This window comes from Ciconia boyciana, chromosome 2, assembly GCF_034638445.1.
Source record: "Ciconia boyciana chromosome 2, ASM3463844v1, whole genome shotgun sequence".
NCBI lineage: Eukaryota > Metazoa > Chordata > Aves > Ciconiiformes > Ciconiidae > Ciconia > Ciconia boyciana.
In genome coordinates this window covers 48705844-48777932 of record NC_132935.1, presented here as the reverse complement: position 1 = coordinate 48777932, position 72089 = coordinate 48705844, and the positions used below count along the sequence as shown (strand labels likewise).

The 72089-nt window shown below is 38.8% G+C and overlaps 3 protein-coding genes across 5 annotated transcripts in view; 2 read left to right on the top strand and 1 right to left on the bottom strand.

Moving 5' to 3' along the window:
• Positions 1–1933, top strand: part of LOC140646928 (transthyretin-like) — a 9643-nt gene extending 7710 nt beyond the window's left edge. Inside the window, 1 exon segment of the mRNA XM_072851287.1 lies at positions 1826–1933. Coding sequence (XP_072707388.1) covers positions 1826–1933 — 108 coding nt within the window.
• Positions 1934–4144: 2211 nt separating this feature from the next.
• TTR (transthyretin) lies at positions 4145–10791 on the top strand. The gene is made up of 4 exons (XM_072851583.1): positions 4145–4213; positions 5984–6114; positions 8761–8896; positions 10684–10791. Exons 1-4 carry the CDS (start codon positions 4145–4147, stop codon positions 10789–10791), a joined length of 444 nt encoding a protein of 147 aa, XP_072707684.1.
• A 1939-nt stretch (positions 10792–12730) lies between these two features.
• On the bottom strand, positions 12731–51325 carry B4GALT6 (beta-1,4-galactosyltransferase 6). Of its 3 annotated transcripts, none has more exons than XM_072852569.1 (9): positions 51064–51325; positions 30091–30207; positions 29614–29727; positions 23087–23211; positions 22452–22568; positions 20954–21141; positions 18645–18767; positions 17653–17754; positions 12731–16379 (listed from the first exon to the last, which is right to left on the bottom strand). In XM_072852569.1, the coding sequence occupies exons 1-9, from the start codon at positions 51176–51178 to the stop codon at positions 16232–16234; spliced, it is 1149 nt and encodes a 382-aa protein (XP_072708670.1). In that variant the 5' UTR covers positions 51179–51325; the 3' UTR covers positions 12731–16231. The 3 variants fall into 3 exon arrangements, with proteins under 3 accessions (XP_072708670.1, XP_072708672.1, XP_072708673.1); XM_072852571.1 differs by lacking the exon at positions 51064–51325 and adding an exon at positions 50749–50770; XM_072852572.1 differs by lacking the exons at positions 29614–29727; positions 30091–30207.
• Positions 51326–72089: the final 20764 nt, after the last annotated feature.

Here is a 72089-nt window from a genome sequence, read left to right as displayed (position 1 = left end):
ACAGGATAAAATTATTCTTTCTGATGTGCCCCTTTTTTAAAAAATGTTGCTCAGTACTGAAATAAGCAATAGAAAAAAAAAGGCATAAAAATATAAAGAAATAACCATAGTGGGAAAGGAAAAATAGGCTGTTTCATCAATACCTAAATTTCATAAGCAGGCCAGGAATATAATCATGTCTTGTGCCTCCCTTTCCTCTCAGCTCTACACTGGTTTATTGTGTGCTTTATTCTATCATATTTACTTAGCACTTCCAAAAATTTTGTTTAAATTCTTCAGGCTTAATCTGCCATTAAATTTAAGTTTCCCCAGATTAAGTAGTCTGGAATGGCTACCGGTTGTGTTGTAGAACATTTTAAACCTCAAGTTTATGAAGCTCCGTGGAAGACTAAAACATTTATGACTGAGGCCCACGTCCATAAAAGTCTGAGGTGTGGCTTGAGTAATTTAGGTCAAATAAAAAATCCTCAGAAATATTCCCTAAGCATTTGGATGTCTGAAAGTTGCTGGGGACTATGGAAGGACTTCACCTCAAAAGATACTTAAAAGCACCTGTTTGAGACTGTTCCAGCTAGGCTGTTGAGGAAGCTTTCCTTTGATGTAATAGCCTACAGGTCAACAAATTAGCCTGGGAAGTGGGCAAAGTTCAATGGCTGTCTGTGTACAAGGTAACTGAACCCTACAGTCCTCACGTCCCAGCAGCTTAGACTTTGGCAGGACTGGGACAACACCAAGCTGAGAGGTGTGGTTGACATGCCTGAGGGACGGGATGCCATCCAGAGGGACCTGGACAAGCTCGAGAAGTCGGCCAATGTGAACCTCATGAGGTTCAACAAGGCCAAGTGCAAGGTCCTGCACATGGGTTGGGGCAACCCCTGGTATCCGTACAGGCTGGGGGATGAAGGGATTGAGAGCAGCCCTGAGGGGAAGGACGTGGGGGTACTGGTGGATGAAAAGCTGGATATGAGCCAGCAATGTGTGCTCACAGCCCAGAAAGCCAACCCTGTCTTCGGCTGCCTAAAAAGAAGCATGGCCAGCAGGTCGAGGGAGGGGATTCTGCTCCTCTACTCCGCTCTGGTGAGAGCCCACCTGCAGTACTGCGTCCAGCTCTGGAGCGCTCAGCACAGGAAAGACATGGACCCATTGGAGCAGGTCCAGAGGAGGGCCACGAAAATGATCAAAGGGATGGAACACCTCTCCTATGAAGAAAGGCTGAGAGAGTTGGGGTTGTTCAGCCTGGAGAAGAGAAGGCTCTGGGGTGACCTTACTGCAGCCTTCCAGTACTTAAAGGGGGCTTATAAGAAAGATGGGGACAAACTTTTTAGTAGGGCCTGTAGTAATAGGACAAGGGGTAATGGTTTTAAACTAAAAGAAGGTAGATTCAGACTACATATAAAGAAGACATTTTTTACAAGGAGGGTGATGAAACACCGGAACAGGTTTCCCAGAGAGGTGGTAGATGCCCCATCCCTGGAAACATTCAGGGTCAGGTTGGATGGGGCTCTGAGCAACCTGATCCAGTTGAAGATGTCCCTGCTCATTGCAGGGAGGTTGGACTAGAAGACCTTTAAAGGTCCCTTCCAACACAAACCATTCTATGATTCTATGAATCTTTGTGGACCTGGGTCCAAATCTCACAAATTTCTCAGTCTTCAGTGAGCATCACAAAGTAATGGGGAGCATTACCCTTCAGAGGGGTAAAATCATTGATTGAACAAAACTGGCAAAGTAGTCTGCAGAGGAAATGGAGTGTGCTTGCTAATTCTTAATAAGGTAGTTTTGAATGTAGGTTGTTCATCCTGATCACAAGTTTTCTCTTTTCCAGGTGGTGTTCACTGCTAATGATTCCGGTCACCGCCACTATACCATTGCCGCTCTCCTCAGTCCTTTCTCTTATTCAACCACTGCTGTTGTCAGTGATCCCCAGGAATAAACATGTACTGTCATTACAGAAATACCCTCCTCCACTAGAACTACTGTAGGCTTTTAGGAGGAAGGTTTTTCCTACTGCTAATGCATAACTTTTTGCTACATTAGTTTTTTTTCCATTTTGTAACCTGGCAAACTTCAGGCAAGCCAATAAAATGTTACTTCTTTAAAACAGTTTTGATTCTATTGGTGAAGTTTTATTGTGTTCTAAGGTGTCATGATTGGTGTTCAAGTGCAAAGGAAATCTGGAAGCCATGCATGGCATATAGAAGCAAATTAACACTTAATTTGGGTCTGTTATCTTCCTCCACTACCTTAAAAAAGTCTCACCAAATGCATTGGCTCAAAATAAGAAAGTTATAGAGTTGTGCTACCTTAAACAATTTGACCAAACACACTCCCAATAGGAAAGTCATCCATGCTACTCATTGTTTACACACAGAAGAGAGTCTGAATATCAACTAGGCCACAGGGTAAATAGGAGAAATTCTGAATACCTAGCAGCAGAACAAACAATGCAGAAAGACTGTTGAAATATATAGAGAGAGAGAGCTGAAAGAGTTAAAATCCGTGTAGCTTTACTCAAAACTTCAGGCAAACCTCAACACTTTGTTGTTTCAAGAGGAAATTTTGCTGCTCAATCAATCTAGGAAGTTCTGAAGCAATTTCAATTAGCACTCTCTTCAACAACTTTGATCTTTAACCCAGTTGGCTACTGTATTCAGGTGCATTCCAATTAAATCTCTAAGTCGTCAAATCTCTAGCCATTATTAAAAAAAGTCCTAAAATAGAAGCATCTTCTTAATAGTCTCTTCATATTTTTAGAGACAGTAAAAGGTAAGCTGTAGAGTGACTGTGATTCAAATAATGTTGTTGATAAACTGACCAAAGAGTTTGAGGGCTTTAGCAGTGATTTCTGTAGACTGATGGCCTATTGTATTTAAAATATCCTGAAGCAGAGGAATTGTTGTTTAACAGGATTACAGAAACTACAGTTTGTTACTGAAATCATGCCATGCAGAAACCATCAGCACTCAGCTGCCGCTGACCTTGGAGTTTATCTCTACACACAGAACCTGCTGGGATGACTGCATACCAAGTGAATTCACAAGTTACAAAAGCTTGCCTTTAGCGTTTCACTATTTGGTTACTTTTTTCCTTGATTTCTGGACACTACCACAGTTACACAACTTTTGTAAGCAGTGCAAATAGTTCCAAAAGAGCAGCCATCTTAAAGCATGCAGATTTCATGGGATCTTACTATTCCTACAGCTTGAAAACCAGTAGGTTTGGTTTGCAGTGGGCTACGCCCAGCCCTCAAAATAGGACATAAATACGTTCATACAGTTGTGGTGTAGTCATAAAAAAAAAACCAAACCAAAAAACTGCTCTGCATGTAGTCATCCACCTGAGGACAGGATAAACCGAGCAAGAGAGCGTATGTGCATGCATCTAAGCAAAGATCAGAAAGACAAAGTTTAATTTCAAGAAGTAACAGTTCCCTAAAAGGAAGCACAGACTTCTAGTGGGGGCTGACTTGCAGTTGAAGTCCTGAACTTGTACTGAATCTAAGGCACAAGTAAAGTGACAGGACTTGAAACACTGTTTAACTGTGCTCCAGAAATGGGTATGTAAGTATCTAGTCATCATGCTGTAAACCAAAAGTAACATATTTTTCCTTCAGGGGAATGCATAAGATAACTAGATAGCCCACACATTATCCACTTACCTTTTATCAGAGGTGGGGGCGAGGCCACCACAGAGAGAAATCTCGTAATATATAAACATGGGTGAGCCAGTTAAGCCAAGCTATAACCACAGAGAAATTCTCACGGAAACTGAAATTGCTGAGCGGACAAGAAATTTGTATTTCTCTCAACTATATGAGATGCATACAGCACTATTCCTCAACAAAAAGAGAAAAATAAAACAGAATAGACATTGTTTCCAAGAAAATAGATCACTGCAGTTGAGCTAGGCAATAGTCACAATATTTCCACAGGCAATGACAGAAGAGACTTATTTTTGCAGACAAGGTTCATGTTTGTATGGGTTACTTATTTTCTCATTGTTTACTAAGTAAATAGTATGAATCAGCATGTTGAAAGTCATATGGGTTTTCTGATAAGTAGCCTCAGTTTAGAGGCCTTGATATAAAAATCATAGATCCCACCAGTTTCTAGTTGCTGATAGAGACTTCCTAGTGGTAGGCAAAATGGCTTTTCATTCTGTATTTCTTGTTTTCTTAGCTGGCCTGGCATTTTTCTCCGAAGCTGCACCACCGGTAAGTGTCTCAGGATTGAGGTCCTTCATACTGATGTAGTCCCACTTTTTTTCTTTTTTTTTTTAATACTTTAATTAATGTAAGTGAAAAATAGAATATTCCATTTTATTGCAATTATTTTGATTTTATGGTATGTATTGACTGTAGTTCTCTCCTACTGCTCTTTTTCTGGTCCTTCTTTCTCCTTCTCTAGTGATTAGTGAGAGGACGTTATGGTTAGCAAAGCAGCACTTGTCATTAGACTCAGTGACTACGTGAAAAACACTGTAAGACAAGAGAGGAAAAAAATACCATATTCACTACACAAAAGCCTTGGGCCTGTTGAAAAGTAACTAATAGCCCTTATAACACAATGAACGAGCTCCTTTGTGAGGGATTTCATTTCCTGTTGTCAGATCCATGCTGAAGAAATGCCTTCTGTAGTCCTCTCCCTCACTGCTCTACCCACTCCAGCTCTATCCCATGCAAGCAAGGAGGGATCTCAACACTCATTGATGCAAGCAAAGAACAGAGCCAAAGCCAGGATCCCACTTCCAGAGGGCTCATTTATTCCAGCAAAGCAAGCTAGAGACACAGATGCTTCAGCCTGTAATTCTCCTAGAACAGACTTGTCTCTCTCCCCCTACTCATTCTTCCTCTCAAGCTCTGATCTTTGGGAAAATGAATACCTGACCAAACTTTGTGAGGAAGCAGACTTTCATCGAGCTCCCAGGGTGTAAAAGCCAGGAAAATAGGTGGTGGCACTAGAGCCCCCATTGACAATGCCTCAAAAGAAACACTAGCCAGGAGCCTGTGCATTCCAGAAAGGGAGCCTGAGGAGTCAGGGCATACAGGCGGTACAGATACATGCTGATACATCGGTCTAATATAGGGCAGGGTTCCTGGCCGATGGGATATTTGGTACGTCACAGACTGTAAGAGGGGATGTAAGAGGGGGTTCTTAGTTTTTAACATCTACACCATGATCCATTTTGCAATGATTAAATGGAGATCAATGATTGCTATTTTGAGATCATCCCTGATTAGCACCTTCCACAAAGCTCTATTTTCTCACTTTTCATATACAGAATTAGGTAATGGAAGGGCAAAACCCTGATTCAACTCTACCTTTGAATAGGTAAAACACCAGGGCATAACCACTGCTGGTGATGAACATGTTGGGAGTGAAACTACAGCCATCCCATCTTTGAAGGAAGGTTTTCCTCTCCTATCCCTGCATAGCTGACAGCAGTGGACAAATCTGATCCAACATGGTGTTAGGAGAGAGTCCGTATGTGGTGCTTATCAAGGTTACAGCAGAATTAAGATAACTCTATGGCAACAAGACATTAGAGGCTCTCAAATCCAGAAAGCTGTGCTCGAATTGCCACTCCAAAATACAGAGGAAGAGTTGCCAGATTTTTAAACATTCCTACCACCTTTAATGATTTAATTATTTCCTGTTGATGTCACAGTTTAGTTACAACTTCATGCTGGAGATGATGTGTAGCTAAGCCATGACAAAGAGAAAACAGAAATGTGTTCTCACACACAGCCGCAGTGCCTCCTGAAGCACACATGGCTACGCTCCCCCTGACAGCTCTTGACATCTTCCTCCCCGGTTCCACCATATCCAGCCCCCAGAAAGCTTCAGGCTACATTTCTGCAGTGATCTTGTTGAGGAAAATATGGTATATTCTGTAGATCTAAAGAATAAGATTCCTTAATGCTTTATTATGTTCCGTCACTTATCTTTCTTACAACGTAAAAATTCTCCCTTCCTACCTGAAGGACTCTGCTGACTCCAAGCATCCTCTTTTTATAAAAATTCTGGATTCAGTCCGTGGAAGTCCAGCTCCAAATGTTCCAGTTAAGTTATATAAGGAAGCTGCAGATGGATCTTGGGAACTGTTAAATTCAAAGTAAGTCATACCAAAATAATGAGTGAAAGAAGGGAAAGGCAATGGGAAGAGGCCAAATAGTTGAAAAACCAGTTTCACATACTCTAACGTAAGATGTCTTTTTTACTCAGAGGAAAGATAACACACTATTGAATGAATTTGCTGCAGACTTTTAACTGTACTACAGTTTCAACAACCAAAATGGTTTTATAATGCTTTATAATTACTGTGAGCACAAGAAAGTATTTTAAACTATCCTTTAATTCAATCATCGCTTCTCTTCAGTTTCATTGCAAAGGATTGTATTACTTTTTAGTACCCACCAATGAACTGCTGCATTGTTACCAGAAGAATCAGGCAGACTCTTTTAGTTTGTTTGAAACTAAGACTCTGGTTGAGAATCCTACCTTTATTGGCTATTTTCCTTCTTTCTAAATGGATTTTCATTTCATACACCACCACAGCTTTAAAAAGAAAACACAGAACTGTTTTGAACATATACCACATCATAATTGATAGCTTGCTTTGCTTCAAGAAAAAGGAATCAGCCAAAAGGAGAAAATTTGGGGATAAAGTTTTCTCACCTCCTCCCCCACAGAGAAACAATTACATCTAAAATGAGAAAAAGAATCTCCCAGATATTTAAATGCTGCCATGTCTTTTAAAAAAATATAATTGTAAAATTTCAAATGTAGATAATTTTTTTTTAAAATTTCCCTCAATTTTAGTATATATTAACATTTTAAAAACTCAAAAGCCATTTTTACTTAAAGTATAATCTGAAATGAAATTGAAAAAATTCTTAGTGGGTACACAGAATGAACATTCTTTCTCTGTTCAACAAGCAACATCCCACTTCCACACTTTTCTCCCCAAGATATTTGCAAAGTCTCACACTCTTTCCAGGTCTGTTAATGGTCTGTTCTACCTAAAAAGGTGAGATAGATAGGGCTCACAAGGGCTAACGCTGGCATAGTGCAGGAATTTCAATAGTAGGATCCCAGACTCAGATGCATTTGTAGAAAGTCCATGAGAAAATGTACACCAGTGGCTCTTTGGTGTCATAGAGCAGTGGGCTGGCAGAAGCAACAGTGCTCTCCTATGTGTCCTTGAAAAATATAGCTACAGTGAAGGCTACACATATTTGTACGGGGGGGGGAGGGGGGAGGGCAGGGGAAGAACAATCTATTCATGTTGTCCTACTTAAATTGCCTCTCACCCCTCAAGTGAGAAGATAGCTTCACACATTGGAACACGCTGGAAATGTATGTGATTTTCCATTAAGAGGGTGTTCAGTTTACTTATCTTCAAATCTGAGCTTAGAGGCTTTATATAAAGATACTCGGCTGAACAGCTGGATGTTGACTGAAGCCTTAAAAACATAATTAACATCTGAAACAAAGAACAAAGTAACCTTAAATAAGGTATGCAAAAGTCGTGATAATACTAAATCAATCTCTCCAGCCTTGTTAATTTTTAAATAATTGAATGCTAGCAAGAGATTCTGAAATAACTGTTCTCAGTTAAAGATATGTTTGGTTTTAGCTGAGAAAGCTTATTAGAGAAATGAAGTTATCTAACAATGACGAATCTATAACAAAGAAAAAATAGAGACAATTGAACAGATTAAAAAACTCTGATAACTGACTACAGAGCATCTTGTAAGATACAAATGGTGTTCTATGACTTCATAGTTATAAGCTATATTAAAGCACAAATCCTAAGTAATGCACTGGACAATGACATAAAAAACCATTCAATTCTTTATTTTTCTCCACATGCAATTTGAATAAAATATGTTCAGAAAAAGATGTGGCAGCTAGAACACAAACAGTGGCTTGTGACTACTAAAATCAGGCACTAGCAGCATTGTTATTTGCAGATAACCTACCCAATCAAAAACCTAGCATTATATAACATATTTCACAGAAATAGGTTTCAACCAAGAGACATGTTTGAGAGACAACATTCAATATTGGTTCTGGAGCCCCAAATTGGTTGCTGTTCAAAGGTCTATAGTTTAAAGCCAGTACTATGGCCTTGGATAGCACTGATAGCATCTTCAAATCAAACAAAACCATCTGTTTGTTGAGGATGGAAAACCAACTGATCAATACAGACAACAGGGAATTCCATAAGGCTACACTGTTGGCTGACCTACAGTCATTTCAAATAGCAGATCTCGAATTTCAGATAGCCAACTGTAAAAAAATATTCATACTGATAAAACAACTCAATGTATTTAAATAAGTAGGAAAACTACAGAAAAATCAAGACAGTTGACCCTAGTTACTTGCATAGTAAGTGCATCATAGAGTTTCCACATTGCTTACAGCAGTGGTGAAGTTTTCCCTCTGAGTGGGTTCATTTAATTAACTCCAAGACTCTGCCAAGAGTCCATGAACAATAATGCCAGCTTTTGTCTCACCCCCAAACCATGCAGAGTAGCGACATGGCAGGCAGCCATCTGCTGTGGTGATCGTGGAAGTAGCGAATGCCAAGATAAGCTCTGAAGCATCCATAATACAGATGGACATAAGCCATTCCAGATCAATTGAAGTATTTATCGTATTACTTAAGCTGCACAACATCACTCAAGTTCAATTGCTAAGAACAGCATTTTTCTTGGGCTTTTAACCAAAAATGCATTCTTCTGCCATCACACAGACAAACCAATGACAATGGAGAGCTCCATGAGCTCACAACTAAAGAACAATTTGTAACAGGGATATACAAGATTGAGCTTGACACAGCCTCTTATTGGAAGAGACTGGGTTTGAATCCCTTCCATCACCATGCTGATGTGAGTATTCACTTTCTCCTGTACTTTAGTTGAAAAGAATAAAAATACTTTATATGTCTAGGCTTCAATTATTAATCACACGTGTTGAATTTTCCTTTAACTTTAAAATATTTTTGCATTAGCACTTTAAATCCACAGTCTCAAAGCTTTGTAACAACACACTCATGAGAGAATCTAGTTACTAGCTTCCCTGTAACTCTCAATAAGCTCTTAGATGCAGTACTTACGAAGAGGTTTTCCGTCCTTCTACCTCTACTTAAGCCTGTGACACTTTCTGTGACTATTTCTAGACACCCGAGGGAGAACAGGTGGAGTACTCTGTTAAGTCTCCTGGGAAAAGAATTCTTCTGCCTTTTCGATCCAGTATTTGTACAGCTGCAGACAAAGTTTATAATTTAGATTTTTAAAGATAATGGAAGCATGAACTGTGTTCTGGATGCTTAGATCCTCAGTTTACAACAGAAAAAAAAGTGTAACAGGCCTTTTTAGTTTGCATGGGACAGACAAACTGGTTAGATGAAGGTAGTCCAAACCTGGTACCAACTGAGGCCAGCTCCAGGGTTTGGGACTCCTTGGGGGCTGTGCCCGTCCCCTCCACAGCATCAGCCCTTTCACATGACCTTTCAGTAACAGCAGCAGTCCTGTATTAGTTGTTTGCTGTACTGTGACCCATCAGTGAGCACCACCAGCTGTACAGTTTGCAACTGCTGCTCAAACAGCCATTCCTCATCTCCTTGCAAAAAAGGTGGCAAACACCTGGGTTAAATTTTGTTTCTGCCTCCCTGAAATGGATGAGAGATGACATTCTTATTCTAGACAATAATGAAGGTTAATGCTGGATAGTCTTGCCTTCTGTGATAACTGAAATAGAAGAGGTAAGACAAAAGATTTACAGCCTGCAAGTAAATTGATTAACCACCAAGATAATGTTTAAATCTATATTCCAGACTAGAAATGAATTTAATCCAGATTGCAAGAGCCTTCTTTCTTAAAAATAAGCCTCAGTAGGGATCATGTTTTGCTCAGTTCACTGGTTGTTTCATACGCATCTTTTTCATTAATATTGAAAGGAGCACAAGCTATACCTCACAGCATGTTATTGAACTGTTTGTTTTAAAAGGTGACAGCCATGATCTCACAACACAAAATAATCTACTATGCAGAGGGAGAAATCAAAGCACGGGACATGAGTTGATGGGGGAGATGTTAAAAGGGCTGTTGTAAATGATCCATACGTCATTATCACATTGCGGACAAAGGACTAATGCAGTCCTTCTCTACCTACTAGATATGTAAGTAGGATTAAAGAAGCTCATTGCTGCACATTGTGGCCTGATGATAGTTGCTGTAGCACTATGTTTAATTCAAACATAGTTCAGGACTCAAAGTTCAGGACTTCGTAAGAGCAACAAAAATATTCAAATACTTGAAAGAATGCCTTTTTTTTTAAATAAAGACAATGGGGTTCAATGTAGATCTTCAATAAGGAAAAAAAATCTTGTTGCCATTTATGAGTACCAACAAGGAAACCCCAACTTGGATAATAAATACATTCGATAAATTTTTAAATAATATAAGTGGCATGTATGCTTTTAACAAAGGATATTTAACCAGTGGAAAAACTGTGTGCAACAGGCAGTCACAGATCACACTCATCAAATCACCACAAGAGAAGGTATTTCCATAGTTTTGTGGGAGGTTAGATAAAATGATTACAATGGTTCCATCTAGGCTTGTATCTAGAGGTCACTTCTCATTTGTCTTGTATTTGTTTTTTCTTTTTCCAGGTGGTATTCACAGCTAATGATGCTGGTTATCGACATTACTCCATTGCTGTTCTCCTCAGTCCCTTTTCTTACTCAACTACAGCAGTAGTTAGTGAGCCAGTGGAATAGAAGCTGACATTAAGCATGAAAATTTAGATGTGTAAATTACAATTTCCATAAATGATAAGAACTTAAGTTTCTGACTATCAACAGCTTTAGATTTCACAATAAATCATTAACTAACAGTCAAGTTGTTTATTCACTTTGTTAACTTTAGGAAGAATGTGTATTGACTTTGTTTTCAAACATTCTCCTGAATAAAAGTATTCTGTATTTCTGTATTCTCTAAGTATTGCTCTTCTGAATAAAAGTTTAGGGTTTGAAAAAACACATTAAGCTTAGAAAAAATGCATTGAAACTCCATTACTAGGATTCTGAGAATAAACCAAAGTCTTCCATGAAGTTAATAAACTACATTCCTTCTTGCAAAGGAAACGAACCAAAGACATCTGAAAGGTGTCTCATGTAAAGTAAGCATACAGGAAGCGCAATCCACCACCTACCATCATCTATACTTTATTACTGAAGCCCACAACAGATCAAGTCACACAATAGATGAAGTCACATGGGACTAGCACCCAGGGCCTCACATAGTCATCACATAAAAATCAGAATTGGGAGGCGAGTTTAAGACACAGAAGCAAAAGCCGCTTAAAAATGACAGCAAGGTAGAATAGCATTTAAGGATGCTAAGGATGCTGCACATACTTAAAATGCCTTCTTCCTTGCTTTCCAATATATTATAACTGGTGACACTTTCAAGGAGACTCCATATCCAGTGTTGCAGAAAAGTATATCCATCAAACATACTTGAACAAGTTTACTCGTGTATTTTCATAAAATTCTGTAAATACCTTTGTCCCCAGGTGCTGGTTTTGGCTGGGGTAGAGTTAATTTTCTTCATAGTAGCTAGTATGGGGCTATGTTTTGGATTTGTGCTGGAAACACTGTTGATAACACAGGGATGTTTCAGTTACTGCTGAGCAGTGCTTACACAGAGTCAAGGCCTTTTCTGCTTCTCACCCCACCCCACCAGCGAGTAGGCTGGGGGTGCACAAGAAGTTGGGAGGGGACACGGCTGGGACAGCTGTGAATATCCAGCTGTCCCAGAATATCCAAAGGACTATTCCACACCATATGACATCATACTCAGCATATAAAGCTGGGGAAGAAGAAGGAAGAGGGGGGACGTTCAGAGTGATGGCGTTTGTCTTCCCAAGTAACTGTTATGTGTGATGGAGCCCTGCTTTCCTGGAGATGGCTGAACACCTGCCTGCCCAGGGGAAGCAGCGAATGAATTCTTTGCTTTACTTTGCTTGTGTGCACAGCTTTTGCTTTACCTATCTGTCTTTAAACTGTCTTTATCTCAACCCACGAGTTTTCTCACTTTTACCCTTCCGATTCTCTCCCCATCCCACCGGAGGGGGAGTGAGCGAGTGGCTGTGTGGGGTTTAGTTGCTGGCTGGGGTTAAACCACGACACCCCAGTTAAAGTACTCCCAAAAATTACTTGCATACCTCTAAGCATCAGACACTTTTGTAATAGCTGTAAGATACAGAGAAAAATAAGAAGGATAAGTGATGATTCCTGAGAAAACCAGCTCCCTATTTAATGCCAGGAGAAATATGGATTAATCTTTCTGTTTCCCATTCTTGTAATCCATATATAAGGAAGAATACTCCTAAACAGAAATAAGCACAGAGAAGAGCCATTATGAGATTCAACAGAATAGCAACCCTATCTTGGAAAAGTACACAAAAATGTTGAGTCATTTAGCCTAAGAAAACCGAAAGCTGAAAGCATATAAATACCAATAAATAGAAAACGATTTGTTAGCCTAAGGCTTGATTCCATCACAGCCTAACCTGATGCATTTGCTGGCCAGGTGTCCCTTCCTTTTGTTGTTACTTCGAGGTACTGAGCACTACAGAAATGAGCACTTTGTCTATAAACAAAACACAAAGAAGATATGCTCTCCACAGAAGCTCAGAATAAACAAACCAACACAATCTTTAGAACATTATATTTCATAAAAGACAATGATAAAAAAGTACAAACATTTTCATGAACAACAAAAAACCAAAACTATGATAGTACACAGGAAATTCCCAGCATTTGTTTCAGTGCATTTTTCATTAAGCCTATCGTACATACCTCTACAAATAAAATAATCTTAAGTACACTTCTTCTTGCTGATACGCAATGGATCCTTTTAATATTTTTAAATAACTGGCTCATTAGTAACCCACTACAACATAGTCAATAGTAAATATAATGATAGAAAAATAGACTGGCAAGATCCAAGAAAAAGGACATTTTGCACTTGCTTTTCAATATACTGTCTATTGCAAAACGGATTTTATATTTCATATTCTCCTACTTAAATTTGAAATATAGCAAATGGGCTTAAGAGTATCTTAGCATATCAGCCAGATTCCACTGTTAATACTTCTGTAATGTTTTTACTTGTCAATTTGCAAGACCTTCAGAATCTTGTAAAATACTCCCTCTTTCTTCTCTCTCCATGTTCATTCTTTGCAGAGAACACATCTTTAATTTGCCTTGTCAGCAATGCAAAAGCCAATGTGATTGGCTTCTCTCTCCATTTTACAAGAATCATGAAAATATCAAAAGGAACGTGCACAACTCTTAGTTCTGCATCGCATTTATTTTGTTTGAAGGCACTGTCTATGTTAAAATTCACTACAGAATAGTACTGAGTTCAAGCAGGTAGTAGACAAACACTATTTTTGATGTAATTTAAGATGGCAACTTTTAAAACTTCCCAACAAAGTGATAAAAGGTATTTAGAGAATAGTGTTGGTTAACAATTCATAACTTAATATCCATCACTTTGGGGCACCAAAATGTAAACTTTTTAAGAACTCAGCTATATGTCATAATCCATTCACATACTGTTTTAAATCACATTTTTCTAAAACCATACATGATTAATCACTTAGAGCTGTAGAGTTATATTAGTTCAGCCACAGCATATGTGTAATATAGTATGTATATATGTATGTATACATATATATGTATGTATACATACATATACATGCATTAGAATTTTTAAAAATTGCACATTAATTTCACAGAATGCCTAACAAATGAGCACAAAAGCATGCTTCAGAAAACAGTACAGACCTACAGTACCAAAGGATGTTTCATAATCATAGGTGTTAAACTGTAGGTGAACTTGTACTGAAAACTAGAAATCACTTCAAAATTACATCAAGGATTTAAAAAATTGTTCAACAGTTCTTGAAGAATTGTATTAGTCTGTTATGAAATAAGACTAATTCTATTTTGAAGATGTAATTGTTCATACAGTGTATTATCTCCCCTTTATCCATATGCTTCAGAATATTCTATACACTCAGTTATAGAAAAATATATCAGGAGATGATCAAACCACTTAAGCATGCTTTTGAAGGATGTTTTGTTCACTTTATGCTCACTTTTTGTTATTTTCATTGCATTACATCATTCCTAAAGAATATTAGATTAACTGGTAGTTTTAAAGGTAATTCCAATACAGTTTAAAATATCCCTTACAATTGTTCTCAACTACTTAAATTAAATCATCACATTTCTACTAAATATTTGGGATGCCTACAACTAAGCTCATAACTTTACTGAAGAATGGCTAAGGGCAAAATTTGCTGCTGGGATGTCAAAGAAATAAAAGGTGTTTATGGCAAACAAACTCCAATATACAAAGTACCACACCATCTGTGGCAGCAATTCAGGAAACCAACACATAGTAATGAGTTAAAGTTAGTATTCTTTGTCAACACTCTTACAGAACACTCTATGGATAAACAATCCTTATTATATACTGCTTTCCATTCTTCATGGGAGCAGAAGTCAGTCTTTGGTTCCTAAAGAGTTGAGTAACTGTGACAAACAAAACAGTTTAGTAGATCTTGGTCAATAGCTTTGCATTAACATAGAAAATAAATGATCCGGTCCTTTTCCTTAGTATTAACAAGGGATGTAAAAAAATATTAGGAAAAGATAATAATGCTTAGCAGTGGGATACTTTTAGGTAGCATAACATTACAAGCAAACAGAAAATAAGAAGATATGTTTTTCATTATAAGCCAAGGAAAGAGGCTAGTTACTCATACATATAACACCAGAAAAATAGAGAAACAGACAGGACCAATCTTTAGTGGGACTGCACAACCTCAATCTCATTGAAAGTCATCGACTTGAGGATATTTAGTGCATCATAGAAGCACTCAGCACTCTACCAGAATAGGTCCTTAAATAGCTATATTGATTAATATATTATGGGTGGAATTTTAAAAAGCACTTGGGATTGGCCTGCTTTCAGTTCCACTTATGCCATCATCATCATCATCGGAACAGTTTGACCAACACCGTGGTTCTGAAAATCCCACACTACAAGCATTAGAACTATTAGAACTATGTTTTATTATTTTCTTAAAAATCTAACCTTAATATTCTTCCAACGAAGACACATTTTTGGCTCTTCTGATTTTGGAGGAATAAAAGTGCTGTTTACTAGAATTTAAAAAAAAAAAAAAGAACAATACCAAAATACTGTACGCACCCAGACACGTTGTTTTAGGCATTAAAATCCCTGACATTGACACTAGTGGCACACTTGGAAACAGTTAGAGTTCCTGTATATCATAATACGCAACAATCGCAAGATTTTCCATAATACACATGCAATATGCATATAAATAGGATTAAGATGGCAGGCAGGGTATCATACAATTTTGCTGGCAATAAATAAAATTAAAAGCTTTCTTTCTAGCAAGTTCATATATGAAATTGATTTTTCTATATAGATATGCAGGAGGCCTAGAGCTCAAAACTAGTATAACAGTTTACAGTCATAGCTGGCCAACAATTAATATTTCCTTCATTTCACATAAGGTATAACCTTTTTTTAAGCATACTTACATTTTACACTTGTTCTTTCATGCTAATAAAAACATTCCTACAGAATTCAAATGAGAACACACTCAAATACATACTGAAGCATAAAATATTGAGCAATTTAAAAGCAATGTACACACATTAATTTACATCACATATTTACAAAACACGTTTTAAAAAGAAACAAAAGCATTAATTTAAATATGGGGGGGGGGGGCGGCAGTTTAATATAAAAAATTCCTGGAAGAAGAGGCCTCTGTCCCTACATCCAGAGAAGCTACCAGTCTGTTTTCTGCAGTTTATTTAGTTGAGTGGTTAAGATAGAGAATATGAAGAATGAAGGCTTGAACAGTAGTCTCATGCTGTAAACATCTGAGTGGTAGCTGCTGGCTTTTCTTTCAGAATCAAATGCATGGTACATACGATCACTTTACTTCGCATCCCAAATATGCATCATCAAATGGTCAAAAATCTCTAGTTCTAAGCTGCTGTGTGTTGGGTTTGTTTTGTTTCGTTTTGTTTTACAGTGTCTATTAGTAGCTTCCAGTGTTAAAAGTTTATTCTGGTAGGGTACCTTGTCATTCCACTTCCATCAATAGTCTCTAACAGGAGCAAGTTCTGGTATGAGATTAACAGTTATATTTTTATACAATCTACTGACAAGTATTTTAGGAGTATATATTAAATTGTTCAACCCATCAATATACTGACGTTCTCTGGAATACCTCAGAAGTTTATATCTGCAGAAGGAGTTGGAAGAAGATAACATGAGAAAAATTTGCAAGAAACAATTCAATTGATATTAGACATGATACTGCAACATTAATTTCATTTTGAAATATGCTTTAAATTCTGAAACTACCTCTCAGCCCTTTCGAATTACCAAATTACCTACCTAAGCTTAAAAGCAAGCCAATTTCTCTTTTTTAATACGCTTACATTTTATGTTCACATATACAAGTTAACATTAAGACTAAATAACAAAGGTAGCATTTAATATGCAAACTTTTTATGGTCCCAAACTAAACTCATTTTTAAAGAACGTTCAATTTCTTCATGTTCTTTTGCTATAAAACTCAACGACGGAGCTCACAGAAGATTTAGGAACCTTCACTGTTCATCATTATACATTTAAATGTCTGAATTGTTTTTAATTTCATTCTAGAGACTCCTGCATTTGCAAACATCTAAATTTGAGGTGATTAAAAAACCAGTTCCTCTCCCCCTCCCCCAGATTACTGATATATGCATTTTAGTTTCATATCATGTATTTACTCATGTCTACTGTACATGTCTATTTAAAAATTACGAATAAAGCAGAAAACAAAGATGTTCCCAGAAAAAGAGACACCCCTTGATAACAGAATTGAGCAGTATTTCTAATTATCTGAAAACACATACCATAAACCCTTTATTTTGTGTTTCACATTCTAATTTTTAGGTGTAGCTCATCTGCTGCATTCTGGTTGCTATTCCAATCTAGGGGAGCCAGAAACTACTGGCCAGTTAAAGTGTTTTGCATCTTTGTAGCAAAAGAAAGGAACCCCAAAAGAAAAAGTTCACGTCAGCGTAAGCAGGAAATGAGAAGACCTGTATCTCAGAAAAGACTGAAAGATGATGGAAGAAACCAATCCTTGAGGAGTTTTAAAGTCTGTTTTCGTACAGGAGTCATTTCCCCTAGCTGTACTGCTTCCTTTTGCACAATATCCAAATTAACCAACTAATGGAGCCCTGCCAGTACTAATGACCAAAGCATTAAGGAACAATAACATTTTGCATCAAAGATTATGACGATAATATCTTCTGACACACAAACTCAGTCTCTCTCACGGTTAAATAAGAAGTATCTGAACACCAAACACAATGTGTTTAAGAAAATACAGTTTAGCACTAAAGAGGGAATTAACACTGATAAGCACTGACTGCTTATTTGTATGTGTGGAAGATTTGCATGTGTGTAACAAAAAAATTTATATCTTTAGCTCTAGTATTTGAACAGTTCTCTGTTCTTACCGTCCTAAAAACTGGACTTCACCTCTGTGATGGTGAGGAATGGATTTGTACTTCCCTAAGTCTCCCTCTGGCCTTGTTACGTTGTATCCAGCATAGTGAACCCTACAGTATAATACAGAAACATTTGTATGAAGAGTATTAAAAAGATGTTTTTACAAGTTACAGCAAAAGTGAAAAATATGCATCAAATCTTTTAAAGCTAAGTCTTTGCATTCACTGACATTCTCTCCCTAAAAAACTCAAAACACTCCTAGCCCAACAACTAAAAAAGCTGGCAAAACCAATGAAGTGTGAAATAATAATTTCATATTTAGTATTTCCTGCTTTGTTCTTAAAGCACAACAGCATAAAAATATGAAAATAGTAAGGAAAAAGAATAAAAACATACAAACTCTTCCTTTAAAATATATCTCTTTATAGATAAACTCATGCAGACAGTTAGTTTCAACAGCTCAATTGGAACATTTTACAGTTGTTTACTGTGAGCAGTTAGTAAAACAGCGAGCGTTGTTGTACATTGTCCTATTTGTGACTATCAATATAGTCACAAATTAACTTCTCTCTCAAACACTGCTCCTAAAATATGAAAGATACTTAAACTCATGCTTAATCTACATGCCTGTGGGATGGTATTCCATAATGCTAGCAGCAAGAGAGACGTAAATTAAAATTAAAAAGTAACGCACAGAGGACGAGAAGGAATGAGACTAAATATGCTTAATACTGCTATCTGTTGTTATATCCATTATTTGTTACAAGACCTGTCTCTTAAAAGCCTGTTAACTGTCCCCAGGCCAAGAAAAAAGAACATCATACTTATCCCTTCAAATGGTATGTTCTGATATTTCTAAAGTGAACTCTTTAGAAATGTTAGAATTTTTTCATTTAAAACAAATTTTAAAAAGGTAACAACTGGAAGAAAAAACACCTAATTGCTCTCAAGGGGTGGATACCACAGAACAATGAGAAAGACATAAGCACTGCACACTCACCTGTTCCAAAGATCATCATCTTCTCCACCCCATCCCCAAAAGGCATTTGGAAACCCATTGATCTTCTTGAATTGTTCTACTGTCAGGCCACTTACACCACCAAAGAACTCGTTGTATGGAAGACTGAAAACAAAAGACAAATTCTATATTATTAGCTGAACTTAGACAGGTAGCCCTCTCTTTGAACAGTACCTTTCAAAAAAACAAGATCAACCCCAAACTAAGGACATCAACAGATGCTGAATGTATTCACTAAGGGAAACTGGTTCACAGTTTGCTGGCATTAAGTAACATATATGGAAGTTGAATAAAATGTTTGCAGTAGAGTCTGGTTTGCATAAAAGGTAATCTTAGATTGTAGCTCATAATGCGTCAATTCAGAAATATTAATTCCCTATTATATTCTAAAGAACTGTTAAAACTTGAGAGGAACAGTTTAACAGTATATATTCAACCACAGTGAAATACATACTTATTTAAAAAAAAATTTTCAAGTTTTTAGAAGCTAAACTTTTGAATCAAAAGGATCTATAGCCTTTTTTGTCAGTAAGAATGCAGTAATTAATAACACATATTAAGCAGTATATATAAGCAGTTGGCCAACATGAACAGCCACTATAGCTATATAACATAACATACTAAGGTCCAGATAATGGGATTTCCAGTTCTCAAAACACTTTGTCAATCTAAAAAATATATATATATTTAAGTATCTATATTTAATTCCATCAATATTAACTTGCATCCTTAACCCAGAAGGTGCTACAGTGAAGTGCGTTCCTCTTTCAGAAACAGCATACAATTTAATCAAATAAAAGTAATCGAGCATATTTCTCAGGAGATGCTTCCAAATATGGAACCTTCAAGGAGTTAGGACTATCTACAAAAAGATTTACCATTGCTTAGGACACAATTGCCACACTGAAGGACAAATAACTCCAGAATGCAAGGGGAAAGAAAAAGAAATACATATTCATGTAATTTCTGATCTCTGTGGAAACACCAAATCAAGGATTCAACCAAATCTTGGTAGCTTTTGGGGAAGGCTGTTACTATATATCCCTTTCAAGATTTAACTGAAATAACAGGTGTTCTAAAAACTCCCCAAAAAACAAAAAACCCAACCTCTTTCCACAAAAAAAACAACCAATAATAAACCAACAACAACCTAAAAGCAACCCACCAACCAAAAATAAAAACAATTGGGGTACGACAGTTTACAGAACTGTTTGAGGGTTTTATTCATATGTATGTATGTGTGTGTGGTGCACATGCACTTTTTTGTATCTATACAGAAATATGTATTTATTTTTATATTTTATACATATGTATTTATATGTACATTTATCTGTTTTGAAAACATATTTTGTAAATATTTATCTGTATTTATTTTATAAATGTATATATAAATACATAAAGTATTTTATAAATACATATAAAGATAGATGAAATTTCTTATATATTTATATGTGTTTATTTATATATTTTTAAATACATATAAAATCTTCAAAGGTTTGACTGCTAATTGGCTGACAACCTGAAGTCCAAACACACAGTCATGTTTTCAATGCATTGCTTTTGATCTGCCAGGTTGACCAGCTTGTCAAGTTGATCAATTTCACAAATAAAATTTCAGGATGGCAAATACATACATGTAGCAAGCAATAAGCTACAGCTTTATGTGATTGGAAGAGTGTCATGAGAAAGCAGAGTGTTAAAAAGCAAGTGAAACATCATTAAGGCAAAATGGCAGAAGGAAATGAGGTAATAAAACTGCAGGACCCACTACATTCATCAAATTTTAATAGAGACTGAATACAAGATACGAAATGATCTAGCAGTAAGAAAATCTTCTGTTTAAAAAGCAGTACAAAGCAGAAATAAATTGTACATTTATGAGAAAATTAAGACATTTTTCCTGTGGTATTTTGCTGCAGATTATCTGCTTATCTTTGTTAACAGCCACCACAAAGGCTTATGTAGCCAGAAAAGATTTCTAATAAGCAAGGTAAGTTTTTCCCCCTTGACACATGAAGCCATCTTTCTTTTTTTCTTTTAAAAGATCAATCTCACTGCAACAAGTTCAACACTGAAAATCATAAATAGTGTCTTCAAATTAGCAACATATAAAATGCAGACACTAAACTTAAATCTTCCTTTTAATAATTAGATAGTCATTTATGTAAATAGCATGGTAGGAGGCTATTTTATTGGTTTCACCTACTGTATATACTGTCACAAAATTCATACACACTGTAAGAATATTTCTGGGTCTTTAAGAAACAACGTGAATAAAGCTAACTACTTACATGTACATGTATTTGTCGAGCTTTGCTGCAAAATGGCGTGGCATTTCTCCACATCCATAATAATTTCGGTCATTTTCAGGTAAGTGATCCACATCATGAAATATTATGCAGTCCCAGACAGCATCCTTCATAGCCTCTTTGAAGCCAACATTAAAGAGCATTGCACGATTAAAAGGTTGTGTACCTGTCTTCAAACAGAAAACAAAGGAGACATTGTAAGAATCAAGAAGAAATAGACAAAATTTCAATACTATGAGAAATACATTCCCTACCACATAAAAAAAAGCATTGACAAAGATGCCCGTTATTACTCTAGCTAAGCAGAGCAATACCTCTGGTTAGCACCAACTAAGTAACTAACGAACTAGCATCAACTGCATTTTGTGATTTTAAAAGTCTAGATGTTCTCCCCTCTTACACAAAACTTAACAGCACTAGCAACTTATAGCACTAGTAGCTCTGAAGTATCAAAATATGAGGGGTTTGGCTTAATACAGCATGACATTACAAGTAAAAGAAATATTGATATAAATTAAGAAAGAAACATTAAGTTTTGTTTCTTGTTAAAACAGTCAACTACTGAAAATCTTCTGATAGTGTGAAAATGCCTACAACTTGGTTACATATTTATAATTAACCTTATATTAGAACTTACTTCCTGTTTCTTAGAAACTTTAATAAAGTCAGATTCAAATAATTTTTATTTCCAGTACAATTTAAATCTCCTCATGTCCATTTTGAACAAACAAGACAACATAAGATCTTTTGACAGAGCAAATGAATCCTACATGCCTTTTTTTAAATGACAATTTAGAGGATCTTGTTGTTTTCTGCAAATTTTTCATTTTGTAACCTGAAAATATTGCATCACATAAACCATGAAAAGTAAGTCCTGTAATTTCTTTAGGGACCTAGCTATCTACTGCAGCCAACAATGGTGCAAATTCCTTAAGCTACCCATCTGAACTACTTTATTCCTTGATTGTAGCTCGCAGAATTGGGGGTTTTTTTAAGTGTTTTTTTTCTTCCATTTCCATTCCTCTCTGTTTCCAAAAAGTCCCCTAGCTAAGGTACTAGTTGGTAATTTTGTATCATTAATGCCTCCACTATATTTCACATATATTAACTGGACAGTATACACTTTAATACTGTTGTTTTCAACTGGATTTCAGTGAGCATGTGCTGTAAAATGGCCTTCTGTAAATGACGATTTCCAATTCTTACACATAAAACTTTTTTTCCCTTGAAAACTTACAAAGACAATAGATTCGAAGAGGCCATGTTATCACCTATAAAATATTAGCCCATATTTGAAGAAAAGCAACATGTATCTGCCCACTGCTTAAAGTGGGGAAGAGAGATGAACTTTTTCATTCAAAGGATTAGAACAGTGGAGTAACAATTTTTAAATTCTGGATTCATCCAAATCTTGATAAGAAAATCAAATCCCCTTTAGTAAGGAATCTTGAAGAGTCACTTTTCAAGTAAATGCTGTTACCTGTTCAACAACATAGAAGGCAAATTCCAGCCGCTGCTTCTGCAACATAGGTATCAGATGACGGAAAAAAATTGGAAGATGCTCATGGCGATTCCGAAAAGGAATAAGGATAGCCACCTTAAAAAAATTATATATATATTAAGCTATTATATTAGCATTTTAAAATTTATATATAATTTATAATAAATTAAATAAAGGCTTACATAGGCTTTTCGACTTTTACATTTAAACTAGCTCAGTGTTTTACACTCCTGTTCCCGCTAGGAAAGTGTGTTGCAATTTTGCTCAAAAAAAAAAAAAAAGAAAAAAGTTCTGAATAAAATATAAATTAGATTTTTCTTTTAAGTTCACTTGCTTCTAATTATACTTTAAGCAACATATACATAGGACGTTTGCAGACTTATGATAAAAAGTTTAGTAACTACAGTTAATGAACCTTTAGAAGTTCTTGACAATCCATTTCAAGTTCTTCTTCAAGCTTTAGTCTCTTCTTGAGCACAGATAGCATTATATATATACTATAACATAGTACATATTATATAAAATATATAGCAGTAAAAGACTGAGTGCTTGCAATGGTAAACTATTCTTATACACCAACAGAAAAAAAAAACAACAGAAAAGCAGCATCTCACCTTCCATCGTGGCTTACAGTCTTTTGGTTTCCAGTGTCCTCCTGGTTTAATGTCTCCATCTTTTGAAAACAGTTGCTGAATTTCATCAAAACTAATCTCACTCATATTGACATCAATAAGGCCTCCTAAACAGAGGAAGAGAATTTTATTTATTAATATCAATTAAGATGACAGATCTAATGCTACAAGGTATATCATAGACAAATAGCATCAGAAAATACCTACAGATAAAAAAGAAACAATTTATACTATCCTCTTAATATTCATTTTTAATAGAATGAATGTCAGTATTTCCCAATATAAACATTCCTTCAATAAATCCTATAAGCAAAATATGCATTTCAGAGGACACAGAACAAGCAAAGTAATTCGAATTCTGTACCTATTCCAGAAAATTAGTCACCTTTTATTTCAGGTATCACTGTTAACAATTCCACATCATCCGCACTACTGAACTGATACTCAAATTCTGGGTGTCTTCCTACCTGCACTTCCACAAAACCAGAAAATGCATCATCGCTACACTCAACAAAATTCCTCAATTTAAATTCTAGATAATTACACACATTCCATGTACAGCCTTCATCCATTAATTCCCCACTGTCTGCATCAAACCAATTTATAGCAAGCGGCTGGATTTGAGAATTACTGCTGATAGAACTAATTAGCCCAACAGGAAAAGCATTCGCAAATGGCTACTGATTAGAGTGGAATTCAGTAAGATATTGAATAAAGACCACAATATGGTAGCAAAAAAAATCAGGTTAGTACTTATTGTACTTATTATGAGAAAACATTTACACTTAGTTGATAGCTAAAAGTTGTCTGTCATTAGCTTATGCATGTGTATAAATTTCAAAACTGGAAATAATGATTCATAGTAAATACTCTATCCTCAAAAGCAGAAGTAGAAGGAATCAAGAACATTTGGGGAGAAGAATAGTGTAACACTCATGAACTAGAAGCTCAAATTGTTCTTCAGCAACTATTATACTAGATCATCAAATAAAAATCTTGCAATAACTATCTGACAGACACCATAAAATATTCTACTTTTTTTTTTTTTTCTAAAAATTTAAGTCTTTTGGTGAGGGTTGGAATTTTAAAGTCAATGAAAGAAATCACTCCCATTTTCTCCCCTGAGCCCATACTCAAAAGATCCTATTTGTGTCCAAAAGATTGCTTCATGTTGTAACACTGAATTACCTAGGTATCAAAATGTTTTGGAAGGATTGAAATTTTTGGAGCATACTAGGAATAACTACTGTTTTCAGAAAAAGGCAGAAGATACTGCAAGAGCTATTTCCATTTTGTATATGATTAAATGTAGAACTACTTGTAAATGTAGAAGGTAACTTTAAAAAAAAAGGAAAATTATAGGAAAAAAAGGATCAGGAACAGCACAATAAGAAGATCTTTTAAGAGCAGATTTAAACAAACTCACGTTTGTTTATTTATTTATTTTAGAAGAAAAAGGAAATCTGGGAATTGCTGAAAAAAGACTATAAATATACACCAGAACAAGCTAATCCTACAAAACTTAAAAAAAAAAAAAAAGAGACGCTTAGATGATCATTATGGTTGTATCTGAAACTCTTCAGTAACCAATAGCCTGAAAAAGAAATCTTACAAAAAGTAGAAACAAGGGCAATCAACAAAGACCAGTATATAGTGTATAAACATGTAGAAATTAAATTTAAAAAGTTAAATAAATTACTAAATCAATTTCAACTACCAAGAGACAGAGAAGCAACAAGAACCTTTCAGTTTATTTATAGAATAAAATACGAAAATAAAGATAAAAAAAGCTCAATTACTACACCAGAAAAGGAAGCAAACAACACATGATGCAAAGGACTCAGGTGCCTTCTCTTCTGAGAAAAGTTTAGATGTGATCAGATGCTTACAGAGTTTAAATAAAATAAAATAAAATAAAAAAGGGAGGAATTGTAAAACAGTATTTCTATGAGGCAGGTGCTTCTAACTTGATCAGACATGATGAAAGTCTCTCCAGACTGTTTAAAAAGTAGCTATAATAAACCCTGAAATATTGGTACTATCAAAAGTACACAGGACATGGGCGAATAGAAATCAGCAGTATTTCCCTGTCATTGGTGGGGGCAGAAGAAGGCATCTCACTAACTATCTGGGCTTAGTATTCACTACTTCCATTACTGTCTAGCAGGCTGCAATAAAACATATTTATACAACCCACAAAAAAAGAAAGCTGAGAAAGCAGAAAGCATTTTGAAGAACAGACTCAGAAAACAAAATAATTTCAACAAATAAGATACATATTGAAATCAATAGTGAAATTAATAAAAAAAAAAGTATGGATTGTTACTGAAGGAGAAATGAAGCATACACACACAAAACAGGAAATACCTGGCTATGCTGCAGTATGCAGAAAGATATTTTGACAGTTTATAATGGATTGCCTATTAATACGAGACAATAAACTGTAATGCAATTGCACAAAAATGGCAAATCTCATTCTGGAACACATTAACCGTAGTTATATGAAAGACAGGGAAGGTAATTACTAGGTTTTTTTGTAACCAGGGTTTTAGCCAGTTATGATGCTTCAAAAGGAAATAAAATTGGAGAAAGTCTACAGTACAAAAATATAAAATGAAAAGAGCTTTAGAAACTAGGTAGCCTAGACAGGCTGAAAGTACTGGTTTATCTACAAAGGAAGAGACTGACAAAAATGTAAATCTTTTCCAAGACAGCATAATTTGGTACATACATAGATGGTAACCAACTTTTTTCCAAGCATCAATAAGGGCAAGGGGAAATCTGACTAACTTGCGGGAGGAGGGGGAGAGAAGTAAATGCAGGTTGAGTATCAGGTTGAGTACTAGGAAAAGCTTAACTATTCAGTTGATGGAATACTAGAGTATACTACTTCTGGAGACAGTAGAACTTCCTTTTTTTTAAATACAAAATATATTTTTCTAATATCTATTTAAAATGGTTTAGGTATATTCAACCCCAGTATACTGTGGTGATCAAACTAGAAGATCTGGAAATTTCTTATAGCTCATTAAGTACTAGTTCTTAGACAAACCATGAAGCGACTTGGGTAGACTGCTTAAAAATTCTTAACATGAATTCTTAAAAAATTCTTAACTGAAAAAACAGATCTGCTTTCCATTTACCTCTCAAGTCAGTATTAAAATTATGCTAATTAAATACTCTTTTGTACTGCTTCTATCTCGAAGTAGAGGTGTCTTGCTTATGAATTAGCACAGCAGTGCTCAACCAGTGGGTTATAACCTGAAAGACTGAGTCACACACAAAAGGCACTAATTGGTCCTATTTTAAGAGCGTATGTACTTGGGACAAAACATAATTTTACCATACTCCTTCCACGATACAAATTTGGCAAGTTGATGTAAAGAAGAGTAGCTGACTTCTATAATAACCTTAGACTATTAAGCAGGTCAAAATATACATGATTCAAGAAGCTTTCTTCCCTGGCTATCTCAGGACCACCTACAACATTTCATTGCATTAAATAATCTTCAGAGAAGTTTTGTTTAGATTATAATTAAATACACAGATGGTTATTAAAAAGGTATACAAGAAAACCAAAGGGTGAGACATACATCTCTTTGCTGAACAGTAACTTATCCAGTGAACTATTTTCTATTAAAATTATGATTTCTCTATTAAATTCAGCAGGACAGAATAAGTACAAAGAGATTACTAACAAAAATGATGGAAAAGAGAGCAGCAATAAGAAGACCTATAGACAAATTCTGGTAGAATTACATATAGCCAATGAGGTTGATAGCAAGGATGGCAGAGTAGAATGCATCCCTACTCTGGCAATTCTAAATACCTGTCAGTGTAAACAAATCTGCATCAATGATTTAAGATAACATGCTATAAATAGGCTGACCTACTAAGGTACCTTAGTACCTTCTAACTCCCCTCGTCCCTCCACTCCTTGACAGCAGACTAATACACAAGTAGAACAAGTAGAAGAAGCCAATATGGTTTTGAACTAACTAATCTGGCAGAATTCATCCGCCAGATTCCTTGAAAGTTACATTAAAAATACTAATTTATATGCATTTTTTAATCAGCATAATCATCATTCTTGTTTCTCTGGTTATCCAGAGTTGACATTTTTCAAACTTTTTATTTGTTTCCCAAAGTAGTTAAAATATTTACTGTTAGAATAATCTAGTTTTATTTGTTTATATGTGCAATATTATAGAAAAGAACTTCCACATGATTTTGAAAGTCAACCATATTTCTGGAGGGAAAGAGACTGAAATAAGGATATAATCACACCGTGGCTAACTGCTACTTGGCTTAAGACAGTTTTCTACACGATTTAAGTTCATAAGCAACAGCAACTGATTTATACTTTTGGCTGTATGTCTATATCTTTACAATGTAAGAGACAAAGTTTAGAATTTGGAGGCATTGAAAAGAAACACAGATAACAAGCACTGTTACTGTACTCTTCACTGGATAAACTTCTCTGTTGAGATTAAAAAAGAAGTTATAATGGAATCTAAATTAGCCTAATAAAAGCCGCTATTTTTCTTTAAAGAAAAAATGATCAGCAATTCAATTTGGCTGTCAGCAACATTGTTTGGTATGATATGGATCTGAACTGCTATATTAAATAATTAATACTTGCTCATGCTGAATGACAGCCCACGGCTTAAGGCAGGTGTTAGCCTAGAAGACAAGAGGTTAGAATTCTGGAAGGTGTCACAAATATCTTCAGAAACTATTTCCAGTCTTCTCTCTTACAAATCAGTAGTTTACTTGTTTGATTTTAAATATAGCAAGTAAAATAAACATGTTAGCATAACAGATACTGCCAGATAGTAGTGAACAGTCACCTCTAGTAACATATTTACACTTATTTACAGAGAGTTGTTGGTTCTTCTTCTCTAGGTGGTACATTCTGACACCAAATGATATATTTCAATTTAACTAATTAGTTTTGAGATCTATACTAATGCTACTATTAGTTCTTCACTCAAAAATATTAAGTCTGTCTACAAAACATTCACTAGAACTGAAGTAATTCCATGGATTACTGACTCAAGTTATGATTTCTTCCAAATGCAGAGCACAAAAAAACATTTATACTTAATCAACCCTTGCTTCCTACAGCAACTCTGATAATGTAACAACAATTCCTAACAGAGAAAAAAGCTGAAAACTCAATAGCAGTTTCTAAGAAGGAACTGTTTTAGCCAGGGGACTGCAATTTTATAAAGGTTAAATATAAGAACTATCTCTAATAGCAAACAATCAGTGGTGAAGGTCAAGGTAAAGCAGTCACCACCAGGAGTGATTTGCCTCTTTCTTTTTATGTTCAAAACTAGTCTTCTACCTAACACTTCTTGGTCTTTAAGGGTTGCTTTCTCTACAAGCCAGAGGAGAGCAAACAATGCCCAGAATTTTGTCTGAATCTGAAAAACAGCAAGTTTGCAGGAAAGGGGAATTCACATGAAAATTTACAGTTCTTAAAAATTTTTAAGAATATTCCCAAACAAAGCTATACTTTGTCTATAGAAAGAAGATAAAAAAGTCATGCCAACTGCCTTTCAGCCACATTATTCAATCAGGTTAAGGACACTGAATTATATCAAGGAACTCTTAATGTCAGTTTGTGTACCTGCTTTAGTTATGCAATACCTGCTTATAAGACCTTCTACATACATTAGGATACTGCTACTTAGGACACCTGTGATATTACAGGTTTTATAAAAACCCAGCAAACCAAAACAGCAACGGTGCCAAAGTACTCAACTCAGTTTCTTATTTCTGCATGACACTCCTCCGCAACTGAGTATTTTCGAACAAAATAATTAGAAGTTTAGATTCTAGGCATAAAGACAAATAAAGTTAGGGTTACCTAATCAAGTTCTATTTAATAGCTTGGGATCTTAAATATCTGGGTTTGAAAGCTTAATTTTAAACTTTCCTAAGGATCACAACTTTTCACTTGTTATTTAAGTACTACTTCCTCCTTATGACAGAGCTTTAGAACTTTCTTTCCTCCATCAATTCTCACTTCACTACACCTTGTTCTGGTTCCTATATATTGAGGTAACTATGATTAGCTGATGAAGATTTGAGAACTAGTTTCTGACTCATGAATCTTTGTATTAGGAATACAATTTCCAAAAAGGAAATTTTTAACTATTCCTTAAAATATGCAACTCCAAATGGGTACTTTTTATAACGTTAGAGTATTCCTACATATCAATAAACACATTTAGTATTTAATTTGTAAAAAGTAAAATTATTTGTACATAAAATTTAAAACACATTAGATGATTAGTAAAGAGCACAAAAGTTTTAGTAACACAATAGTTACAGGCAAAATTCTGCTAAACATTATTGTCCATTCTCAGATGTATTTTACTCATTATTTTCTGCTATATATTTGGACTCCTTACAATTATATTTTATATTAAAATAATTGTATTTTGTTTTAAGTACAATCCAATTTACTAGATAAAGATTAACGTCAGTTTAAAACTTACTCATGTAAGGCAGCTTCTCTGGACAAGCCTGGTAAGGAGAGTAAGTGAAGTTTTCTGGAAGATACATTGTTGTTTGAGCAACACAGTCACTAGAATTGTTTCCTTCAGGATAATCTTAAAAAGAGGAATCGATTTTTGTAAAAACCTATGTTATCCACTGAATTTGTAACATATCATCATGCAGGTGAGAGCATTAACTTTGGAAGTAACAAACTCCTAACAGCATGATTTAAAAAAAAAGCATTTTACTGCACTAAAGGAACAATAATTAAATTAAGATATCTTTGTTACAGCTATGACAAATATTCCCTACTAAAGTAAACTGATAAACAGTAACTATTTGGCCTTCACTCCAGTTACAGAGAAGTAGGCTTGGGTCTAGGTTTTCATAATCAAGCTATGTCATTAAGGTTTGGCATAGGTTTTTTTTTTCATAAAGCTCTTTTAAAAATGAAATTAAATAAGAAATATTCTTACCTGTGCCATTCAGTGTAGTATTTTTGTTAGTGTACAATCTGATCATGTGTCCTATTGTTTTTACATTTTCTCTCAACATTATACCACGAGCTTGCACCATAAAGAGATACGTGTTTGCTGATAAAACAAAAAGCAATTTTGAATTTGAATTAAAATAAGGTATTTCCAAATTACTCTAACATCCATTTATAATGTGTTCAATACTTGTTGTTATGTCTGAATCCATGGCTAGTGAACATTAATCCTTCAAGATGAAGATCCACAAAGAGTGAAACCTAACAGCAACAAAACAAAAAGAATAAAATGGATTCATAACCACAGGTCTATATAAAAACTCAAAATCATAAAATGTCAATACACACTTTATATGACACTTTCATTTCTGTTTAACTTACAAAAAGCAACTGACAGTGCCAAGGAACAATTGAATTTACCAATAAGGTTTTCATATGTAGATACATCCCTCATATATGGATTTACATATACATCAGAGAAATATAGGACAAAAAATGTCTAGAAAATCTTTTAGTCCCGTAGAATAGTCCCCCTTTTCACTCATTAGTTAACACAACTTTCAAAACATACTGCTATTCATTCACCCCAACAGCTGTTTCATTATACAACTGCTACAGACCACTGCCAATCTCAAAGTATTGTTTGATAATTATATGTGAAATATTTATTATAGGCATCAAGGGTGAGTAAATCAACATTCTGAGTAATTAAGAGACTCGCTAATAACAACAGCATAAAATATTCCTTTGTCTCAGCCTTGCACTCAAAGCCCCAAATCTGATCTCAAGACAATTCTTTGTCCTAAACAGAAGAGAGTAAGTTGGAAAATAAGCTGCATTTATGTCTGAGTAAGCAAAAGTCTACCCAGGACTCACAGAGCTCAAAAAATAATGTAAAAGGAAGGAAAAATTCCCTTTGCAGAACAATTTTTACTCTGGGTAGCAAAGAGGATCAAAGGGATCATCTGTCACTTCACCTATGTTAAGCACCCATTTGTCTGGCAGGTATGTGGCTCGCTGTAACTAATAACCACCCTAACCAAAAAATGCTCTGAGACTTTGGAGGAAAGAACTAAACATTCCAGAAAAACAACAGATTAATCTTAATCTGGCCTAAAGAGATTAAAGAAAGATAGAAAATTATCTCAGGAACTCCACTTCATCAGATGACCCAGCACCAGCGGCATGACACAAATAACTCCAGATCAATTGGTATCTTCTTACAGCGCAACACAAAGAGACTAGAGCTACAGAGAACTGTTCATAAAGGACTGGGGCATTTCCAGAGGAAAATACAGTGACTAATTCCACCACATTACAAAACAATACTACCAACACCCCCAGAGATAAAAACACCAACATAATCTTCTAAGGAACATTATTTGCAAACCCTACAATAATGTTTTTGTTTTAAAAAGAATGAATGGAGGGGCCCTCCTGGCTTTCAAAGAAATCCTTATTAAAACAAGAAATATTATCACTTAAAAGACAGGCTCTGAACATGTCAGGTGCTGTGCATGGCATGTAATTCTCTAACTCTTGGCCAGCATGACTAGCTGTTTTGGTTAACAAGAGTTAAACAAAACAGAAACAAAACAAACCAAAAAACTACAACCTTGGCCTGATGACAGAGGTAGGAAATCCAACAAGAATTATTCTTACTGGGATCCAAGGCAACTGGATCCAATACAACAGCTAACATTCAGATTTCCTTAAAGAAATCTTGCACAAAAACTTCCCAAAATTTTAACCCAATTCACCGTAAAGTAGCACTCTGGGGTTCCAATTATTTTCTTACATTTGTAGTCTTCCATTAAAATTCTGTTTTTTAGGGTGTCTGTATTAAACATTTCAGGGAATCTGTACAATTCTTGAGTTCATATATGAAGTCACCTACTCAAGAAACCTTCTCCTTTAGGAATCAACGTAAAAGCAGTTTGATCTGTTCTTCCAAGAGCGATTATTTACCTTCAAACAAACAATTTCAAAATTCAAGGCTTCCCTGGAAGCAAAACTAAGTGGATTTTTGCCTTTCAAATAGGACAAAATTTTCCTAATTAACAAAGAATGGCTTTCTTCAAACTTTAACATATTTCAAATTGGTAACCTCCCTTCTCTTTTCCCCACATATTACTGTACAGCTCTTCTCTTCAACATGTACTTACTCAAACACTAAAATAAAGTACTTTTTTAATATAAATCAGTTAGTAAATACTGATTTCAGAGATAACCCCTGGAGGATTGTGTGCTATATTCTCCTTTTTAATGTGATACCAAAAGCCAAAGTCACTTGAGTTTTTAACACTGCAGAACAGCAGGTTTATAGAAACATAACCTTAATTCACATATATCAGGTGTGGTGGGTTGACCGGGCTGGCAGGTAAACCCCCACCTAGTTGCTTGCTCAATCCCCTGCAGTGGGATGGGGGAAACAATCAGAAGGGCAAAAGTGATGAAAAACAAAAAAAACCCCAAAACTTCTAACCAAACTCACCACCAGGAGACAGGTGCCCTGCCAGTCCCCAAGCAATGGTTATGCTGGGGGAAAAAAACCCACCAGTTTTATTGCTGAGCATGACATTACTTGGTATGGAGTATCTCTTTGGTCACTACACGTCAGTTGTGTCAGCTGCGTCCCTTCCCAACCTCTAGGGCTGCCTTGGTTTAACCCCAGTCGGCAACTAAGCACCACACAGCCGCTTGCTCACCCTCCACCCCGCCTCGGTGGGATGGGGGAGAGAATGGGAAAAAAATAAAGTAAAACCCATGGGTTGAGATAAAGACAGTTTAATAGGACAGCAGAGGAAGAGGGGAAAAAAAATAATAGTGATAAAAGAATGTACAAAACAAGTGATGCACAATGCAATTGCTCACCACCCGCTGACAGATGCCCAGCCACTCCCCAAGCAGCAATCACTGCCCCTGGCCAACTCCCCTAGTTTATATACTGAGCATGACACCATATGGTATGGAATAGCCTTCTGGCCAGTTTGGATCAACTGTCCTGGCTGTGCTCCCTCCCAGCTTCTTGTGCCCCTGTCAGAGCATGGGAAGCTGAAAAGTCCTTGACTAGTATAAGCATTACTTAGCAACAGCTAAAACATCAGTGTGTTATCAACATTATTCTCACACTAAATCCAAAACACAGCATCATACCAGCTACTAGGAAGAAAATTAACTCTAATCCAGCCAAAACCAGGACATGCCCACCCCCAGCCTACTCACTGTGGGGGGCAGAGTGGAAAACCGAAAAGCCTTGATACTGTGCAAGCAGTGTTCAGCAATAGCTAAAACACTGTGTTTATCAACACTGTTCTGGTCACAAATCCAAAGCATGTGTCTCCAGAGATCTATGCTTAGACCTCTTTCTGACAGCCCATAAATCATTTCATTAGCTGCTTCTTGTTCCTTTTTCATCATCAACACTACAAGCCCCTATCTTCAAACTTCCTAAGAATGATACCACCTTTCTTAATGAGAAAGATCAGTGCCTTTTCTTCTACTTACATGTTCACCAGCCTTAGGAATTTCTTTCTGGCTGCTACCCAATCACATTGATTGCAAACACTTCAGCTGTTAGACAGACAGATGTCACTTCCTACACACACAGTGACAAAAATTATGGACACTGTGCAGCCAGCAAGCATACTCTCCAGCATTGGTCCTGATATGGTTTAGATGAAAGATTTGCTCCAGAAGTCACTGCAAGGAATATTAGAAAAATATACTCAAACCTGTTACTATTGCAGTCTTAGGAACCTGATACAGTACAGAACTGAGACTAAGACCTTCAAACCAAGTCCACAGGAAAGTCAAGAGGGCCATATAACTGTTCTCAGTTCCTGTGGGAAACTTTACTGTAGCCCAGATAACGCAGACATAAACCTTGATAAAACAGATTTTCTGCAAAAGCATTTGCATCTCCCCTTTGTTGAAGGACAAGTTCCTTCTTCTGATGAAGAGGAGAAAAATTAGAACAAACACACCAGATTTCTCTCAAAAGCAGGCATCATGAAAAGACAGGATTAAAAAAAACCACCAGGAAAAGTCTGCTGCCACCTTAGCTTAAGTATTCTCTTGAATAAGCTGCTCTTGCTAACAGGAAGATCTAGCCTTGCCATGTTTTCATCAAGCTACTCTTGTAGTCTACCCCAATCCAACACATCCTCTTCCTGGCTGATCTGCTTGTCAACTCACCATCCAGCTCTACCCAAATACATAAACACAATGAAACACCTTCCCTTCTGTGCACTTGTCCCAGCTACCTGGGTCTCCAACACAATTATAGTTACAAGGAGTACAGACCTGACTGGTTTATTCCACTGTCATTCAACAGCTGCTTAGGTAGTAGCAGATGCTTGAGTAGCCAATTAATTACTTCAGAGGCTAAAAGTATGAGGTAAAAATCAAAGATATTAATTTAGTCCTAAAAATAAACCTCATCTACCGGGCACAGGTTTGTCGGCAAAGACCGGTGAAAAAGGGCACAGTTCACATGTCGCATCAACCAGCAGTGACAGCAACAGAGCATTCAAGATAATCCACAACAACCAGAAGCGTAACAGAGAAATACATCTTTTCTGCTAGTGTGGTGAGGGAACAAGAGTGACAGCAGAATACTGAGGGCTTCAGTTTGATGACTTCCACAGCAACTCTCTTTTCAGCTGTCATCAGTACTTTAATACTGGTCATCTTCCTGAGTGTGGCATGGGTTTCCAAACCTTACCTATGCTGTCATGAATATGACCCTTAACGTGCTTGGGTGCCCCTCAACTGCCTGTATACTAATGCATGCAGTATGGGGAATAAACATGATGACTTAAAAGATCTGTGTGCAGTTCCAGGGCTATGATCTTATTGGGATCACAGTGACATGGTGGGATGGCTCCCATGACTGAAATGTTGCAATGGAGGGATACAGGCTGTTTAGGGAGGACAGGCAGGGAAGATGAGGAAGGAGAGTCACTCTTTATTGTGGGAGAGCAGCTGGAGTGCATGGGGCTCTGCCTGGCATTGGAAGAGAAGGATTTTATGGGTTAGGATTAAAGGTGACATTATGGTGGGTGTCTGTTACAGGCCACCTGACCAGGAAGAAGAAGTGGATCATGCCCTCTACAGACAGATATGAAAACAGCCTCACATTCACAGGCCCTGGTCCTCATGGAGGACTTTAGCCACGCTGCTATCTGCTGGAAGGACAACACAGCCAGATAAAAGCAGTCCAGGAGGTCCCTGGAGTGCATTGACAATAACTTCCTGACACAAGTGATAGAGAAGCCAACGAGGGGACATGCTCTGCTGGACCTCATACTCACCAAGGAGAGGCTCACTGGAGATATGAAGATCAAAGGCAGCCTTGGCTGCAGTGACCATGAGATGGTGGAGTTCAGGATCCTGAGGGGCAGGAAGAAGAAGGAAAAACAAGCTCACAACCCTGGACTTCAAGAGAGCAGGCTCCAGCCTCTTCAAAGATCTGCTCAGAAGAGTCCCATGGGATAAGGCCCTTGAGGGAAGAGGGGGGCAAGAAAGCTGGATAATATTCCAGGATCACCTCCTCCAAGCTCAAGAGAGCTCCATCCCAATGAATATGAAGTCAGGCAAAAAATGCCAGGAGGCCTGCATGGATGAGCAAGGAGCTCCTGGAGAAAAATCAAACACAAAAAGGAAGCATACAGAAGGTGGAAGCAAGGACAAGTAATGTAGGAGGAATGGAGGAACACAGAAACAATGTCCGAGCATCCAGGGATGCAGTTAGGAAAGCTAAAGCCCAAATGGAATTGAATCTGGCCAGGGATGTCAAAGCCAACAAGACGGGTTTCTGTAAGTACACAGGTGACAAAAGAAAGTCTAGGGAAAATGTGGGCCCATTGGTCAATGAGACGGGGACCTGGTTACACAGGACATGGAAAAGGATGCAGTAATGAATGCCACCTTTGCCTCAGTCTTTACTAGCAAAACCGGCCTTCAGGAATCCCAGGTCCGAGACCAGGAGGAAATGCTGGAGCAAGGAAGATGCACCCTTGATGGAAAAGCATCAGGTCAGGGAATACTTAAACAAATGGGCATACGTAAGTCCATGGGCCCTTGTCCTGGTTTCAGCTGGGATAGAGTTAATTTTCTTCCTAGTAGCTGGTATAGTGCTGTGTTTTGGATTTGGTATGAGAATAATGTTGATAACACACTGATGTTTTAGTTGTTGCTAAGTAGTGCTTACACTAAGTCAAGGAGTTTCCAGCTTCTCATGCTCTACTGACTGAGAAGGCTGGAGATACACAAGAAGCTGGGAGGGGGCACAGCCAGGACAGCTGACCCAAACTGGCTGAAGGGATATTCCATACCATATGATGTCATGCTCAGTACATAAACTAGGGGAAAGCTGGCTGGGGCAGCCTCTGCTCAGGGACAGGCTGGGCATCAGTTAGTTGGTGGTGAGCAATTGTTTTTCATTTGCATCACTTGTCTTTCTTGGGTTTTATTTCTCTCTTTCTGTTATTTTCCTTTTCATTACAATTTATTATTTTTATATTAATTTATTTCAATTCTTAAACTGTTCTTATCTCAACCCATAAGTGTTCTCACTTTTACTCTGCTGATTCTCTCCCCCATCCCACTGGCAGTGGGGGAGAGTGAGCAAGTGGCTGTGTGGTGCTTAGTTGCCAGCTGGGGTTAAACCACAACAGTCCTTTTTGGCATCCGATGTGGCGCACAAAGGGTTCAACATAGCAACAGATCTGACCACAGCGTGTTAAAAATAAATTTGCGATAAGCATTTATTGCATTAGTTTAACAGCCACTGATCACAATGTTGATTCACTTGTTCTTGGAGCTGTGTTACATAACGCCTTACCTGCCGTATGCACTCCCTGTGGGGCTGTTTATCACCTCTGGGAGTCAGATTATAAAGTTACCGCTTTGCTGTACTGTGTCACACTAGCTTACGGTATGATAAAATTATTGGTCGTGAGATTGTACTCAGCACTGCCATCATCCCCGTACTTCCAGAGCCATCTCTTGGAAATTATTAATAATTACACTTTTTACCTCTTCTCCTTGGAGAGCCAACCTATGGGGGAGACACCTTCCTTTACCTTCCCCTTCTCCTCCAGGCTGATTACAATAGCTTTTGAGAATTTTGAATATCCTTGGGATGTTCAAACCAGCATGTTCCTATTTCTATGTCTCTTGAATGTGTTTCAGGCCTTGTTTAAGATTAAACAACTATTTAAGAATACCACCCAGAGATCTGCCTTGAGGCTGGATAGTAACGAGTGGCAGGGTGTGTGGGACAGTATGGGCAAGTACCTAGGACAGCGGGCACCTCCAGCGTTTTGGAACTTCACTCCTGAACAAGTGCAGAATCCTGAAAAACTAGTAGAATATTTGGAAAAAGTATGCTGTCACCCTGGCAATTCCAGAGAGACACAGATCATTGCAACGTGCTGGGGCCTGGCCCATGCCTACCAAGCCCTGTTCAACACTATTCAGAACCCTCAAGGGGAAGAGAAGGTCTCTGGATCTGACGACAAAACGACTGGCACTGCAGATACTCCAACCCCCGTGACAGGCACTGCAGCTGAACTAGAGAACCAACCTGTGCTGGTATCAGTCGCCCCTATACGCAAGAAGAAATACTGGAAGTGGAAGTCGGCTCGTTTAGAAAGGGATGAAGAAGCTCCTCCTAAGAGGGAGCAGGAGGAATAAGCATACTGTCCTGCCAGCAAGGAGGCAGACTACTCTACATCAGGGCCATTTGAGAACAGGAGAAGGAAGAGGAAGAATTTCCTGCTTCGCCCCAAGGAAGAACTCAGTGGGAGGGTTCCTCCTCTTCCTCAGAGGGAGAGGAAGAACTCATAAACGAGACTGAAACCACCCGATCTCTATCCCTGAGTCAGCTGCAAGATATGCGAAAGGATTTCAGCTGTTGTCCAGGCGAGCACATTGCTCCGATGTTGGGATAACAGGACCAGTAGCCTGGAACTGGGGGTAGGGAAGCAAAGCAGCTGTGATCACTTTCTAGGGAAGGGGGCATTGACAAAGCGACTGGAAAAGGGGCACAAGCCCTCAGCCTCTGGAGGCAACTCCCATCAGGCATGAAGGAAAGGTATCCCTTCAAGGAAAATGTTATATGTCATCCAGGCAAGTGGACCACTGTGGAGAGAGGTATCCAGTACCTGAGGGAATTAGCCGTGCTGGAGATGACTTATGATGATCTGGAAAACAAGCAGTTATCCAAAGATCCAGATGAAGCCAAGCGCACGTGACCCACGTGGCGGAAGTCTTTACAGAGTGCACCATTGTCGTATGACAACTCACTGGCAGTAATGACCTGGAAAGACGGAGAAGGACAAACAGTGGACGAATTGGCTGGCCAGCTCCAGCAACACGAAGAAAGTCTCTCTTCCTCCTTCATCTTGGCTGTGGAGAAACTGGTCCATCAACTCAAAAAGAATAGATCCTACTCCCCACCTGTATGGACCAGTATCTCAGCTATAGGAGTAAGCGTTCCTCTGCTCAAGAAGGACGATATAGTGTGTACACACCATGGGCCACCCTGTGGTTTTACCTGCGTGACCATGGAGAGAACATGAGGAAGTGGGATGGAAAAATCTGCATTGACAAGTTGCAAGGAAAAACAATCACAAAATGGGGTTCTTCCAGGAACGTTGCTGCTCCAGTTTCCAGTGGGCAGTTCCCCAGACAGAGTAGAAGGGCTGATCTTACTCCTGATCTTAATGAAGGGACTTCTGATTCATATTTACAAGAAGTGAGCAGAGAATACCAGGACTAGAGGGGCCCTGCCTCCAGCCAGGTGGAGGAAAGGGACAACCAAGTTTACTGGACTGTGTGGATTCGATGGCCTGGCACATCAGACCTGCACGAGTATAGACACCGGTGCACAGTGTACCCTAATGTCATCAAGCTATGTAGGGGCAGAACCCATTTGTATTTCTGGAGTGACAGGGGGATCCCAACAGTTAACTGTGTTGGAGGTTGAAGTGAGCCTAACTGGGAATGAGTGGCAAAAGCACCCCATTGTGACTGGCCCAGAGGCCCCGTGCATCCGTAACATAGACTACCTCAGGAGAGGGTATTTCAAGGACCCAAAATGGTACCGGTGGGCTTTTGGTATAGCTGCCTTGGAGATGGAAGAAATTAAACAGCTGTCTACCTTGTGGACAAGTGTTCTCACTTTTGCTCTTCTGATTCTCTACCCCATCCCACTGGCGGGGGCAGGGGGGAGCGCACAAGCAGCTGTGTGGTGCTTAGTTGCCAGCTGGGGTTAAAACACAACAGTCCTTGATGGGCTGCACCCACGAGTGCTGAGGGAACTGACAGATGTCATTGCGAGGGCACTCAATAGTCTTTGATCAATCATGGTGACTGCAGAAATGCCTGAGGACTGGAGGAAAGCAAATGTCACTCCTATCTTCAAGAAGGGCAAGAAGGAGGACCCAGGGAACTACAGGCCAGTCAGCCTCACTTCAATCCTTGGGAAGGTCATGGAGCAGCTAATCATGGAAACCCTTCTTCAGGTACATGAACAACAAGAAAATCATCAGGAGTAGTCAGCATGGTTTCACCAAGAGGAAGTCATGCTTGACCAACATGATGAACTTCTATGATGAAATGACCGGCCTGGTAGATAAGGAGAGAGCAGTGGACATTGTCTACCTGGACTTCAGTAAGGCTTTTCACACTGTATCCCATAAGATTGTCATAGACAAGCTGCTGATGTACACGCTGGATGAGCAAACAGTGAGGTGGATCAAAAACTGACTGACTGACCAGAAGCACAGGGTGACAATCAGTGGCATGAAGTCTAGTTGGAGGCCAGTAACTAACAGTGTACCCCAGGGGTCAATACCAGGTCCAGTCCTGTTTAACATTTCATTAGTGATCTGGATGATGGGGCAGAGTGTACCCTCAGAAAGTTTGCTTATAACACAAAACAGGGGTAAGTAGCTGATACACCAGAGGGTTGTGCTGCCATCCAGAGGGACCTCAACAGGCTGGAGAAATGGGATGACAGGAACCTCATGAAGTTCAACATCCTGCACCTGGGGAAGAACAACCCCATGCAACAATATACACTGGGGACCACATAGCTGGAAAGCAGCTTGGCAGAAAAGGCCTTGGAAGTCCTGGTGGACACCAAGTTGAACATGAGCCAGCAATGTGCCCCTGCTGCAAAGGCGGCCAATGGCATCCTGGGCTGCATTAGGAGGAATGTTTCCAGGAGGCCAAGGTGATCCTTTCCCTCTACTCAGCACTGGTGAGGCCACACCTGGAGTACTGGGTCCATTTCCAGGCTCCCCAGTAGAAGAGAGACATGGACATACTGGAGAGAGTCCAACAAAGGGCCATGAAGAAGTCAAAGGGACTGGAGCATCTCTCCTATGAGGAAAGGCTGAGAGAGCTAAGACTGTTCAGCCTGGAGAAGAGAAGGCTCAGAGGGATCATATTAATGTATGTAAAGTGTGGGTGTGTATGTACATAATGTATATGAAGCAAGGGTGACAAGAGGACAGAGCCAGGCTCTTTTCAGTGGTGCCCAGTGACAGGACAAGAGGCAATGGGCACAAACTGAAACACAGGAGGTTCCACCTGAACATCAGGAAACACTTTACTGTGAGGGTGACCAAGCACTGGCACAGGTTGCCCATGACAGTTGTGGAGTCTCTATCTTCAGAGATACTCAAAAGTCATCTGGACACAGTACTGGGCAACTGGCTTCAGGTGGCCCTGCTTGAACAGGGGGGTTGGACCAGACGACCTCCAGACATCCCATCCAATCTCAACTATTCTGTGGTTCTGTGATTTTCTTTCACTACTGTCTTTCCGTGTTTGTACCAACCATCACTCCTGTCAGAGTGCAAAGCAATGCACAAACCAGGAAGGCAAAATTTCACATTTAACCAAATAAAACATCTAAAAATGTAACCACCTAGAACTAGTTTTATTCATATTCTCCTCATTTCACTGTACACGGTCCATAGTAAGTAAGAAACAGCACTTCTGATTCAAGAACCATACAGAAACCAGACTGCCACACAGTGTACAAGGTAAGCAAATAGGAAGTGCAGTGCAGGATATAAAACAACACAGCCATATAGGACACCGTGGAATAAATACTGTACTAAATGTTCCACCTAAAGCAACTGCAATGTCAGCATGAGCTCGTATGTAATTCAGATGAAATTTTCACGAGCAATTGATCCAGATCTGTAACAGCAATCATGGACACACAGTTCCAAGTCAGTCATTAGAAGTCCTGGTTTCAGGGCATTATTTAAAACTCATTCTGATAAAGCACATTAGGGCATTAAAGGGATCATCCTGTATCTCAGAGGAGATGTTAAAAATATCAGATGGATCATTTCTTGTCTCCAGTTTGTATAGCTCACTAGTTATTAATAGTTTTATGTATTAGACTGAAAACAAGACCACTGGGGAGGATGTATCAATTCTTAAAATATAAAAATATCTGTGAAAATGGCTGTGTTTTACCTCAGGTAGCTTCTTGTTACTTAAATATTCACCCAAGGACTATTTACACCTTTTCTGAAGAAAAAAGTCCCATTCACAGATCAGTCTCCATTAGGGAATCAAGCTCCTCCCAAGCTGTACACCAAAAATTAAAGCACTTCTCACAACACTGCATTAGTTTATCATCCCTTAGCTTCACAGAAAAAGCACAAGACTCAGTTTTATATAGAAAGTTAGTAATTTATCATGGTGTACGCATACACCAAAGCAAACCCAAAACAATGCGCCACGCACTTAGAAGCAATCAACATAGTAAAGTATACAACAGAACAACTGAATTTAAAACTGGATCAATGACTAACGTTCTGAAGAACAGTAGGAAGTTAGGACTGTGATTATTTTAACAAGATAGTCAGAAAAGCATTAATGAGATTACATACCATGATTTCTTAAATGCCAAAGAAGAAAAGATGAACAGACTGGGAGATCACAAATTTCACTTAAAAATGCAGCTTTTATCATACAAAAAAACCCCCCAGAACACACAAGAAAAAAGCCTTACATCAAGAACACTTTCAAAGCAATTAGCAAAAACAGTTAACAACCCCATACTTAAAATGTGAGGAGATCATCATCAAAGCAGCTCTAGCAACATCATACACTGATCTTATGGGGAAAAAAAAATACTGAAAAGCTCAGATAAGAGATACTTCACAGAGAATCCAGGGACACTGCAAAATTCAAATGCAATAAACACAGCTTTACAGAAAATAGGTCTTGCCAAATGACCATTGCCCCTAAAGTTAGTCATCTGCTAGTCAACACCTGTTTCCACAGGACTTCTGAAGAGCACATTCAACACACTGCATAAAAATTGACATGGATTCAAATGGGTTAACAGAAAGTTCTCCACTAGTAATTGTAAATGGGGAATAATCTCATGGGGACATTTCTAGAACAAGTCCCACATGGATCTCTTCTCATCTCAAGGTTGTATGATACTCTCAGCAATGAGAGTTATAAATACACTACTGGCAGAGTTCATGCATGGCAAATTAACACAAAAGTGTTAAAAATTAAATTCTACAAACTAATCTAAATATACAGTAAGTAGAGCGCAGCTGAAGATTCCTTCTAAAACATCACAGTCATGATTTGAGCAGCTAGGAATATTTTACACAGCTACAGGATAGGGACTTTAGTCTGTAAAACAGATTCATTAAACAATTTTGCAGTGAAGGATGATACCCAAAGTAATGTAAGACTACTATAAACTGGTTCCTAGTTACAAATTGAAATCTACAGACAACACGGACAAATCCTATAGCAAGTGTTCAACTTCCATAGGATTTTATTGTTACACATTTGTTGTTAATTATAAGTTGTTTCTAAAACATATGCAACAACCAGAAAAAAAGCAAAAAATTGTATGCCTTGAAACATTTTTTTTTACTTGATTTGCTGTTGAATATTTAATACCAGTTTTGCACTATTTGTAATTTAACAATAAATCTAAACTTACTTCATGGGTATGGTAAGACTGCATTTGAGTCTGCATATGTATACCTCCTTGTATGGAAAATATATTCAAAAGATAATCACTTCAATCTACTGAAAATACCAACAACTACAGATATTTCTGGAGGTTAACAGGGATCATTCATATGGTGCAGATAGATGAATCTGTAATCAGCTACAACAGAGAGTCTTCAAAATTTTTTTAGTGGTAGTGTTTTTTCAATACTCTAGGCAATGTATACTCACTGCCACAAAGGACATGTCAAACAGATGAGTCCTCTGACTGCAAGTCTGAGGGTTTCAATAAATGTCAGTTCACTGTTTATTGGAGCCAGTAAAAGAGGAAATCTCATTGGTCAGGTCTCCATTTATTGGTGAAGAAAAATAAATAAATAAATAAATAAATCAAAATTTCTTTCTCTAGCAGTATTTTTAAGCATGATACATGACACAATATTCAATACAACTTCTAATACATTTGCTACTATTCCATCCTCCAGTCTCGGGCTATTAGTTGATCAATTAGCAAGTTAGAAATAATTCAATAGCTAATTCTGAAACAGTATCCTACAGAAATTTAAAAATCAGCATTGCTGTAACCACTAAAAATGCAGCTTATATATTTACTTGGTTTGGGTTTTTTTCCTCTACTCAAGGCAGATTCAATCAGGAATGTAAATATTTTTCTTTAAATTTCTAGTATTTTAGTAAAATTTCAACTCCAACTTTAAAATACTTAAATAAATTTCATTAAGACATTTGTTCGATGAATTTGGACAGGATGACTTTGGACACCAACAATTAAATGGTTTTACAGCGACATTTTAAGCCTAAGCCTTGCCAATTCTTCCAGAATTTTGTTTTAATGAGTTCAGTTATTGAGAAAAATAGAAAACTGTAGTATCTGTAAACCAAATATTCTGAGTATCATCATAAATTAAATACATAAAAAAAAGAATACACAAACAATAACATGAAGGTAAAGAAGGACAACTGCAAATTTAAGAAAGTGAACTGACCACTGGGGATACAAAAGATGCCTTTTTGCAAGGCTATCTGAAAGCCCTGAAACCAATCTCTGCACTGTATTCACACAAATCTAGTACTGAATCCCACATGATGCACAACCATTGCATGCTGCTCCCCATAACATCATTGCATTATTTGAATACAAAAGACTACCCAAAACAGACTAAGAGCTGTAGAAAAACAAGCAGATACAGTCACTTGTAGAAACAGTCTTAGTAATGAAAAGTCAGTAGATAAGCTGTGTTTCACCACAGACAGATGTGGAAATGGTTAAAGATTGGGCCATGTCAGTGAAGCACCATAGTTCAAATAAATGTTTCCAGGGCATACAGTCTCTCCTCCTCAATGGATGAGAGGAACACATTCAAATAACTGGCTGGCTGAAGTGAAAACTCAGCTGAGTGAGGTCTCATAATTACTTTGTCCTTGTGAAGTTAGCTGCACACCAAAGTGCCTGTATTTTTCTCCCTTTTCTGACTAGCAGCAAGACCACAAAATGAGTATTCCATGAAATCTTATGCAGGCAAGTTCCCTGACTAATAACTAAGTATACCTAAGGGCTTTAGGAAAACTATCAGATAAAGATGCAAAACAACTGATTCAGAAAGAAATACGCATGTTGAGTTAAAGCTTATCTGTTGGTAAAAGTGAAAGACAGTCATGAATGACTGAACTGCAATAATTTATTCAGCATCAGGTGCTAGGAATGACTGTACTGGGCCAACATCATGGAAAAATCTTTGCACCTCCCAGAATATGGCAGAAAACTTACCCATGAAGCTGCCTGAGCTCATAACAAGCTCAAGCCATTAGTCAGAATGCCAAGGAATTTTTGATCACTGGAAACCAGTGATCGAGCAGAAGAATGTGTAAGCCTCATAATCCTCTTTGCACAAGAAAAAAAAAGGGAAGACACTACTCATCAGAAAGTTGACTAAAACTTTTCTGTTAAAGGGTTTGGTTGTAATTTGTGGAACTGAAGTGAAAAGCTGCACTGCAAGCAAGAAAAAGACCACTGCAGGGAATGAAATTACTCCTGCCTCCAAATGAAGCCTTTAATAACAGGTGAACCTTAATAAAGGAATATAGCTGAAAATAGCTCCCAAACAACCACCAGGTCTGTAGTATAGATATTTCCCTGCAGAAATTATGAAACAAAGGGACAGACAAGTTTCATTCACTGAAGAAACCTGCAAGAGGCCCATGAGAACAATTCCCTAGAAAGGCGTAAAAGACGACAATAGCAGCAAAAAAATCATTAACATCTACCACATCCTGCAAAGCCCATCAGTCTTTTATCAGATGGTATCTCCAGACAGCATCAAAGAAGGAGAGTAACAAAGGATTAGTTTCGTTTTAAACAGGCTAGCTGTATTAATGCTATTTCAGTGCAGCCCTTGAGCTGTATTAAACCTATTGCCTTGAAGACACAGGCTCTTTACAAAACCCTCAGACAAGGTCTTATCATCCGTGTATTGTTGTGGCAAACATAGTCAACAGTATGCTGCCCTGTATTAGCAACAGCATAACCACCAGATCGATAGAGGCAGCCATTCTCTATTCAGCAACTTGTGAAACCGTATTTGGGGTACTGTGTCCAGTTTGGGGATCCCAGTAAAGGACAGACATTAACATACCAGAGCAAGCCCACAGGAAAGCTTCCAAGATGAAGCATATGATGTACAAGTAGAAACTGAGAAGAAATGGGTTTGTTCAGTCTTAAGTAGAAATGGCGAAGGGGAGGATGAATTTTTTTGCTGTCTTCAACTATGTAGTAGAAGTGTATAGAGAAGATGAAATTGAACACTTGGAGGTACACAGAGAAAAGGCACAAGGCAATGAACACAAGGTGCAAAATGAGAAATTACAATTATGTATTACAATTTTCTCCCAGTTGTCAAACACTGGAACAGGTTTCCCAGACAGACTGCAGATCTCCATCCCTGGAGTTACTCAAAACTCAACTGGATATCGTCCTGAGCAATCCAATCTAGCAGGATCTGCTTTCAGCAGGAGGCTGGATCAGATCACTTCCAGAGGTCCCTGCCAATCTAAATTATTCTATGATCAAACAGCAAGTCTTTAGAAATACCACAGCTGCCACAGATGCCAGGAACAAAGACTATTAGCATAAAGGCTGTGCCCATATCTGTGGGCTCAGCACCTGGAAGCACTGACAGCCATTTATCTTGCTGATAGATAAATGCTCAGCTTTTTCCTCCATTTCTGCACAAGTTCAAAAAGGAGTGACATCACCCTTTCCTATTAGGAAAATTATTTCCTAATAACCAAATAGGAAATAGATTTATAGCAAATTGTAAGCTGAAACCAATGGAGATGTTTCCAAGTTCCACCTAGCCTGCACAGTTGCCCTTTGGTTAGGATTGCCAGAGAAGTAGTAAAGTTTTAATAAGAGAAGCAGAAGACTAGAAGAGATAAAACAGTAGCTGTTTTTTCCTCCTCAATCTCACTCTACTGTTTAGGACTTCTAGTTACTGATGTCAAAGACAGACTGCATCTTCCCTGATTGCTGCACTGTTCCATAACCAGTTCTTATGAGCACTACAAAGGTCATCATGTCCAAGCTAACCAAGTTAGACTGCAATTGACTACAACATTGAGAGCTCTGAGGTATTCTTCCACCCAATCTGGTAAAGGTTCTCTGCTGGAGTCTGACAGAAAGGAATAACCCAGAGATGAGTAAGAGATCATTTTCTGAGACCAGTTATGTTGTCCAATGTGATTTCAGATATGATGCTGATAGAAAATGGGAAAAGCAAAGAAAAAAATTCTCTGGCAATACTCAGATTGGCTTAGCAGTGAAGTAAGATCACCAAATGCTCTCTCTTGGTCACCTCTGCCTTGCTATTTGGTCTTATTCTCCTCACCTTTGGATCCTTTCCATGATGTAAACTTGAACCTAAATAAGTGTTCTGAATAGCTGTCAGCACCAGACATTGACTATTCAAGTCCCTTTTATCAGTACTGTTATCTACAACACTGAAAAATAACTTATTGGTGCCAAAGATTCCTGCTCTCAGCTAGCTTCTTCAGTCTAACTGCAGCAGAGATGGATATCTGTAACTTCCAGTGAAGTTCCAGAATCACAGGCCATCTTCATTGACTAATTCAAAACCAGCAACTTCAGTTTGTACCTTTTCATTTCACATACCAGAGAAGGAGCACGAGATGAAGCACTGTCAGAAAAATGGTCTTTCTGGAGAAGTAGCACTTCTTACCTGCTTCCATCAAATACTTGAGACTATCACATAGAATTATCATTTAAACATTTAAATGAGATCTTTAAGTTTTACACATTTAGAATGTTTTCTATCATTTTACCTTGCCATCCTATCCCTCTAGGTTTTGCTTCAAAGCATCCCCTCAATTAAACAGGGGAAATGAAAACCAGAAAAATAGTCTTCTCTCATCAGCAGTTAGAAATCAATCTGCTTCCATGTTTGAGCTCCTCTGACTATCAAAAGACCACCGGGGTGCTGAGGTAGGGTTGCAGCCATCTCTACCCCACCCCATCTTCTGGTCTTACAGAAGAGGGGAAAGGAGGCACATGAACAACCCCACCATAGTGTATGAATTCTTCTCAACCATATGAACCTCGTATTTTTATATTATGTGGAATATTACGTGTCTTAGTCTCGAAACACAGAACAGTGTCTGAAAACCTGAAATTTAAATGCTCTTCCTCTCCTCATATTCTGAAATACATGGGATACTAAGTTTCTATTTCCCAATGAACTAACATTCTGTGAGGCCTCTACAAAAAAGAAGTGATACAGAGGTAATTATTGTGCAAATAAAAACATTTAAATATTAGACAGAAATAATTAAAGACCTTAAAATAAGTAATTCAGATTTTCCCTCTAAACAAATCGCCAGCATTCCAAATTGACCCAAACTGCATTTGTCACAAAATCTGCAATTTCGCTAAAAAATGCAGTAACTCTATTTTCTAATTAGTATGAAGGACAGAGAGAATGTGATAATGACCTCTTTGAGAATTCTCCCAGTGCTGTGGGCTTACTTGTGCAGACATCTCCTCCCTTTGATAAGCCATGAACTGCTTGCTAGTTCCACTCTATTAGCCCATAAGAATTCAAATTTTGACTCAGCTTCGACGTCTCAGGAAGCCATTCTGCTACATCTTCCCCCTACCACCTTCCAGTACACTGCTGCTCCATAAAACATTTGGAAGTTCAACTTCTCCCTCTCTTTTCAGTTCCTTTGACCATCAGGAAGAGAAACCAGCCAGGGAGCAGCTCCAGTTCCCTACAACATAATTAGAACTTTCCTCCACTCTGCCACTGTGCCTTGTAGCTTGCTGAGGAAGAAAGTCTTCTGATGAACCAAGTATCTTCACTAAAACATGTCTGTACACATAAATTATGACAGATCCCAACCATTTATAACTTAAATACAAAATATATTTCATGAAAAGCTGGTAACAGATAAGGTGGCTGAACTTCCGTAAGTAATCTTAAGCCCTCCTTCCTCTCCACACACAATCAGCTTTGATTTAGATATACCTATTCCACCACACACAATGGAATAGAGCAAGCGCATATTGCAATACGCAAATGTCATAAGCATACAGTAAAGGATTATTAGATAAATTATCTGCCTATAAACTTGGGGGGGTGGGGTGTTATGGGTTTTTTGCAAATCTTCCATTCTTACAACTTACATTTTCCCCAAGAATATTGCCAGGATGCTTATTGGTTTTAAGATAATGTTTGACCTTCTTTCTCTCCATTCTACACAGTAACATTTCCAGGAGCAAATTCCTGGGAAATCAGCATCACTGCAAGCTGACAGTTTTAGATTACCAGTGTAAAATTTTCCTACTGCCCTTTCCTTTACCATTTTCTATATTCCTTCCCCCCGTAAGACCAACACAGCATGGAAGCATTTCGAACTGGATCCAAGAAGTGCCGTAGACAAAGAATACCCAATACTGTAGGGTTTTGATTTGTTTAAGCTGGATGAGTTCATAACACCACTGTGTACAAAGTCAGGACAGCACACCATTGAATGGTAGCTGGAAAGAGCTGTCATCTCAGAAACTCATGTAACTACTGAAGATTTTTGTATTGTTAAACCACAGCTTGAAAAGCCTAACTGCAGTATATACGTCTGAGATAGCAAGAGAGACCATTTTAAGTGAGTAGTATTTTTTTCCTTGAGGTTGAGCAGATCTCAATAGCCTACCCCAAGAATTATTTTGCTGCATACTGTTTATTTCATTTCACTCCTGGTACAAACCTAACAGACATCTAAACCCCAGTAGCTGAGCAGCAAGATGAAGTCAGGAAAGAAAAGCATCATCACTAGAGGCTCCGATTCTGCATACCTAAAACAAGGTACCTAAACAAGGTACTGCATAAGCCTTGTTTAGTAAGAAGAGAATGTACTTCTAAGAAGATACCCATTGAAGAAGAAACATTTAAATAATGAAGTAAACATCTTACATAATGTATGCAGCTGGAGTTTAATACTTTCACTTACTTACAAAGATGCGGAAACTGCACTTTGCTTTCTAAACCATACACCAACCGCTTGTACTTAAAGTCTACTCTGATATTGCACTAGTGCCTCATAGAACTCAGATGTCTAAAGGGACACCAGCAGCACCATTCTCTCACTTACAAGACTAAATAACATCCCTTTCAGCGGGGAAACACTGACAGACAAGAAACTCAAGAACTCCAACCCATGATATATTCCCTAATATTTTTTTGTATTTATTTGAACTGTAATAATAATTGACAGGCATGTCAATATTGCATGAAGTGCTATAAGTATGGGAGAAGTAACTGCACCTTGAAAGGGTTTACAAGCTAAATAGAAGATTGTGAACAAAAGGAAGCCAAGCAGCATAAATACACCAGTCAATGGGAAACAATTCCTGCAGATTCAGTGGCCAAATCAATGTGGACATTTTGTAATAACAACTGCAGCGAGGAGTTTTAAGCACCGAGGACAAAGAGCAAGATGTTTTTACAGGTAGCACCCAATAAGCAAAGAGAAGTGCAAGAGAAACTGTCAATGTTCCCTGGAAAAAAAAGGAAAACATTGCCTAGCCAACAGACACCCAAAACAGTGAAACACCATACAGGATACCGCTTGCCTTAGCTCAGGGGTAAGGCTGACCAGTTCTGAAAGGATCATCCAGTGAGAAAAAACCTGATGGTCTCCCAGAAACAGCAGAATTAAGGAAAACAGCACATTTTTTTTGTCCGACCCAGACGTGCACAGTTATTTTACGTAGCTTTTCTTAAAGAAACTGTTTGTCTCCCCTCTGAAGTGGTTCTTTCAGAAGTGGAAGTTAACAAACTGTAAAATCTGTGAAGAGAGATCCCACTGACAGAAGTAAACGACAAATATTCAAATTAGTTCTTAATTTCTGTTCACACGTGCTTTATTATTAATGCAGTTACTAATCATTTAGAAGATGAATGAATTCAAGTGACTCCAGCTGGCAGTTTCGCAGTTCTTTCCGGCTTTCCGCCATTAATTTATAACATGATGAAACGGTGAGCTGCTTTTTTGCCTCACTTTTCCGGCCTGGGAAGCAAGAACAGCATTTACCTACCTCGCGATAGCAGATGAATCTTCTAGAGCATTTGAAATTAACAGAACAAAGATGCGAGATTAACACACGTTACCGCCGCCGCGACGGCCCTCGTCAGCCGCCCCGACCCTTTCTCGGCAGGGGGGCTCGCGTTTCGACACCCGAGACGCCCCTCGCCCGGCGCCGCCCGTGCGCTTCCCCCCGCGGTGCCGGGGCGGAAGGCGAGCGCGCACCGCTGAGGCCGCCCCGCAGCGCCCGCCGCCCCCCGCCCCTTGGGCCGCGGCGCCCACCCCCGCCCTCGCCCCCTCCCCCCCGAGGGGGCGGCTCCCGACTCACCGATCCCGGGGGCCACATAGATGAAGTAGAGGCAGGAGGAGGAGAAGGAGAAGAAGAAGATGAAGGCGAGCATGGAGCGATTGGAGACCCGCAGCACCTTCCGGAGCAGTGGCATCGTCCCTTCGCGCCGGCGGCCGGCCGCTCCGCTCAGTCCCGGCGAGCGGCGGCGGCGCTTCCCAGAGGGAGGCCTCCCATGGATCGGGCAGCGAGAAGGTGACGAGGGGGCTCCGCTCGCCCCCTCCCTCCCGCCGCCTCCCCGGGAGCGGGCGGGCCGCTGGGGGCCGGCAGGGGCAGCGCCGCGGCTCGAGGAGGAGTAGGGGCGGCGGCGGCGCTTTGTGGCCGGCCCGGCTGCCTGCCTTCGAGCCGCGCCTCCGGGCGGGCTGAACGCGCCGCCGCGGCTCGCAGGTGGCGGCCGGAGCGGGGACGGCCCCCTAGCGCTGCCGCGGGGCTCGGGGAATGTTCCCGCCGCTGCTCATGCCGCCGGGCGCCGCGGCCGCCCGCTCTCCCCTCACAAGCGGCGGCGGCGGTAGCGGCAGCAGCATCCCCGCTGCCGGCGGGCAGTCACCTCCGCTCCGCTCCGCGCCCAGCCCAGCCCAGCCCCGCAGTTCCCCGCCTCCTCCCGCACCGGCGGGGAGCGCGCTGCAGCCGCGCGGCGCGGCCCGGCCCGGCCCCGCCCCGCCGAGCCCCGGCTACTGCGGCGGTTGGAGCGTGCGCGAGCCCCGGCGGCGGCGGCGGACTGCAGAACTGCGGCGGGCGGGCGCGCGCGCTCCCGCCCCGCGCTCCGGCGGAGGGAGCCGGCAGGGCGCTGGCGGTGCCGCCCTGCGGACCAATGGGAGGCCACGGAGAAGCGAGCCCGCTCTTCCCATTGGCTGGTGCGTGGACGAGCGTTTGTATCGGCGGGGGGAGGGGGGTCCGCCGGGGGCCCCGCGGCCGTCACGTGAGGGCGGGGCGGGAAGAGCCGTTGTGCCCCGCCGTCAGGCAGGGGACAGCTTCTCCGTGCCACAGCACCCCGGCCTTTTGCGGGACACGGCGGGGAAGAGCCGGGTCCCGCGGGCGGCGGCACCGCCGGGCCTCTCGGGAGCTTGGCCTGTACCCCGCCCGTGCCCGCTTTTCAGCGGTGGTGCTGCCCTCCCCCTCTCTTCCCCGTGGCAGGCGGGACTGCCCCTCTGTCGAGTGCAGCCGCAGGCGTATCTCTTTCTGCGGCTGCTTTTAGTGCAGAACACTTGGAAGTGGGAGTCGGGGCTAACACACCCAACGGTTCTCCACAGGGCAGACTAGAAAACATTTCCTGAAGATCTGGCTACGCTTGCGCTTTCAAATTTGCTGAATTAATATGTGATAATCTACACACTCCCGTTAGCAGTTTGCTCTCGAGCCCATTGCACGCAAAAGGTGTTTTAAAAGTCGGTAATATAAGCTTCACGTCAAGTAGCTGTTCTTCTTGCTTTGGCAACTAACCTTGGCTACTGCAAGTTGCTAGGTGATCCGGTCAAGTCGGTGATCTCTCCATTCCTCTGCAGAATGCTGTCACCGATGGGAAGATGTGTGCCAAGGGGCTGGCAGCTGGCCTGGACGTGCCTGAGTGCACCTGAGATGGCAGCAGGGTCCGGTTGCATAAGAATCCAGGTCTTCATTGTTAACGTGTGCTGAGTTTATTCAGACGTAGGGTAAAAAGAACGGAGATACAGAATTGCTCTCCCCCCCCCCCAATAGAATGTCGTCTCAGTCACTATACTTGCGCTATGGTTTTTATGCAGTAAGCGTTGCTGATAGCTTCGTTTTGTTTGACCCAGCACAGCTCATGGTCAAGTGGAGTTGTTTAAGCTGAGGGGATGACCTTATCACTTCCTTCCCTTCAGTCACAGGCAAACAGCTTCCAAACACTCTGCAGGCTTCCATATCAGTATTTTTGTATCATAAACAGCCTAAGTCACTTAACATGTGAAAGTCTGAGCTGGAAATACAAAATTATTGGTTAATCAGTGAAGTAGTGATGCAAGTAAGTGATAGTAATAACAAAAACGCATTTTTTCTTAAAAGACCTTTTACTTAAACAGTCAAAAAGAGGTTCCTCTATCCTCCAGTCTTGCTAGATATTGAACAGGAACATTTCTATGTACAGTAGAATACAGTACACACAGTGATGATCTATAGCCACATCATGGAATTTCCTGATTGTCACTTTGATGCAGAACATAGACATAAGAATTTCCCAGTAAGGGTTTCCATAGGAGAGAGAGAAATTCTGCTCCTTTAGCTGCGAAACAGAGATTTGTCAGTAATATTTTGATGGATGTTATTGCAACGGATATCAGATAGATGGATAGACTGAGTGATGCATTTTGTCACAAAATTGCTTCTGAATTGCAAGTAGCGGCTATGTAACGATGTATGTCATTTATTTTATTGAGCACAGTGTAGAACTAGCTATAAAAATATAACACTGAACTACTATATATATATTTAGCTTAAATTTGAAGCTTCAGCTGACTGTAATATAGAGGGTTCCTATGGACATGAACTTGGGTTCATGAAGCAAAAATGTACAGTATCTTTATGTTTGTTACTATCTCACATTAAAGTAAAATTTATTTTATATATGATGCAGTGTTATTACTGCTTTATTTTTACATATTAAAGCTATTGATTTACTGTATTCACTGTAATAACTGTTAATTGACACATGCTTCTCTGGTATTCCACTTTTATTAGTGTTTTTGATATTGTTTTAGAAGATTTTTTTCTATGCTGTAAACATAGAGGAGAACATTAGAAGAGCAATAGAATGACAACTTGCAGAATCTTGTCAGAGACAAGAGTGAGATCCATGGTACGTGAAATCTTAAGCCCTAACTTTTGTGTGAAGGAACATTAAGTAGTGCTGTACATATCACTGTCTCTACATAACTAAAAGCAAGTGCCATGTTTTCAGCTCAACAGTATTAATTTTGGTTTAATTACTTAGACTGTTAGGTGCACTTTTGTAAGACTTTAAATGCTACTGTGATGAGCATGAGAAAACCAGCGAAATAATATCTTGAACTTAAATATATAGAGACATTTGTGGAAGAATATCAAAATGGATTTTCAGAAGATAGATGTGTCATGTTTAATTGAATCTCCAGCAGCAGGACGCTGCAGGAGCAGCAGCATGACTCACACACAGTTGCGGCAGATGACTAGGCCCAGGTATCTGCTCTGAAAAGAATACTTGAAACATCCTCCATCTTCTTTAAATATTACTTTCTTCAGTAAAAAGATTGCCGCACAATAAGCAGATCACTTCTTTGAATGAGTCACAATATTGCAATTTACTTATTATTGTAAGAAAAGGAAATTCCATTGACTATACATTGCTCTTTGCTGTATTCCATCCTGCAATGGAATTTATGCAGAAAAGTTCTTAATTGTAGCATACTCTGGAAGAAGATAATAGTTCAAAAAAACTCCCTCCTCATTCCTGTTTCTGGATGGTTAGATTGATTCTATTGATTCTATGGATCAGCAAACACGAAATCAAACAAGATTGCACCAGAGCAACAACTGCAAAACCATCAACGTCTCCAAAGCTACAATAATCAACCCATCTGTCAATCATTCCAAAAGGTCATATATTTCATCAAGTCCAACAAGTGCTGCCATAGGAAGTACATGCGTGAAAATAAACTAACATGCTTCCCATGTTGCATTGGCACAATTGTGCATGGCGATGTTCTGTTAACAAAATCGGGGCACTGATCTGTTGGAGAAAAGTAACAGCACTTTTTTGGATAGGGGAAGAGGGAGAGGTTTGATGATTTTTCATCTGGGTCACTTCTGGAATCAATTTGAAAGAGTGACACCCCAAACCATTGTGGCTTTATGATTGTGGACATAGGATGCCATGAGACAAGGGCAGGAAGGAATGTCAGAAGACCTTGAGGGAAGCAAAAGTACCTTAAACTACTGTAGTTACCAAGTGTAGAACCTGAGCCTGACACAAGCGTCACTGAAGCTGTGTCAGAGGTTCCGCTATCCAAGGAGGCAGAAGGTGGTATTCTGTTTAAATCATTTGTTAGAGTTGGGGGTTAGAACAATACATGTATGAATGTGCTGTCCATATAACATCCAGTTTTACAGTCTGCAATACTAATTTAAAATCTCATGTTTTGTTATCCAGGTCATTTACTGCTGCATGTTTATGTTATTTCTTATTGGTCATACCCAGTCTTTGAATCAGGTGTAGTAAACTATTGTTTAACTAGCTGTTTTTTCTCTTCCATGTAATGGTCTATCTTGAGTCTGTCTTTCCTCCAATTAATACTCCTGTACACATTGCCAAGTTTTACCTGGCTGCCTCCATATTCTGTATTCTTCAGGCAGAAAGATTGTGTGACTGTCACAACTTTTTTTGTCATTTATCTGTTAAAAACACTTTTTATCAACAATAAAGTACTAAAGTACCACATAAATCTTGCAACTTTTGCATTGTCTTCTTTGTTTCTCTAAGTTTAATGTTTAACACCAATATTATCGTGTCTTCCCTACACCCTACCTTTAAATTCCAATACAGTCATGTTTATTTGCTCTCTGGTTGCTGACTGTCACTTTGTCTTCACTTTCAGCTAAGCCAGCCCAACTGCCTTATTTAGGCTGTAGTTAATAGCCCATCAAGCAGAACAATTCTTTCACACTCTTTTTGTAAGAACTCTCTCCCACTCACAACACCTGTTTCCCAAACAAGCCCAGTGAACTGCAGCTGAGCCGCAAACCTCCCTGCAGCCAAGCCACAGGCAAAAGTACATGATCAGCTGTCTCCTCACCACAGGGAGTTCCATGAAATCTTCCCCGTGACTTGGCTTAAATCTTTTGCCATCACTGCTTTAGTTTTCTTCTTTACCTTTTCTGTTTTCCTAAATGGTAGTAAGAAAAATCCATAAATGAGCGTAAAGTGGTTTTGTTATTAATCCTACATGTAGCAGTTACTTTGTTGGTATTGTTCATAAGTACCTTTGGTTTTTCATTTACTTGGATTTAGCAGCTTGATTTTTATTAACACTTTGTTACACAGGGCAGCAACATTTCGGGATCCTGAACAATAATTGATATGTAATCCTTCTTGCAAGGTGAGCAAGGAGTTAAAATGCCTTGAGTTAAAAAGCTCAGGGTAAGAGAACAGGCCTGACAATTCCAAGAAAATGCAGTCTGTGTAAGATTTTTAAAGATTAAGATAAAGATTAATTACGATTAAAGATTAAATCAAGTTGTGTCAGGGTGATCTAGACTGTAATTTAGCAAGGAAAGTTACTGTCCTTTAATGTGGCACACAAACACATAAAACTCATACCAATAAATACTGAGAACTAGAGTAACGTACTTAAGTTTTGGGTCATGACCTAACCTCATTACATCAGTTACAATCCCATTATTAAATCAAATCTCAAATTTGAAGTATTTTGAGAATGTTTCGGATTTTTCTGGTAGTACAACTTTGGACCTGAAACTTATTTTTCATAACTGCAGTTTCTGAGTTCTACATTCAAAAATACGTTTGTAAGTGTGTTGTAGTTGCTACCGTAAAAGAGTATTATCCAACAGGAAGGATTGTGAATCTATTTTCTTTCACAGGTGGAATGAAAAAAAGGAAACAGTAGGCAAGGAAGGCCTTGTATTCTTTGCTTCCAGCATTTCTCCCATATGTTTCCCAGGCTGTGTTATTTTGCAAAATCATACTCTTTTATCTTCAATTAAGTTACAAGGTAACAACTAGGTTCATATTTCACTCGTATTTAACTTTTCTAGCTGATACTGCTTTTTTGGGTTTGAAGTAGACCCAGATACCGTTTCTTATAAAAAGCTTCAGTTACTGCTTTAGGAAAGATTACCTCTATGGAAAGAAAGGCAACTTTTTCTAATGCTAATCACAAGCAGTGTCTGTTCCAGAGCTAACCCATGCAACATACAGAAGAGGGAAGAAAGCTGTTAGTTTTCATGAAGAGGCTCACCCTAGGATCTCGTGTTGTTTTAACACTGCAGATAACCCAAAATATAGTCATTTCTCTCAGTAACAGTTAAAACAAAAACTGGAAAAAAATATTTCGGGGGGTGTTGCTTTTGAAATTTTAATGTTAAATGTTAGAAAGCTACTTCCATTAAAATAATTTACTAGCCGTTACATATGCATGTAGCAATAACTATAAAAGATGCAAAACTCCTCAGCCAAGTTGTAATACCCAGTTTTATAAAGTCAAGAGACAGGAATATATAATAAACTACTACATGCGATATTAATATTTTATGAAAGAAAATAGAGCATGTAGTTAGGTGGGAGTTATGTTTTAAATTCAACAAATGAAGTTAAAATATTCCTATTCAACAATTTGTCAAGAATTTTCTGCCAGCAGAAGGCCGGTTCATCAAAGCCAAAATATTGGAACATACCAGCTTAGGTGAAACTTTTCTTGGAAAATGTGTCTGAAGTTCAGAATGCCATTTCAGAGGATTTCAATCCTTATATCCCTAATTTCAGGTGAGTATCAAACAGATACTAGGCAACAATTTGGCAATTGCAGAATTTCAGGAACAGGCGTCTGTCTGTCTGTGTGTGTGTGCATGCATTCTACTACAGAACAAGAATGTTTACAGACCCTTGTTTCTGCAGGGTTTGAGTTTGGTGCCCTGTAACTTTTGTCATTTTTATACTTTGATGAAATCTATCATGATAAGGAAGTCTTAACTGTCTTATCTTTCCGATGATAGAGCACTTGTGTTCAATCAATTTCTCAGAGTCAGTTCAGAGCAGTTAGTAGTTTTTATCACTAACGAAATTCTGTAGTACTGAAAGGGACAAATAAAGGGAGACACAGTAAATAAAAGAATTAATTGTCACCTTTAGGTTTACAGATGAGTCTTCTACCAAAATCAGTAGGAGCAGGGGATTGACATTTCAGAGTATCATATGATCCAAGAAACCATTATCATATCATTACCCATCAGCAAATTCTGTGGCTGAGTCTGCCTCTCACCTTTTCCTCCATAGCACAGATCAGAGTCACAGAACACGTGTTCTTGTGCAGTCCTTTATTGATACTAAAGAGAGTAAAGCGAGACCTGCACAATTAGATAGAGGGGATAATCCCATCACATAACTTTAGGCTTTCTCACATAAGCAACAGAGAGAAAGAAGCACCTCATCTACATTTTACAGACCCTACTGTTGGCATAAGGAGCCCCAGTTAACTAGGCTGTATGATTATTCTCCATGCTATCAGAGGTACATGAGATATCCAGAATCACAAATAATCAATCACTACTGTGGGAAAACACTCTTTGTCTTTGTCAGTGGGAAGACACACATTTTTGGGAAGACTCTTGGGAAGACACACATTTTTCTGTGTCACAGATATAACTATTTGCTATGCCATAACACTGTAAGCCTCTTATGTGGAAAAGACAGTATCTTGCATTAGATCGTGTACAGATTCCTTTAAAATGGTGCATGCATTGCTGTTTGAAATCTACATAGCAAGGATAATGTGCCCGTAAAAAATATTTTTATTGCTGTAAAAGTGCAGTATGAAGAGACATTGATAAAACAGTAGGTTTACTATTTGGGAGTTATTTCACTGTAACTTGTACAGGGGAAAAGTAAATGCAAAAGGAGGCGTAATCACCACTAACTAACATCAAATACTATTTTTACAGAAATCAGAATTTAAATGGCCTGAATTACTGACATCAGAATTAGCCTGAAACCTCTATTTGCTACATTTGGAGTAATAGCTGTTCCTTAAAACATTTCTGAATAAGGAGTGTGACTAAGAAATCCTGAGAGTAGACTGCGGGGTAAGCTTACACTCTTGGACTGCTTCCCTAACCTCACTTTTAAAGATGTCAACCTCACTTTTAAAGATGTAATTCAAGTCTTAAAAATCAGAGTACAAAACTGAATCATGCAGTTTGGCTGTTAATTGCTTCAGTGGTGAAATAAATTAATAGAAGATTTTGTGGAAGGCTTGAGGACTTTTGCTTTGCTTTGTTTTTCATGGCTAAAATCTTATCCTCAGAGACGCAATTCCTTTGCGTATATAAATAGAAACAATCTGCTCCCACTCTTTCTACTGCAATTAGGAAAAAAGCAATCAGAATTTGTTAAACAGACTTCAGAGAGAGTAGAGTCTTACATCTTAGAAGACAGATGTTTTCTGATTAAGCTTTCTATTGCGGTCTCATTTAGAAATGGCACAAGTCACAGATAACTTTAGCAAAGGTTACAGTTGGTGCAATTCCACTGCTTTGTGCAGTTCTCAATACCAGCTTTATTTAGTTTGTGAGATAGTGTTTAAATAGTTTGAACCTTCTTAAGAGCTGAAGCAATGCTACTGTCCTCAGAAAAACTCTTTGGTGTACTGCAAACCTAAATAATAGAGTCTAAAGTTTTCCTAAAGTGTCATCTTGCTACTTTTCTGATTATGCTATGCAAAAAGGGAATGCTAAAAAGTGAATAAATGTATTTTCATGAATACAAGCTCATTTATGCAGAGGGTCATATTCTGACTGTTGTGTAGAGATGGTGATGCTGACCATAATTGTTGTTGCTTATACTTCCCACTACAAAATCTCCATTTATTTGCTTGTAATTTAAGTAAACATTAATTTATTAAGATAAAAAAATTCTGTGTAAAGTGTCTTTCCTAGGTTGAACTTTTCCCAAACCTAGGAAAAAATTCTCTATGTAGAAAAAACAGAAAGCAAAAATCCACCAAACTCTTCACCTCTCTTGCTCCCCAAGAGAAAAACAGCAAGACTATTTGGTCATAATTTAAATTATCTATATTTTGAAAGAGAAATAGTGGCCTTTTTCACCATCTGTTTGCTCAGTCATGGGCATGAACATCTTCCTGAATGTTGCCAAATAGTAAGCATTTGAAAAAAATGCAGCTGATTTCTTAGAACAAGTGAAATTCTAAAGACTCTGCCCCCACTGAGCATGTGCTAACCTCTTAGAGTTTTAAGAACTGACAATAAAAGTATGTTTGGCAAAAAGATTAAAGATTATAACAGTATTGCAGTTACTCCTTGGGGAAGTGAGACATTCTGGGAGGAAAGGATACTATATGTATTATACCTGATACAACAAACACCCAGTCTTTGAAATTCTGGAAATAGTTACAAATTCCAGTGAATGTTCCAGATGCCATAAGAAGAATACCAAACTGGAAGGGTTTTTTTTAAATTGTATTTAGGTCTAGATTTAAAATAGACTCTGAATCACAATTCTAGCTTACCTTTGTTAGAGTTAGCTAAAACTCCTTACTTCTGTGGGTAACTTTCCTTGCAGTACATTTCTAAGTATGTCTGACTGCTTATAGATTAGTGGTGATCTGCTGTCATGCCATAAGACCTCCTTTCCAGTGTCCAGGCCATCCATCACAAGAAATAAGGCTAAAAAAGGCTAAAATAGCCTTTGGCATAACCTACAGCAACCTGAGAGCTCATCTAGGACTGTACTACTATCTGAGGGTCTTCAAGGCTTGCTACAGTTGGTTTTTTTTTCTGCTAGTGGTACGCTTCCTATCCCAAAGAAAACTAGTAACAAGTATCCTACACAACTCTGAGGGAGTCTTAGGCTAGCCATCTATTCCCGTTATTTATTATTGGTACTGCAATGGTGCCTAAAAGTCCCAGTCACAGAAGAGAACCCTAGGATTGTCCTACAGTCTGTATAAATGAAAAATGAAAATAAACCCTACATCAGGAATGTAAACCCTACATCAGGTCTGTCCTACCTTCAGCATCTGGTGCTTCCATGATAGCTATTTATAAACACACACACAAATGTCTACAACTTGCAAAAATACAAGTCTTTTCACCTACTTCTCGAAGCCGGTAATTTATCTCGATCTGAAACACAATGACAAAAATGAGGTTCATGGAGCTCCATATGCTTAATAAGAACAACCAAAAACTGCTGTGGAAATCAGTCTGCCAAAAACTGATTAGATGCTGTAATTGTGTGTTGTTGCTCAGAGAGTTTTTCACAAGGGAAAACTTGGTAAGATGAATTTTTCCAAGTTCCTGTGGTAAAAGCAGTAAGAAATATTAAATTGTTATGAGCTGTGGTTATGAAATTATTTTTTGTGTTCTTAAATATAACCAACAACAGTCAGGTCTTAAATATATTTAAATTTATTTAGGAATAAAGATTTTAAAAAGCCTAAAGCAAGAACAGCATCTTAGAGAAATTCTTGAATCTGAACATTTTCTGAGCAAGTGTCTACATTTTTCCCCAAGATCTTTTGGTAGAATGACATTGTAAGCATTTAAATAGAAACTGGAAAGAAGAGAAAATAAAAAGATACAAGGAAAAGAGGTTCTGCATTTCAGAACAGTTTTGGAGAGAATCAAACAGACCAAAGAATGGGTATGCAATTATATTTAAGTTGAGGATTAGTGACATGGCACCAAATGCACATGCGATCAGATACAGCAGTCTGGAAAATATGTTTTGTGATAGGGACAGAAGGTCTTTTCATTCATAATACCTTCCACATAGGAATGTAAATGTTCTCTCTAGCTTGCTTATCATCTAGTTTCCATAGCTAACACACCTCTTTGAAGAGAATTCCAAGTTTTAGTGATGATAGAGAATAGGACTTGACAGCACAGGAAGGCAGAGATTACCTAATTAAGTTACCGTGTACTACTTTGGAAGACTAACATCTTTCTGTTCTGCTTTTTTTCTGTTATACTTAGGATAACATGGGCATTTGATTTACTTTGGAGTTAGCACTTTCTTTCTGTTTGTCATGAGGTTTTCTGCAGCTACCCTTTTCATATCACTGGGTACCCTCCCCATAGTTTCCAGCTGATTGCCTAAATAAAAGGTTCCGATTCAATTGTCCCAAGGGAAAAAAAAAAGCAACTTAGCTTCTGTGGAAAGCAAACAAAAAGTCACAGGAAAAACTTTATATTGTAGAAACTATACACAGAGCAACCAACCAATACTGACAGTTACCCAACATCTATGTGGTCTGTTAGTTCAAGTTTCCAGTTATTTCTTTTCCTTTTTTTTTTGTCCTAGTTTTGTTACTTAGGTGTTTTTCAGTGCACTTGCTGTGATATTTGTGCTTTCACTGATAGTTTTTTAATTGCTTTACTTTCTTCCATGATCTGTTTTCTTCATGTCCTGTTTCTTTTTTCCTGTATTGTCTTTTCAGTAAATACAGAAGTTCACAAATAAATATGTGAACAAAAGAAGCATTTGAAAATAAATAGTCTGTAACAAAAAATAAAATTAGCAATTTGTAATATTTGTGGTTCGCAGAAAATACTTTCTAGCTTTAATTTCCTGAAAATCATATGTTCATTTTAGTTATTCCTGTACTCGATGTAGCTTAGTTTAAAATCCTTAGCTGATGATTTTAGAGCTCCTTATGTTCGGCTAAGTCTAGAAAGAGTTTAAATGACCCAAATGCTTTAAGAGGTGACACTGAACTATCAAATTTCCAGGGCTGTTCTCATTATCCTAGATGCATAGGGGATTTGCAGAAAGGTGGAGATGAAAATACCCAGAAAATATGCTGTTGCAGTCCTGCAGGGAACGTTGTGATGTTTGTGTCCACACAGGTTTCACTGGCGGATCAGGAATTAAGTAGGAAATGTGGTTTTTTAAGTGCTGTATAAAAAACTTCTCTTTTTCAATGGATGACTTCATGGTTGCAGTTCTGATCATTGCACCTCCAGAAAGTATGATCTAAAAGGGTACAAAGAAAAGTGAAAAAGACAGGCAGAACTGTGGGTGGCTTTCATACAAAGGAAGCTAAATGGGTCAGGACACTTCAGTTTCGAATCAGACAGCTAGGACAAGGTAATTAGTGAATTATTATTGGTGGTTTTTTTTCCTCCAAACACAAAAACTGGGAATCCTCCAACTAAATGATCAGGCTTCAAGTTTAAAGCATACAAAAAGAAGTATATTTTCATTCAATGCAAAATTAAATTTTAGAGCTCGCTGCCACAGGGACTTATAGGGGGCAAATATTAATGTGGTTTGAGAAAAATCAGTAAATTCAATGGTTCTGTCTGAATTTCTGGTTCCAGTAACCCCCGACCTGCTGACTGCAGAAGCTAAGGAGTTTCTGTGTCATGGAGAAGCAAATGTATCCACCCTCTTTCTTGACACAGTCCTTCTGTCTGGGACAGCATTGAGCTAAATGAATCCCAACTGTTATGGACATTTAAACATTTTGCAGTATAAACAATCACAGCAGGTTAAACAAACAAATAAAAACTCTGTTAATGGAACACAGTTAAATAACATTCTAGCTCTGAACCTAAATTTGTGAAACTATTTACTGCTTTTGGCATAATAGTTCTTTCACACATACAAGAGCCATATTATGAAGCTGTTGTGCCACACAGATCTGGAGTATGGAGAGCCAAAGTTTCAGTGGAACTTATCAGACAACCTGCCCCCAGAGCAGAACAGTAAGGATGAAGTCTTAAATTTTGAAGCAGGGCTAAATAACTTGCAAATTTATTACCCAGAATTATTTATGCTCTTGGAATCCATGAGCCATGCTGTGACTTCTGTGATTAGATCAATTCCATCTTCATTTTTAAATACTGTTGTGGTTTAACCCCAGCTGGCAACTAAGCCCCACACAGCCACTCGCTCACTCCCCCTCGGGTGGGATGGAGGAGAGAATCGAAGGGTAAAGTGAGACAACTCGTGGGCTGAGATAAAGACAGTTTCATAAGTAAAGCAAAAGCTGTGCACGCAAGCAAAGCCAAACAAAGAATTCATTCACTCCTTCCCATGGGCAGGCAGGTGTTCAGCCATCTCCAGGAAAGCAGGGCTCCATCACACGTAACGGTGACTTGGGAAGACAAATGCCATCACTCCGAACGTCACCCCCTTCCTTCTTCTTCCCCAGCTTTACATGCTGAGCATGACGCCATATGGTACGGAATAGCCCTTTGGCCAGTTGGGGTCAGCTGTCCCAGCCGTGTCCCCTCCCAACTTCTTGTGCACCCCCAGCCTACTCACTGGTGGGGTGGGGTGAGAAGCAGAAAAGGCCTTAACTCTGTGTAAGCACTGCTCAGCAATAACGAAAACATCCCTGTCTTATCAACACTGTTTCCAGCACAAATCCAAAACATAGCTCCATACTAGCTACTATGAAGAAAATTAACTCTAGCCCAGCCAAAATCAGCGCATTCTCCACCCCTTATTCCATACCATTTATGTCATGCTCAGGTCTCACATTATCCAATACATCCTCGTTAACCACCACCCCTTTCCATTCTTTGATACAATACACAGATATCATCCCCTTAGTCTATGGACCACCCCTGTGAAATGTCTGTACAATGTCCATAAATGTCCACAAAATCTCCACAAAAATATCCATTGGATTCATTTAGTCCATGACTTTGAGCTCCATCTGTTATGGTGGTCACTCAGGACAGGAGCGGTGGTGTGTTATGTAGAGTTACTGGGCACCAAAGCCAGCTCAGGTCAGGTCACTGCTGCACTTGCACTGGTTCTTGTAAGGCTTGTCCTCCATTGGTTCAGGTGGTTCCTGCTATAGTAATTCCCATAACATGCAACTCACATCCCGGGTTACAACAATTTAATGGTATTTACATTACAGTCTCCACCCCTGGTCCCTTTGGACCAGACCCTAGGGTTTAACATTGCAATAAACTCCTCCCCTTGCCCCTGCTCCGGCTTGGACGTATCCACAGACTGCAGTCCCTTAGGGGTGTACCTGCTCCAAGTGGAGCCTTATCTGTGTGCCACAGTCTCTCCAGGGGTATACCTGCCGCAGCATAGATTTATCCACAGCCACAGTCGCTTTGAGGTGCACCTGTTCCAGCGTGGCCTTCTCCATGGGTCACAATGCCTTCAGAGATGTACCTGCTCCAGCGTGGCCTTACCCACAGCCACAGTCCCTTCAGAAATCAACCTGCTCCAATATGGCCTTACCCATGGCTGTGGTCCCTCCAAAGGTGTACTTGCTCTGTCATGGGCCTATCCATGGCCACATGCTTTGGGGTGCTCCAGCATGACCTCATGCACAGTCACTGATGCTTCAAGGTGTACCTGCTGCATCATGGACTTATCCACAGCCACAGATGCCTCAAGGTGTACCTGCTGCAGTGTGGACTTATCCTTGGGCCACAATCCCTTCAGAGGTATACCTGCTGCAGCACAGACATAGCCACGGCCACAGACACTTTGAGATCTACCTGCTCTGGTGTGGACTTATCCACAGCCAAAGATGCTTCAGGGTGTCCTGCTTCCGCGTGGACTCATCCACAGGTCACAGTCCCCTTGACTCAAGTTCACACTGGAGATCCAGTCTGTCCAGTACAGCAGCACAGAAACAGCAGCGATGCCCTGGCCATCTGCCAGCCCAGGCGCATGGCCATTGCTGTTATCACAATGTTCCCAGGCACAGCAGAGTAAGATGATAAGCAGTACCGCAGCACGGCAAGCAGCAAAAGCAAAAAAAAGCCACTAACGAACACTAGACTCTAATATACAGGAAAGCAAGCAAGCCCCATGGCAAGCACAGGAGTCTGCCCATTAATAGCTGAACAGCAATTACAGCTATAAATTTGATCTAGCACATTCCAATCAAGTCTGTTGTTTTCTTGAAACCTTTGAGCTCCAGGTTGGGTGCCAAAAAGGACTGTCATGGTTTAACCCCAGCCAGCAACTAAGCCCCACACAGCTGCTCACTCACTCCCCCTCCAGTGGGATGGGGGAGAGAATCGGAAGAGTAAAAGTGAGAAGTCTCGTGGGTTGAGATGAAGACAGTTTGATAGGGAAAGCAAAAGCTGTGCACACAAGCAAAGCAAAGCAAGGAATTAATTCACTCCTTCCCATGGGCAGGCAGGTGTTCAGCCATCTCCAGGAAAGCAGGGCTCCATCACACATAACGGTGACTTGGGAAGACAAACGCCATCACTCCAAACATCCCCCCCTTCCTTCTTCTTCCCCAGCTTTACATCCTGAGCATGACATTATATGTTATGGAATAGCCCTTTGGCCAGTTGGGGTCAGCTGTCCCAGCCGTGTCCCCTCCCAACTTCTTGTGCACCCCCAGCCTACTCGCTGGTGGGGTGGGGTGAGGAGCAGAAAAGGCCTTGACTCTGTGTAAGCACTGCTCAGCAGTAACGAAAACATCCCTGTGTTATCAACACTGTTTTCAGCACAAATCCAAAACATAGCCCCATACTAGCTACTATGAAGAAAATTAACTCTATCCCAGCCAAAATCAGCACAAGGTTTTATTTGAAAGGATCAGCAACTAATAATCTGTATTATCCAAAGCTATAATTATTGTAGCTTTACTGAATATAAAGGAGATTAAAGATTGCAGTTTAGATCGAACCATTATGTTCAGCACACACACAAAACAATGCAAAAGGTAATAACTTCAAACAATGAGGTTGCTTGTAAAAAACCAGCTTAAAAAGAGGAGCTATGTCTAATGACTTACAATCCACATGGCTGATTGTGTAACTCACTGGACATTAGGAGGTCTTACAGTAACTGAATACATACACATTCTTAGCTCCAGAAAATGCAAAACACTAAGTAGGATTGCATAGGAAATCTAAGCCAAGGCACACAATTGCTGTTGCCTGGTCCTGCTCTACGTTCTGTGCAGCTGAGAAAAAACAGCAAGGTCAGTGTAGTTTATTGTTCAGAAATCGTTTTGGGTGCCAAAGCTCAGATTCATGATATCCCCCTTGCTCTTGGGTCACCTTTATGTCTCGAGACTGCTCCTTCTTCCAAGTCTATTGGTCTATGCGAGTATGCGTGTTGAAGTCAGGATGATGCAGGGGAGAAAGGAAGGTGGCGTCTCCTTTTCCTAAAGAATGGGGATCAGAAGAAGAAAACTTGCCAAGTTTCTGTCACAGAAGAGTTTGTCCGTCTCCACTTCAAATTCTCTGCTTTTGTCTCCTGTGAAAAAAAAGATGTTTAGGCTTGCCTCATCCATTCACTTACGGCAGTTTGACCACCCTCTGGCTCTTCTTTCCTCTAGGCTTGGAGGTCTGCCCCATCGCCTTGCTGAAGGCCACACACAGAAATAGGATGCAAGTATCCATTGCATCTAGGCATCCATTCTGTTCCACCCTTACTTAGCTAAGCTGCTGAGGTTACAATCATCTTTTGGCTTAGGCTGAGGAAATGCAATAAGTTTTCACACATAATTGTGGTTGGTTTTCTAAACTTTGATAAAATAACATAGGAACTTCCCATACCTGAATACAGAAATGCTGGCTACACAATATAGATTAATAGCTTTTAAATGCCTACTCTTTATTTCAGGAGGAGAATCTACTGACTCGTTTGATAGTATGTTTTTGTTTGTGCTTAGGATCTATGGTTAGAATAGTGTGCTGTAAGGTGGTATGCCATTCCAGCATCACAAACAAACTGATCATCCCTCACCACAGACAAGAAAGGGCCACTGGCATATTAGCACCTTCCTCCCCTTTACCCCTTCTCTCCACCTCCTGCTTGTTCATTAGTCATGACCATGCTTCCAAACCTTTATTCAGGTATCTATTGCTATAAAAACTGCTATATACTGCTATATATAGCTATAAAAGCAGCCCTGCACTACACTAATGGGCAAATGAAAAGTGATGTTTGTCATGGAAATAAAGCAACAATAAAGGCTTTTTAATCATTTTTGGAACTGTCAGCTCTTGAGTTTCACTTGTGATGCATTCAGATTTTCTTATCAGGGTACAAACTGAGCACGTCAGCCTTGCTGGTGATTTGAGTCTCATTTATTCTGTTCCAGATGGCCTGTCCAGGCAAGAGAAGGACAGATAGCTTCAGACGTTTTGATTATAGGAACCAGCGAGGGAGCAGATTTTCTCCTGCATGTGCTTTGCTTTTCTAATTCGTCTTTTTCCTGGAAACAATCTTTGTTGCTGCAAGACCAGTTAGGTGACAGTGAGTGTTCATTTAGTCCACTGTCCTTATAATGGACAGACTTTAAGTCTCAGATAATGGATGAAATGTCTATAACAATCACGGTCTCTCAGATTTCTCTGATGATTATATTCCAGTCATTAAAAAGGCATATGTGAGAGAGGAAGAAACAAAAACATTGATCTCTGATTTTTTTTTTTCCTTTTTAAATCTTACTACCCAATCAACTTGTTCCTGCCAGGAATACAGTCTTATCTGTGGCAGTGAGGTTAGCACTTCTAGAAGTTATTCCAGAATTCGTATTCATAAAAAAATTGCAGAACTAATAAGAGCTTAAGGACTTTCTGTTAATGATTTCACTACCATCCTGTTATTTTATTACAATTATGTTATTTTATTACAATAAATTCCAGCCATAACAGTGCTTTTGTTTTCTGGAAAAAACTGAAATCTGGACTTGTGTTCATCATAAGCAAGCGTGAAGTGCTGTGAAAGTGCACATCAAACTCTAAGTTACAACTGTCACATCTTCATAATCCAACAAAGCTTTAAATCTGTTCTTCAGATGCTGACTGTAGGGTAATTAGTTAATCCTTGGGTGGGTAGTTTAGCCTTCACTGGGTCCTTTTGCAGGCCACTAGCTTCTGGCCTGCAAAATGGACATCATGGCGTTGCTATAATGCACATGGAGATCTTCAGATGGAAAGGCATGGTATTAATTCATATTTGTAAATGTTTTATTGGATTATGTTTATCTGTCATTTCCTAAATTATATAGTAAGTGTTGAATTATTTTCTGCAAACATTGCATTTTGGGACATTTCCTAGACATATGGCATTAGCTTTTCTGACAGGAAACCAGAAATCAGACTCGAGGCTCTCTCAGCTGCTGTAAAGTATCACAGTTCCAGTAAGCCAAAGATCAATCAGCCTATTCAGCAGATTATAGACGACAAACAGAAATCCACTCTTTAGCAAGGGTCAATATTTGCTGTTGCCTCAGTTTATAAAACAATAAAATGTCATAGTGTCTGAATAGAAGAGAATAGCCTTTAAAAATAAGAAGGGGGAAGGAGCAAAATTGATCATCTTTATTACAGAATGCTTCCCAGTGAGAAAGAAAAAAAACTGTGATAGAGACAGTACACATATTAGGAAGAAAAAGGGGGAAAAAAAAGGTACTGTATGGCAAAAGGAGGGTGGATTCTTAAATAGAATCATTGTGCATATACTGCTGTAGTTTCCAGCAGAGATAAATAGAGCATTTTTCTGCAAAGCATCAGGATAAATATGATATCCATCTTTCAATCTATGGAGATAGGCTGCGTTCTTATATTAAGATATTACCTGAATAGTACATAACCAGGAAAAATATAGAAAAAAAATCCCTTAGTTACTGGAGAGCTGAAAAGAGAGCTGAAGGAGAGAAAAGCACCCCATTTCTCCAGGATGCCAAAAGCTAGAAATTATTTAGTGGTGAATGTTCAATATGAAACCAGCAGCCTGACTCCATTACCTTATGCCATGTAGGTCAACAGGAAAGACAGAGAGACAGAGACAAGTATTTAAATTAAAGATTATTTTCACTCAGCTTGCATAAATGCAAATCATACCTATGTTATTTGCCTCTTCCATGAACAAGGCAATGTAGTTTCACATTTCTGGCTTTAGAATTCTGAAATACTTTAAATATCTAACTTAGAACGAGATAAATAGCCTTCAGGAAATGTTTGGGGTTTTTTGTCTCTCTGCCTTTCTACTCACTGTAAAGCCTAGACAACTTGTTTAAACGTTAGCAATTTAATCCCATCTTCAGAGTTCAGGATTTTTACATCTGTCATTTTTAGACTTTTCTAATAGACGGCCAGGGAACATCAGACTCTTCAGAAAGACTGAGGCAAGGATGAAAGAAAATTAAAATTGGCCAAAATGAATTGTATGTGTAATAGTTGAGAATGGCTGTATGTTGACCGAAGTTCATTCTAGGGCCAGTCCTATCAATAGAATGAGGACTTTCTTTCACAGCACCTTCTTCTGATCCCATCATCTCCATCGACTGCTTTCAGTTGGCCTTTCTCACCTACCATTAGCATACTGCAGTGCCATTTCTAAAAGTGTGTTTTATTTTCCACGTGCATTTTGTTGCATTTCAATTTCATGTTGCAGAGATCCTGTGAAAGAACATTGAATTCATGGTCACAGGTCACACTTCATAACCTCAAGACACTCTTTAACAGACTACAAGGTGACTAAAGCATAAAAGACACTCTAAAAGCACTTTATGGGAGTTATTTGCAGCAAGTGCCGGTTGTTAATGACCCAACACAAAATGTCATTTAGATTTCACATACTAATGATCCCTTGTAACCTAGGTAACTCTTTTTAATTACATTTGCAAGAACAGAAATGCCAGCTCTTTAAAATGAACCAGAAAGGTGGTGTTCTTAGTAATAAGCCAGCCTAAAAATTAACTATAAACTCCAGTAACAGACAACTGACCTGAAAATTTGGAGCATCTACTTTAGTTATATGTCAAATATCCTTCTATTTTCTGTTCTTCTTATACTCATTTTTCCCATGAAAACAAAATTCCCTGAATGAAAATTATTAACAGATAATGGATACATCATCATTAAAAATTGCAGGATCAAAAAAATATTTTTTTTAATAAGACATATGTGTGATTTTTTCTTTAAAAATCTCAGACATATGGTTTGGAAGATTAGAGTCCTTTGAAATATTGTAATATATTAAGAGAGTAGGAGAGGAGGCCATTTGAATTGAATTACAAAGGAATGATGTAGCTTGCCTGGTAAGCTGACCAAAAAATTATCTCTTATCAACATTTATTAGAATCATGTTGCTAATCCTAACTCCATGGACCTTTATAAGACTTTTGGAACACTTAGTTTATTTGTCATTTAGATATTATTGCATTAAAATATGCTTATACATCCACCCACATGTATATTTGGTTTTAGTAAAGACCAAGTAAGTAGCTGGAGATACTGTGTACTCTGAGAAGTAAGCAAGTGGTTAAATTCACTAGGTTAGTCCCAAATCTACAAGTCTGTTTTTTTTCTACTTCATAGTGTTAAGGAGGTGAAAGACAGATTTCTCAGGCTTATCATATTTATTACATTATTATCAAACAGAAAATGAAATCTCATTGCAATAGTCATTTTCATAAGCAATGCAGGAAATAGAATTTGCATTGAAGAATTTTTTGTTTAATAGGAAGGACCTTATTGCTGCCTTCAAATGTAAAAAGAAAATTAATCAAATCCTAAATATTCTAGACTTCCCTTTTCCCTTTTAAAAAAGAAGATAAAATGCTGTACTGTGTTTTCTCATGTCTGTCTTGATTTTTTAAAAGCTTTCTGCACCAGTGAGGCAAATCTCCCAAATTCTTTTCAGCAAAGTCATGTCATGAAGAAAACATAATTGTCAACAGCTGAAAACCAGACAAAGGAATATTATTCCTATTTTATAGATAGAAAAATCAGAGCAGAACTAAAAAGTATATGTAAATATTCCAAAAATAGACCAACCATAAGTTTATTTTTCTTTTTTTAAGTTTTAAAAAAGTGCTATGTGCTGACAAAGTAGATTGTTCTCAATGCTTATGTACAACCCCTTTTTTCAAATAAATGGGTTGTGCGCTTTTTCGCCCCCAAATAAATTGGACGAAATTCCCAAAATATAGATAAGTTTGTTATCTGTTAATTTATTTCTGGATTTGATTATTTCATGTTGTGTCTGAGTCATTTAAACGTAAAATGGGTAGTATTACAAATGAATCCCCTACTTTTTACATATTTGTGATATTTCTCTGAAAGATGAGACCATTTTTTCTGGAAAAGTTGCTGTGTGCTTGGGTTTGACAAGGATGAGTTTATTATTTCAGCTGCAAAGAGGACACAGGTAACTTCTTAATTTAAAAGTGGATAAACTGTATGGTCAAATGTGGAAAGCATGGTGAAAAGCTCTGGACACGTTCATTGGCAGGTGAATTCCAGGAAAATATTTAAAGTGTGGCATTGGGACTAGAGATGGAGCAAAGCACTGGTTCAAGCAGCTG

Bases quoted from the DNA above. Each gene is read 5' to 3' on its own strand.
- TTR (XM_072851583.1), top strand. From the start codon at position 4,145: ATGGCTTTTCATTCTGTATTTCTTGTTTTCTTAGCTGGCCTGGCATTT. The intron at 4,214-5,983 runs GTAAGTGTCTCA...TCCTACCTGAAG, and splicing joins TCTCCGAAGCTGCACCACCG to GACTCTGCTGACTCCAAGCA. The intron at 8,897-10,683 runs GTGAGTATTCAC...TTCTTTTTCCAG, and splicing joins CCTTCCATCACCATGCTGAT to GTGGTATTCACAGCTAATGA.
- B4GALT6 (XM_072852569.1), bottom strand. From the start codon at position 51,178: ATGCCACTGCTCCGGAAGGTGCTGCGGGTCTCCAATCGCTCCATGCTC. The intron at 23,212-29,613 runs GTAAGTTTTAAA...TCCTCTGTTTAG, and splicing joins AGAGAAGCTGCCTTACATGA to GAGGCCTTATTGATGTCAAT. The intron at 21,142-22,451 runs GTAACAGCATTT...TTCTGTTTGAAG, and splicing joins CCTTCTATGTTGTTGAACAG to ACAGGTACACAACCTTTTAA.